We start from the raw sequence: 72,089 nt of genomic DNA, 5'->3' as shown, positions 1-72,089 counted from the left end.
TTCAAGTGAGGAAGGTGTGGTTATGTTTGAAGAGATTGGGAAGAAATTGAGGGAGGCAGGAATGGTTGATTTGGCTGATATATTGCAGAGGTATGGAGAGAAAATGGCTACTAGGGAGAGGCGGAGAAATAGAGCAGCTCACCCATAAAATTCTAATATTTGTTTGCTTAACATGGCAAACTTCCGGTAGGGCGGAACTCGACCCCTGATTCCGGGAAGAAAATAACAATAATTATATTTGCTGATGTAACTTTCCGACGCCGAATATGTACATTCGGGCGGTAATTCTGTTATTTCCAGAATGGGTCCCTTGTTCTTAATCCCCCAATTACTAAGTTTGGGTCTATTGACCCCCAAGTATTTGGTCCTGATTCTGATTTTGCTGAGAGCCTCGCGGTGCTACACAAAATCTTTTTCCATATTGCAACTTCAACTCCTTTGATGGGAGTTGCGATTGGCAAAAAGATTTCCATTTAAACAAAGATTAAATGTATACTTAAACCCTTAATCAATTCATTTTTAATTGATTAAGTCTTAATGGATCAATTATTTTTGTAGGGTAAATTATAAAACTGGGTCAAATTGAAGGCTCATTTACGTATTAAGATCTATTACACAACATTTTACATATTTAGAATATTTCATTTAGGAATTATCTATAATACTCTTCATATATATATAACAACTCAGTGCATTTTCCTTCTTTCTTCTTCCTCTTTCACTTTGTGAACTCAAAGTGTTTACCATTTGCGAATTCGAACTTTCAATCTCTACTTTTCTTCGATTTCAATGGCAAGAAGCCGCAAAAAGGTACGTATCTACTGTGGTTTGTTGCGTTTTCGTTTGGTTTAGAGTTATGTATTCTCAGTTTTTTTTTATGTTTTCGCGATTAATTTAGGGTTTATGGTATATGTGTGTTATTTGGTTAGTTTATATCTATTTTCTGCGAAATGGGACTTAGAAACAGTTTGAAATGATTGCGAAGAGTTCATTTGTTCCAAAAAAAGTATTCGCAGATATGAGTTTGCTTCGCGGTTTTCGCAAAATGTGAAGCAAAATCTTTGCGGTTGAGCAAAAACCGCGAAACAAACTCATAACTGCGAAGACTTATTTCCCTTCGCGGTGCTCAAAAATGCGAAGCTATGAGTGATTTGCGAATTCGTTGTTTCACTCCTGCTTCACGGTTTTATCAACCGCGAAGAGAATTATACATGTTTACTTCGCGGTTTTATCAACCGCGAAGTAAACAAGGAATCTGCGAAGTCTTTTTATTTCATTAGTTGACTAAATTGAGCTGCATTTTGCTGAAGGTTAGTCCATCTAAGACTTATTCAAAGAAGAGGAAAAGGGTATCAGGTGATAATAGTACGAAAGACATCACTTTCAAGTATCCTTATAGCTTGAATACAAAGACATCAATCGCAGTGAGGGGTGATTGGGATGTAATGAAGAAATTGAAGACCAGACTAACAAAAATGCAAATGGATATGTTTTGGAAATCTTGCTTTGGGCATTTGGCGGATTCAGATATGTGTACGTTATCAACTCTTCTATGTCATGGGGTCCTTACGAGAGAGATTGCTCCACAAAATCCAAAACATAAAGAGATGTGGTTCAACGTCAAAGGGGTTGAACTGAAATTCTGCGATCGTGAATTCGGACTCATCATCGGGTTGAGATTTGGTGATCCGACACCAATTGTGAAACGATTGAGTAGTTACAAGAAGACAAACATATTAAGAAATTGGTACTTCGAAACTAGTCCGAGCTTAACTCACAAGCAAATATACGAGACCTTCGAAAGCACAGATTGGAGCCTTGAAGAAGATGGTGATGCGGTTTTTATTGCTATGTTGTACGTTATACATATGCTCCTATTCACCACCGATCCAAATCATTTGGTTGATCATAATATCATCGACCTCCCTGATTTTCCGAAACTGTTTAATGAGTTTCCATAGGATGTATTTGCTAGGGAGGAGACGTATAAGACGTTGCAATGGGCTGTATCTGCTAAGAGCAGAAAGGCGAAATTTGAGGCGTTCCATAAGGGTAAATACGATAAGGTCGTTCCACATCAGCTAGTTGGTCTAGCACAAGCTTTTCAGGTGTGCTTCATATATTTATTTGATCTATTTGATGTTCAATTGGATTGATTTGAATTGAATTTTTTTTATAGGTTTAGATACTTAAGCTATGGAGTGTGCCTTGTAAATTCTATATGAGGAAAGACAAGAGCGTGCTCCCTCGTTTAAGTAGATGGATAACTTCAAAAAATCCAACTTTTAAAGAAGCATTAGACGTTTTTAATGTAAGTATATATGTTTTGTTTACGTGAGTATATGTGCTTTGGTCGTAAGTAATATGTGTTGCTCAATGTTTATCGGTTTTGTATTTTTCAGTCATCCGACGTGTCATCAGCTACTTGTGGTTGAGGATGTTGAGGAAGCGTGCAAATGGTATAAGCCACTCAAGGATTCTATAGACAAGAAAGCCGTAGATATTGAGGCACTATTCGCAATTTATAAGGAGTTTGAGGAGGGGCAGAAGGAGAAGGGGGATGTAGGAGGAGGGGGGGATGAGGAGGATGATGTTGTAGGAACATGATGTGGATGAGGAGAAAGATCTTGAGGAGGAGGAGGAGAAGATTAGAAGCGAGAAGAGGCGTAAGAAGAATGAAGATGTTAGGGTGGATGAATATGCTAAAGGTGGATGAACAAGCAAAGGATGAAGAAGATAAAAGGGCAAGGATGCAGGGTCATTTTCTAAAGTTGAAGGCGAAATGAAGGATGACGGAGATGACTAAGGCGCATATGAGACAAATGGAGGAATTAAGGGAGGAGCATATGAAGGAGATGATATTGTTGAGGGAGGAGCATAGAAGGGATATGGTGGAGATGATGCCAAAGATTATGATATAGGAGAGCGGATGGGAGAGAATGTAGAAAAGGAGCGGAGGGAAGAGAAGATTGGTGATAATGTAGAAAAGGAGGGGAAGGAAGAGAATGTTGAAGAAAAAGTTGAAGAGGAGGGGAAGGAAGAGAATGTTGAAGAAAAAATTGTAGAGGAGGGGAAATGAGAGAATGTTGAAGAAGACCGGGAGGTGATTCAACTCAACAATGATATCGAAACACAACATATGACTCCCAAAGAGGTATATGAGTTAAAATGGTTATTAATATTTACTTGAAAAATATATGACTTAAAATGTGTTCATTTATTATGTTTTGACAGGATGAAATTATGAATTTGAGCGATGGTACAGAAGCCGCCATAGTTGTGCTTTTTGGTATTGCGGCTGGGAGCGAATTCATAATTAAGAAGGTAGTAAGCCGTAATTGTGATTTTATGCGTGTTTGTTTGTTGCTTAAAACGTTGATTTTGTATTTGCTATTGACATTTAGGCTGGGATTAAATAATACCAAGTAAGGGGACGAGGTGGAAAGTCGCTTAAAGCAGTGCGAGCAAAGAGACCTTCAAAGTTCATGAAAACACCTTTCACGGCTCAAGGTAAGAAAAGGAAAGGATCGAAGAAGGTCTCTTAGGCTGTGTTTAAGGGTTTAAAAAAGAAACCCAAAGTATGGATGGATCGACTTGTTGAAGATGATGTGATTCTATATGAGACTTGGAAAAGTGTCTCCGATCCAAAATCGATAAAATTGTTGGGAGCGACATACAATCTACAACCAGATATGTCCTGGTTCGTACAAATGGAGACACATAATAGATATTGGTACAGGGAGATAAGATTGATTTAAAATCAGATGTCTTACTTGTTTGTGAAGAATATATCTTATTCATGAGTTTTGTCTCTTGAATTAGCACATCGATGCATTCCTTTGGCTATTAAGGCGTCAGTCGGTAGAATTCGGGCCAGCTATGGATTGGACTACGTGTGATAGACAATTCACCAAATGGATGCAGTTTCCAAACCCCGATATCAACTACTTATTAAGGATGGTCAATGGTCAATAAGACATGTATATGAGACATTGGAAGGATGTAAGGCGGGTATTCATGCCCATCAATATCAAAGGAAATCACTGGGTATTAGGAGCACTAAATGCGACGAATATGCATGTCTACATCTACAATAGTTCTATTCCTAATGACAGTGACGAGAAACTAAATGAATTACTACCTAAGTCCATCCACACCCTTAACAGGGCCATTTTTAAAGCATATGACTTTCATCTCATGGCTAGTTTTCCAAACAAAGGCTTTAAAAATGGCCATGTTAAGGGTGTGGATGGGCTTGGCCAATACTTCGTTCAGTTTCTCATCACTGTTATTACGAATACAACTATCGTAGATGTAGATATGCATATTCGTCGTATTAAGTGCTCCTAATACCCAGTGATTTCCTTTGATATTGATTGGCATGAATACCCGCTTTATATCCTTTCAAGGTCTCATATACATGTCCTCTTGACCATTGATCGTCGTGCATAAGTAGTTGATATTGGGTTTCGAAAACTGCATCCATCTGGTGAATTGGCTATCAGATGTAGTCCAATCCGCATTCCACCGACTAACGCCTCAACATCCAAAGGAATGCATCAATGTACTAATTCAAGAAAAAACCCATAAATAAGACATTATTCACAAACAAATTATACATCTAATTTGAAATCAGTCTTACCTCCTCATCCCAATATCTACTAGGCGTCTCCATTTTTACGAACTACGAGATGTCTGGTTGTAGAGTGTATATCTCTCCCAACAATTTTGTCGATTTTAGATCGAAGACACTTTTCCAAGTCTCATATAGCAACACATCATCTTCAACAAGTCGATCCATCCATGCTTTAGGTTTCTTTTTTATAACCCTTAAACACATCCTAAGAGACCTTCGATCCTTTTATTTTCTTACCTTGAGTCGTGAAAGGTGTTTTCACGAACTTTGAAGGTCTCTTTGCTCGCACATCTTTAATAGGCTTTCCACCTCGTCCCCTTACTTGGTATTGTTTAAGCTCATTCTAAATGCCAATAGCAAATACCAAATCAACGTTTTAAGCAGCGAACAAACATACATAAAATCACAATTATAGCTTGCTACCTTCTTAATTATGGGTTCACTCCCGGCCGCAATACCAAAAAGCATAACTATGACGGTTTCAATATCATCACTCAAATTCATAATTTCATCCCGTCAAAATATAATAAATGAACACAGTTTAAGTCATATATTTTTCAATTAAATATTAATAAACATTTTAACTCATATACCACTTTGGAAGTTATATGTTGTGTTTTGGTATCATTGCCGAATTGAATCACCTCCCGATCTTCTTCAACATTCTCTCCCTTCCCCTCCTCTACAACTTTTTCTTCAACATTCTTTCCCTTCCCTTCCTCTTCAACTTTTTCTTCTACATTATCTCCCTTTCGCTCCTCTTCAACGTTTTCTTCAGCATAATCTCTAATATGCTCTTCCCTCGGCTCATCTTCTGCATTCTCTCCCATCCGCTCCTCTTCAACCTTTTTTTCTACATTGTCTTCAATATGCTCTTCCTTCCGCTCTCCCATCATCATCTTTTGCATCATCTCCGCCATATCCCTCTTATGCTTATCCCTAAACAATATCATCTCCCTCATATGCTCCTCCCTCAACTCCGCTATTTCTCTCAAACGCGCCTCATTCATCTTTGTCATCTTTCCCATCAACTCCGCAGTCACTTCCTCTTTCACTTACTCCTTCAACTTTAGAAATTGACATGCATCCTTGCCCTTCTCTCTTCTTCATCCTTTTCTTGTTCATCCACCCTAACCTCTTCATTCTTCTTAGTCCTCTTCTCGCTTTTAACCTTATCCTCCTCATCCTTCTCATGCACATCATTGTTGAAACACAATTTTCACATGGAGTTTTGATTCTGACAAAAATAATTATATAATTAGATTTCCAAAAATATTTAAGTGCAAAAATTAAATATCTATATGTTTTGTGCTAATTATATTGCTAAGTGTTGTGTTGAACTAAAAGACAATGCTACAAATAATAAAATGCCTTAAATGAAATAAAGACCCAAAGCCTTGGTTCTGTCCCAGAAGCTGGAATAAGCTAAAAGCAAGAAAGACCCAGAAGCAATTGAGCCAAAAGACAAGAAACGTTGGCGTTGACTCCGTGTCTGACACAACGTGTCCCAAAAGAGAAAGAAGTAAAAGAGACAGAAAGCTTGTCCCCGCCAACAACTTCTACCGTTTGCCATAAATGCTCAAACCATTAGTCTGTCTAAGCAGAAATCAGAAGTGAGTGCGGCTAAAAGAGATAGAAGCATGGGTGTCCGCAACGGTAAACATTTTGAAGCAAAAGTCAGAAGGTGAAACTGATAGAAGTCGTTTTTGTCTCCTACAGACCTTTTGAATTTCAAAAGCTCCAGCCTTCAAGCTTCATTATAAAAGCCTAAGAAAAAACTCCTTCTCACACTTGATCATCAACAAGATATCTAGAGATTCAAGCAACAAAAGAGCAAAAGCAAAAATACATATTCATAGTTTATATTTGTGTAATACATTTTGAGAGATGGTGATTAAATATGTGTTCTAGTTTTTAGAACAAAAATCATCAATCGTAAAAGGATCAAAAGCTCTTCTGTTTACTTCGATTTTAAGTAAACACTTGAGAATGATAGATAGCTGAGTGTGAAGTGTAAAGAAATGTACTTTACAGAACCTCTATATCTATCGTAAAGGTTTGTGCTCTACCATTGAAAGAGTTCATTAGTGGATTAAAACCTAGAAAAATGTATTCTGGGGACTAGAGTAGGTAAGGGGCTGAACTAGTATAAATCACTGAGTAACTTTTCTCTAACTCTTTCCTTTACTTACTTCTGATATTTACTTGCTCTAAAATTAATCTCATGAGTAACGCTTCCGACTATTATGTATCAATAAATCGCAAATCCTTAAGTCTTCAATAAAAGCTTCTTTGTGTGAGCTATCTTCTCTGTAGTAAGATCAGATGCAGAATCAAGCTCTGTTAACTGATTAACTCAGTAAACAGAACTTGCCTTTATGCTGTGCTATTGAACTAGAAGTGAGAAATTTCAAAAAGTGTTAAATTAACCCAATAGTTCCATACACCCCCCCTCTTTGGAAATAATTCTATCTCACAAGGGACCAACAATAATTTCCTTCAACTACATCCACATCATATCCTACGACATCCTCCTCCTCCTCCTCCACCAACTCAAACATGTTATATGTCGCGAATAGTGCCTCAATATCTACGGCTTTCCCGTCTAAATAATCCTTAAGTGGCTTATACCATTCACATGCTTCTTCAACATTCTCAACCACAAGTTCAGCCGTTGCTACGTTAGATAACTGAAAAACACAAAACCGATAAACATTGAGCAACACATATTACTTATATCCAAGCACATATTGCTTACGTAAACAAAACATATCCACTTATATTAAAAACGTCAGTTGCTTCTTTAAAAGTTTGATTTTTTTGAAGTTATACATCTACTTAAACGAGGGAGCACGCTCTTGTCTTTACTCATATAGAATTTACGAAACGCACTTCATAACTCAAGTATCCAAACCTATAAAATATTTCAATTCAAATCAATCCAGTTGAAATCTAACATCAAGTAGATCAAATAAATATACGCAGCATACCTGAAAAGCTTGTGCCAGACCAACTAGCTGATATGGAATGGCCTTGTTATACGTACCCTTGTGGAACGACTCAAATTTCTTCTTTCTGCTCTTAGCAGATACGACATGTTGCAACATCTTATACGTCTCCTCCCAAGCAAACACACCCCATGGAAACTCATTAAACAACTTCGGAAAATCAGTGAGGTCGATGATATTAGGACCAACCAAATTATTTGGATCGACGGTGAATATGAACCTATGTATAACGTACAACATAGCCATGAAGACCGCATCACCATCTTCTTCATCTTTCCAATCTCTACTTTCGAAGGTCTCATATATTTGTTTGTGAGTTAAGCTCGGACTACCTTCAAAATACAGATTTCTTAATTTGTTTGCCTTTTTCTAACTACTCAATCGCTTCATAGTTGGTTTTGGATCACCAAATCTCAACTCGGTGATGAGTCTGAATTCACGATCGTCGAATTTCAGCTCTACCCGTTTGACGTTGAACCACATCTCTCTATGTTTTGGATTTTGTCGAGCACTCTCTCTCGCAAGGACCCCATGACATAGAGGAGTGGATAATGTACACACATCTATATCCAAGAAATGCCCAAAGCATGTTTTCTTAAACACATCCAATTGCTCTGTTGATAATCTGGTCTTCACTTTCTTCATCACATCCCAATCACCCCTCACCGTGATTGATGTTTCTATATTCAAGTTATAGGGATATTTGAAAGTGATGCCTTTAGTACTATTATCACCTGGTACCCTCTTCCTCTTCTTTGAATCAACCTTAAATTGACCAACCTTCAACAAAATATTGCTCAAATTAGTTAAATAATGAAATAAAAATGCTTCGTAGTTCTCTTGTTTACTTAGCGGTTGCTAAAACCGCGAAGCAAATCAAATCTAATTCCCTTCACAGATGCTCAAAACCACGAAGCATGAGAGAAATTGCGAACTCACAAATCACTCATAGCTTCGCGGTTTTTTAAGATCTGTGAAGGGAAAACGACTTCGCAGATATGAGTTTGCTTCGCGATTTTACCTAATCCGTGAAGATTTTGTTTTGCAGTTTGTGAAAACCGCGAAACAAACTTATATCTGTGAAGTCGTTTTTTGGGCATAATGAACTCTTCACAACCATTTTGAACTATTTCTAAGTTTAATTTTTAAAAATATAGCTATAAACTAACGAAAGAACACAGCAAAAGCATAAATCCTAAACCGAACTCGTCAAAAACAGAAAAACAAGAAGAGAAAACCCTAAAACCAAGTCAAAATCGCATAAATGCAATAGATACATTCATTCTTGCTGCTTTTTGCCATTGAAATCGAAGAGAACAAACACTTAGGAGAAGAAACATAGAGATTGAAAAACACTTCGGCTTCGAGTTCGTAGGTAAAGAGAGGAAGGAAGAAAAATGGTCTAAGTGTTATATATATGAAAGGTATTATAGGTAATTCCTAAATAAAATAGTCTAGATATATTGTGTTTTAAGTAATGCATTTAAACATGTAAATGGATATCTAATTTGACCTAATTTTGTAACTTACCCATACCAGGAGGGTGAGTGGACGAAAATTTATTAAAAATTATAGATTTTTTCCGGACTAAGCATCAGCATTGACAGCGATGGTTGCAAGTTGCGTTTGTGACGTCAAATACGTGACAAATTCTGAATAAATGAAATTACCAATATAAATTGTATGTTTAGCAATGAAAATTCTTCAGTAGTTTTTTATTTTATTTTCTCCTAGAAGACGGGTTCGTACGTGACCCCTTGTACCTTTACCCCTTATAAAATAACATACTGGCATCTTATGTTGATAGAAAATCGAACTCAGCTAAAATAATAAATCAAACAACCACAAAACAAGCAGAGCAGAAAATGGAATAAACGAAGAAAATTTCAGCGGGTCAATTAGTAAGACGCAGATTTATCTTTGTGGGAATGAGATTATGACCGTGTTTTTTTCGTGGATTCGTAAGGTAAGAGAGATAGTGAAGAGAGACCAGAGACTGTAAACATAAAATTGATTTCAAATGAATAAATATTTATCAGAATTACCTCTGCTTTTTTTTTTCAGTTTTCAGCTCTAGAACCAAACTTCTGAAAGATACAGGTAAAACAACAAAATTTGCAAAAACCAAAAAAAAAAACTTTCCAGCCTACCATAACAAAACCCTAAAATCCAGGTCACCGGAGAGATAAAAATGTGTAACTATCATCTCATTGCCTGTCAGTAAACCTTGACCAAAGTTATTGTCCAGTACTACTACAAGAAAAAACATAACACTCAAAAGAATTAGAAAAAAATAATGATGAATGAATTACTACAAATGCCTCGGACAAAAAATTTGCATCTTTCCCAGCTCTAATTCTGCTGCCACCCTCTTCTCTCTAATCTACACCATTCAATTTTCCCCGGTTTTTTTAGTTGTCGAACACAAGCCACGTTATGATGCTATCATAAAGATACATGCCTTGCAATAACATTAACAGAACATCATCAGCTAGATCGCAGTTGAAAAATCACTAAATGCTGAAATTAACATGATGCCAAATATAACATAAGGATTGACTTTCCTTATGCACTGTACGGAAGACAATTTTAGAAAGTATTGACTTTCATAACAAGACTGATTAGTAAACTTTCATAACAGTAGAATAAAACAATATATTGTTCCTAATAGGTCATAACACTGTAGAAAGAATTATAGGAAATTACCAGAGGTATAAAGATTGTACATTTCCATGATGGTGGACCACCTGATGCCGGATACATCATTTTTTCACAAATGGTTTCTGGCAAACAAGTAGCCGCTGGTCACTGCCATTTTCCAAGTCAATCAGCCTTGCTTCCCAATGCATCTGTGTAGCAAGTGCACGTGCCATCTCAAGTACTCTCAATTTATCAAACAGAACGATCCATCCCTGTCAAACAAACTAATGGATAAGAATTGCAACACAAGCAATTCATTGTAGGGTTCATTAAAAGAACAGAGGCCAGCCAGCATGAATAAAAAGAAGTGGTTCAAAGTGCACATAGGTAAGAAGAAAAAGATGTTTTGGTTTGAAAAGAGAGAAAACATCAATTAATGCAGTAACTAGTAACAGTTTTGAATCTACAAAACTCTCTATCTATCTATAGAAGTTCCAGCCACTAAATAATAAATGTCTCTTCCACTTCGTACTCGCACCCAACCATAACACGTTTTTAGGTTCTACTTTGTTCCCGCATTAAGAAGTGTACCACAAGTTAAGCAAATAAGTTTTCAAATAACCATTAACTGATTTACTCTGAGAGCCAAGACATAAGTTGCAGGAAGGTAGTGCCCTCGTAATATAGAAAGCAGTAATGCAGCTAATTTTATTCAACCATAAGGCCATAAGAAATGCCAGCAATAATAGTGAAAAGTACCTCAGGGCGTAAAATTCGATCCATCTCTAATAGCAAGTCCATCATGCTACACCTCTCTGAACTCAGATGTGAAAGAAGCCCATTTGCATGAAGCATGTCATAGGTTCGGGGATATGTAGGGAAAGATTCACACCTGTGGACCAACAAACATTTAATTTCAAAACATAGCAACATACAATTCTTTTCATAAAAAAGTACAACCAGAGATCCTATGCCAAGGAGCTGACAAAAAAAAAACCAGCATCATCTCATAACATTAAGTCCATGAAGTTGGATTGCACACTCCAGAATAGAAAAAATTTAGGTGCAGACAGTCTTCATATCTTTCAGCTCAGGCCCAAAAGATAAAGTTTAGATATGTTAAAACGTGCCTGAACTAAATTACCTCAAAGGATTACATAGGACTCATGGTAACTATTCAATCATTAACTTGATTGCATAATCCAAATTAGAACAATTAAAGCCAAAGACTCTTCCCCTCTTCCATCTCAGATCCAAAAAGAGAAGTGTAGCTATCTTAAAAATGCATGCGTTATATAGCCTCAAAAGTTACACATAAACAAATGAGAAATATTCACTCGTTTCAAGAATCTTGATATTTAATGTTCTCATGATTATAATACCAAATAGGAATGGAATTCTTAAAAAGAATCCAAACTTATTTGCAAGATATCAAGACAAACCATCTAAGACAAAATCATTAATATATGGATTCCTCAAATGTCAAATTAAAAGTTACAAAATTAAATGAATTCATGCAAAACAATAAGCCAGGTTCCTTGCTGCATAAATGAAGGCAGCAAATTCTCTAGATCCCTAAAGCTATGAAGCTCTTCTTGCCTTCAAATTGTCATTATGTTACTTAGAAGAAATTGGCTTACCAATCATGTAGAACACCAGCAAAGCCTTGGTCAAGTATGAGAGGAAGTGTATTACGAGCCCAAACAGGAACAACATTCATCACCCACACTGATTTCTTTTCCTCTAGGAATGCTGCATTTAAACCCCCGAACTGAGCATTCATGTCCATCACATTGCGTATCATGTTGTATGGAGGTAATGGATCTTCATCCCCTGGCCTTTTTGGATGGTCAGAAAAAATCAAGGGTGTAAGCAATGACCAAAAGTTTCTTAGAGCCGACTTTGACACCTGCAAGTCTTCAGAGAAATCTTCAGGCGTAACTCCTGCAAGGCTAAAAGTGAATTAACAAACAAGACCATTTAATGGATGTAGTTAAATAAACAATTTAGAAAAAAACAAAGGGTTGATAATATGGGCCATTGATTGAGAAAACAGACAAAAGTCTGGCTTGCAACCACAAGCCACGGTTCATTTCTACAGAACAGCTACTTCCAGGAAAAGGGTGAGAATGAATTCTCTGGCCTAGGCCGCTTTATTGGGACAATAACTTGCTAGTACCTCTTTAATCTCATAAATGTAGTGAAGACAAAAAAAGAGTGTATCTCAGAAATAAAATAAATAAATTGAAGACAATAACTAAACAAACGAAAAATGAGAAATAATGCATGTTGAAACAATACTTTCCATGAATTTGTAGTTCAGCTGCGGTCAATTGAAAACCCGAGGACCTATTCTGAACAGGTATCCAGCGTTTGCCATTGGTCCCACCAATGCATGGCACAAGGGGTTGATAATATGGTGTAGTGTCGTACATATCATTGCAAAGTGGGGGAAAATCCTGCTTGCTATTGTACAAAAAAAAAAAGAGTGGGGGCATTGGGGAGACAGAAAACATTAGTACTATTTTGCCTGCAGAGTTACTAGTGATACAAAATAAGGGAGAAAAAGGAAACTCTATAAATCAAGTGTTCTCACTAATTTCAAAAGAACTCCTGTTAATGAATTTTTTTTGAAAAATCTAAGAAGATATTGCATTATAATTAACATCCTCACCGAGATTTGTAGCACTGAAAATCTGCAGTTTTCTGCCAGATGAAAGTCTCATCCTGCTGAGCTATAAGACTCCAACATATTTTTTCAGTTAATTCTTCTATTAGTCTCAATGTGCTTATTTTCTTTGTGTTCAATGAGCTTCCATGCGGTTTGCTCATCGGTGAGGTCAAAACAAAATATCCTCCAGGCTTTAAAACACGATCAACTTCGATAAGCAGTTTTCCATCTACATCATCAGGCCAATGTTAGAAACCATGTAAGAAACTAAGTATTATTGCCATTTAAGTAACTTATCATATCAACAAATAATAAAAAGTAATATTTGGGGATGTGAGTGCACTTCATTATTTGTAGACAGTGATTTCAGAAAATGCGCATTATATCATTGTACCTTTTCTTTCCTTAACCAGTTATCAGCTATTATTGATTTTTTTTTCTCCTTTATGTAAGAGACTACTACACATTACTGAACACAAAAATCCAGGGGTAGGATATGAGACTACAAAATTAAATTTCTAACCAAACATATAATCACTTCTTTTTACATTTCTAATATTGAATCGTTAAATGTTCTACAAAAAATAATCGGTTTGCAACTGGCTCATAGAAGTAAGAGAAGCAGCACAGAAATTTGCAGCAATTTTTTGCAATGAGAAAGCAAGTTTCCTCAAGTCAAATGTATGTAAAGACCATCAAGGAGATAAGGATAACTGTTTGAATATAGCTTGATAGCAAAATTCCAAATCCATTCTAGAACTAGAAGTGTAGAAACATGCCAACAAGTGTCAGATGTTAATAGAGTAACTGAAAGTGTTAAGCGCCCTTAAGGCCATGAGACCTGTAATAACTAGCTTTAAATTATTTTGAATACCAAATTAGTATTTAAGATAATGTTACCTCAAACTGAACCTTTCCTTTCCAACACTCCTTTAACCACTGAGATTTCCTTTCTCAAATAGCATTAGAAGTTTAAAACAAAAAAGCTAAAATATAAGCTAAGTGTGCCTTTTCAGCTTCGTGCCTGGGCTAAGGCAGTGCCTCATTAAATGTGCTACTGCTTTGCCTTGCCTTGCCTGGGCAGCTAGGCGAGCACCTCCTTCACTTTTAACAACACTGGATAATAATATCTAATATAAAATAATTTCCTTACTAAAGTAGTTTCTTGTTTTGTCATGGCCCCAATGAGATAATAATGGTACCATGATCCTAAAGCAGATTTATCAGTACCTAGGTCAAGGTTAAAACAATTCATTCAGGAATATAATGAGCACACACATATTGTCAATTTCTTTTGGTCATTCCTCCAATTACAAAGGGATAAAAATCAGCTGAGGTCAATGTATCTTCTCAACTGGAGGGTAAAGATGTTTTCAGCTATCTGTTACGCTTGACCAGGTAATGAGAAGAGTGGAAGAAATATAAATATAGTTTGTTATTAAGCATTTCAACTTCTGCTTTGACTCCCAAAAATATTCCTCCAAAATAAATAGAGTAAATCCCAGTATTAGAAAAATAATAAAGAGCAAGTGAGAAACTTTATAATACCAAAAGTCTAGTCTTCAAGCCAAATTTTAACGAGCCTAAAGATGATAACTTCTGCTTGAATGATACTTAATTTTAAATATCTTCTCGGACTAGCTTATCACCAAAGTAAAGTGCTCTCCCACTTACCTGATGTTCTACATCCTTAATAACACCATACCAATATTTGATTAGATTTCTTTTTTCACATCCCAAATAAGTTTATTACACTATGAAGCATTAGCATTCACTTCATGGTGAAAACAATATAAGGGCTCCAGGAAATGTGTAAAACAATTCAACAATTCAATTTACACAAAACTTCTAAAATAGACAAGTGATATGGGTCTCAATGCACTGTTCAAGAAATAACCACTAGGGACATAAATGATTATCTTACTGTTGCTTTCCTATCCTTCACTAGAAAATAATTACTATTTATAGCTTCAAAGAGCTAAATAGCTCTTATATTGTGCTCAAATGAACATATTGCAATTTCTCTTCTGTTTACTATAGTTTTTAGGCTAGATATCTCTATTTGAATCTATGCCTGATATTGACCAGTGCATAAGTCTATATTTTTGTCCATTCCCAGCACAACTATATTTTGCAAAAGAGTAAAGGCTATATTCACTCTGCTACTTTGTTTTACAGAACAATTTCTGAACTGTCTCTGCTACTTTGTTTTACATAACAATTTCTGAACTGTAGCATAAGTTAACCCAAGGTTACAGTAATACAGTGTAATCGAAGTTCCTATGCAATTCCTCTTCCGAATAAATATTTTACTAGCGACCAGTGTATTAGAGGGAACTAAATGATCTAAACAAAAAAGAAATACCAGTAACAAAATAGCAAAGTTGCGGATAAAGAAAGAATGAATGTACGGACGGACCAAACAACAGATAACCTTGGTTCTTGTAATAAATTGCATTACATAAGAGTATGAAGGGACTAGCATAGAATATGTCCAATAAAGAATCTAGAAATACCTTTTTCATCCCAAATAATACCGCACTGAGCACAATGAACCATGCCATATGACAATGATGGATATGGAAGTTGATGTGAAATAAAATTGCCAATCATTGCAGGAAGACCTCTCTCAAGGGCCAGTTGAACTTGGCTGCCTGTTGCCTCGTATACAGCAATACAAACAGCCATTAACTTCAGTGACACCAAATGAGCTCCAAAGCTACCAAATCCACAACCAATATCCAGAACTGTTTGCACCTGTAATTAGAGAGGGGGAGAGAGCAAAACACTGTAAACAGTTAGTCATGCACTCATACTTCCGGTTAGATTTATTGAAGTGCACACCATACGACATTTTGCTAACACGGCCATGAAATTCATGGTGAGTTTAGATTTAATGAGCTAATTCATTGGAAGAGATGCTAGTAACCCTAGAAACCAGTATTGCTAGTGTTCTTACAAGCCAATCTTGCTCATGGCATAAAAGGAGCAGCTATAAATTTGAAGAAGACTTACACCAGCTTGAAGAAATTCGGAGTCGCTTCCTAACCCTATCATCTCCGCAACCTGGCGAGTATAATCTTTGACACCATCAAAAATGAGTCCATGTTCCGAGTGAAAAGCAATTTGATTCTCTTCCAGTAACATCAACCTATACAGATTTTTCCCAAAATGAAAAGGTAAGATATCAAAAATCAAACTGTCAGAAGTTGCAAAATGACCAGTTTAATACTGACCGGGATTAGTTTCAAGATTAACATATATATATATATATATGTGTGTGTGTGTGTGTATATATATAAAATATACAAAAGAAAAAAAAAACATTACCTTTTGGTCATGCTTCCAGATGAAAGAAATTGGTCTTTTGTAAGCTTCACATTTCCACTCCATATCACATCCCTGCCTGCTGGCCACCTTAAAGGGATCTTATAATCCTTTGGAGGGCGAATCAAACACCGGGTTCTTGGTCTTGACAATTCACAATGCCGACCAAACTCCTCCCCATTTTGAAATCCAGCCAACAAATTTGCTGAAACATTGTAACAAGGCACATAATTTTCTATATCTCTGCCACAAAGGCCCAGCTCACTTTGCCGACTAGCTCCTGATGAGAGAGTTCTCAGCTCCAAGTAATCGATTGCAGCTTGCTCCTTTAACCTTCTATAGTTTGAATAAATGTCAGGCACTGGGGTGTTGGCTACAGAATTAAATGCACTTGAAGAAGTGGATCCTAAGATTGCTATAAGGGCAAGTACACAAATGAGGCACAAGAGCAACCAATTAACTGGCGGTCTAGGACCGAAAATGAAATATAGTTTATTGAACCAGGGGCTTCTCATGTCCAAAGTGTTAAAACAATTAAGTTTCACAATCCACTAAATAGTTGAGGTTGACCTAAATTTCCAAGAACAGCGAAAACCATAACCTATCATAACATATAAGCTTCTATATATGTTACCACGAGTAAGCAAAATTCCAACAAGCATTGAAAAAAACCTCCTGCAATAGCCGCGAGATCATAACAATCAAGATTCAAATTATCCAAAACTTGAAACTCAACTTAGATTCACCACATCACCACGAGTTCAAGGCACCAGAATTGGATCCTAATAGTGGACCAACGATCCACAAAACTGAGATAAGCAGAAGAATTATGACCGACGATGATGCTACAGTATCTGAAATATTGAGAAATTGTCACAATTGAGTAAAAACCAAACCAGTCAAGCAGCTCCAATCAGATCAACCTGCTAGAAAAAGTCAAAAGAACCAACAAACAAAAGAAATTCAATATCGAAACATTTGTCAGTCTCCAACCGCCTACGTCGCTCTCTAACAAGAAAACAAAAAGGAAATAGAATCTCATTACAAAGTGATTGAACCATTCACGATTCGAAATTCTGTTTTTCACTTTACAGTTTAGGATAGCAATTCAGAAAAAGGAAATCAAACGCATAACTTTCCCTTTCGAAACCAATCCAGATCTCGAAAAGGACAAAAAGAACAAATCAGATCAAAAAATGAAAAACAGAAAAACGAACAATCCATATAAACAAACACATTGGTTACAGAAATGAAAACGAACTCACCAGAATTGGAAATGAGATAGGGTTTTAGGAGGCAAAGAGCAGTTAGAGTTGGTTGGACAGTGGAGATTCAAGTGAGATGAAATTCAGAAAATTGTCCAATGAAATCGGGAGATGGTTTATAATGGGGGAGAGGAGAGTTGAATTACAGAGTGTAGGCTCGATGAATGAAAAAGGAGAAAAACAGAATCAGATCTAAAGTGCTCTCACATTTAGACAAAGAGAAGCAGACTACAACACATCATTATTGTTTGTCATTCATTGATTTCATATCTCTTTCTTCTTTTCTCTTTTACTAATTTAATTGATGTTTAGGAGAGAGAAAGAAAGAAGAGAATATTTGTGATTTTACGGTGTTTCCCACTTTTTATTTTATTTTATTTTATTTTTGCTTGCTTTTATCAAATCCCATTCTCCTACGCCACGTTAATCCTTTCTTTAGCTAAAAATTAATTAAATAATTGCCTTAAAAAAAGTAATTAATTTAATTGCACTTCAAAGAAAGTAAAAGTAAAAATAACTCCCATTTACATATCCATAATTATGATTAAAAAAAATGATAACAATTAAATTACTATAGTATATTTAAGTGATTCAACTTTTATCAATAAGAGAACATCATAAATACAATTTACTTTCTTTTAGAAAAAATGCAATTAACTTGACTAATGACTTGTCAACTAAACTATTTTTATCATATTAATATATTTTTTCAATTTTCTAATGGTTAGTTAGACTTTTTTTATTATATTTTAAACTATAGTATATTGATTTATAATACGCAAGATTAATTGCATTTTTTTTTTTTGCATTTTCTCTTGTAAAAATATAATTAATTTTTATGCAAAGTGATATAAAATTTTTTTTTGATGAAAAGTGATATACTTTTTTTAAGAATAATTGGAGTTTATTTTTAGCAAGACATAATTCAATAAACATTAATAGATTATTAATTGCAAATTTTAATAAAACATGATAAATATTTTCTTTTTATTAAAAACCGACAAGATAAAATTATCCGTACATAAATAAAATCTACGTGAATCGTACTTTTTAAGAGCAACAATAGTGGGTGGTTAGAACTTTGGTTGCCAAGTAGACACAAATCACACCCAAATATAACAACTCAGTGTTTTAAAAATCGGCGGTCGCTTAGGCGGGGATTTTTAGAACTCCTTTCCAATTTTCACTAATCGGGCAGCATAAATCGGTTGACCGATTTTTTACCTCCTAGACGGTCTCAGACGGGCCTAGGCAACTCCCATACGGTCTTTTTTTAAAAATTGGTCCTTAAATTTTATGTCAGTTTTTTAATTTTAAAAAAAATATTAAATAAAAAAATAAAAAAAACCTTAAACTATTAAATTTATTTTTAAGAATATTAATTTTATTTTATTTTGACACATTTTGTTATAAATATTATTTTATTGATCTATTTATGGTGCCTTCTATGGTTACTTTGTTTTTGACAAAGTAATTCTTACTTTGTGTTTTTCACCATTCGATGATGGTGTGTAAAATTCATCTAATGGTGAAAACACGCAAAGTAAGCATAGTCTAACCCTCTATTTGTTATTTTTTAAGGACATTAATGTAAATAATATTAAAATATGTATGTTTTTCTATCCTAAATATTTTATATTATTATTTTACATAGTATAATTCATATATTAATTACATTTATATAATACTTTATTTAATAAAAAATAAATAAATACAAAAAATACAAATTCGATTAATCCCCGATTAATCAGTAAGGGCCATGTCCACCCGACTAGTGTCTAGTGTCTTTTACAACCTTGTATGTTACTTTAATATTTTTTATTAAAAAATTTGAACCGAAAGTGTATTTTTATAATTATTAGGGGTTAAAAACAAAACTTATGAAAAATTGACCCCACAAAAAAGTAACATGATTTTTTGACCCACTTTCTATTTGGCTTGATGGAGTTTGCTCTCTCTATTTGAGTTGGATTTTGCCTTTACATTAGTTTGTAATTTTTATTGGTAACAAATCAAAAACAGTAACATGCATTTTGATTGTTGGTGATAACTCCACCTCACAGAGTAACAAACAAATTAATAACACTAGAGATGCTTTAGACCAACTTTAATGGAATTTTTTTTTTTTTGTTGTTGTTATAACCCTGTGTGGTTGTTAGAAACCACTGTTGTGGTTATTACCAAAAGTTGTTTGTTACTGATTTAAGTAACATAAAATATCAAACTCCTTAAAATCCAAAAAGCAGAAATTTGAGGATCACAGGCAGCGCTGATGCGTCAGATCCGGCATGTGGAGTACACACGCCAGATATGGCGCGTTAGGTGCTGTCATTTCCCTTCAAATTTCTACTTTATAGATCGATAAATTACAGTTTTGATACCTATTGTTAAGTAATATTTTTTTTATCCCATAAAGTTTTGAAAAATTAATCTAATCTAGTGGGATGTTACTTAAACTTTGTTACTTACTCTACATGAGTCACAATGGTTGTTACCAACCATTATGGATGCTCAACCTCTGAAATTAATGATATCATCATTTTTCAGTAAAAAAGTGTATAAAATTTATAAGTCAGATTTTCAATGATTGAGTTGCGTCATTGATGTCAGACATTAATGATATTACTATTATCTATCATAAGAATATACAAATTAATATTAAATTTAAGTCTTTCAAGTTTTTTACCAATTATTAATTTTAAATTTTTCAAGTTTCTTTTACAAATTATTGATTTTAAATCTTTCAAGTTTTGTTTTTACAAATTATTGATTTTATTAGTGAATTATATGAAAAAAAGAATACATCAACTCTTCTGATAATTAAATCACTTAAATATACTATAATAATTAAATTATAGTATATTTAAGTGATTCAGCTTTTATCAATAACAGAACATCATAAATACAATTAACTTGGCTTTGTAACTAAACTATTTTTATCACATTAATATATGTTTTCAATTTGCTAATGGCTAGTTAGATTTTTTTTTTTATATTTAAACTATAGCCATTGATTTATAATAAGCAAGATTAATTGTATTTTATGTACTTTTTTTTGTAAAAATATAATTAATATTTATGCAAAGTGATTTTGATTTTTAAGAATAAATGAAGTTTTATTTTTCATAAAGAAAAATGTTTATATCACCGCGCCATAATTCAATAAACATTAATAGATTATTAATTACAAATTTTAAATAAAACATGATAAATATATTATTTTTATTAAAAACCGATAAAATAAATTATTCAAACATAAATAAAATCTATGTGAATTGTATTTCTAATGATTGAGATACTCTAACATTAATGATATCATCAATTTTTCGTAAAAGTACGTATAAAATTTATAAATCAGGTATTCAATGATTAAGTTACGTCATCCATATCAGACATTAATGATATTACCATTATATATAAAAAAAATTAAAACTCATTAATTTTATGCTAAAAAAAATACAAATCAATATTAAATTTAAGTCTTTCAAGTTTTTTTACAGATTATTGATTTTAAGTTTTTCAAGTTTTTTTTTTACAAAATATTGATTTTGTTATCGAATCATTATATGAAAAAGAATATATCAACATTTATTGATAAATATAAATAAAGCAAATATAATTACACATCTATATAAATATAAAATTATACGAACATAAATAAAATCTATAGTAATATCACAATTTCTCTATAATAGTACGTATAAAATCTATAAATCATATATTCAATGGATTGAGTTACGCCATTCATATCAACATTAATAATATTACTGTTATCTATAAAAATTAAAACTCATTAATTTTATTATAAAAAATAATAATTAATAAATTTAAGTCTTTCAGGTTTTCTACAAATTATTGATTTTAAGTCTTTTAAGTTTTTTTTTTTACAGATTATTGATTTTTTTAATAAATTATATAAAAAGGAATATATCAACATAATTAAATCACTTAAATATACTATAACAATTAAATTATAGTATATTTAAGTGATTCAACTTTTATCAATAAGATAACATGACAAATGACTTTACTACTAAACTATTTTTAGCATATTAATATATTTTTTCAATTTGCTAATGGTTAGTTAGATTTTTTTTATTATATTTTAAACTATAGCTATTGATTTATAATAAGCAAGATTAATTGTATTTTATGCATTTTTGGTAAAAAATATAATTGATATTTATGCAAAGTGATTTTGATTTTTAATAATAATTGAAGTTTTGTTTTTTATATAGAAAAATGATTATATCACCATGCCATAATTCAATAAATATTAATAGATTATTAATTACAAATTTTAAATAAAACATGATAAATATTTTATTTTTATTAAAACCCGACAAGATAAAATTATCCGTACATAAATAAAATATATGTGAATCGTACTTTTTAATGATCGAGATACTCTGGCATTAATGATATCGTCATTTTTTCGTAAAAACATATAAAATTTATAAGCCAGATAGTCAATGATTAAGTTACGTCATCTATATCAGATATTAATGATATTACTATTATCTATAAAATTTTAACTTATTAGCTTTATGATAAAAAAAAATACAAATTAATACTAAATTTAAGTCTTTCAAGATTTTATAAATTATTGATTTTGAGTCTTTCAAGTTTTACAACTTATTGATTTTGTTAGTGAATCATTATATGAAAAAAAAATATAAACACTTATTGATAAATATATAAGTATAAATAAAACAAATATAATTACACATCTAAATTATTCAATTAGAAAAAACTAAAGTTCAAACATTTAACTGTTAGGTGATGCGGGCATCTCCTTTAAGGATTCGAATCCGAACGAGGACATTCGAAGGAGGAACAAAACACGGACGAGCACACACCAAAAAGGGACAAAATAGCCTCACACGACATGCCACACGCCGTGTGGAGTGGGATCTGGTCTGAGGAAGTTGACACGAGGAGCTGGCATGAACGAATTCACACACGGAAAGCAGAAGCCCAATCGCACGTCGTGTGGAGTGACCCACATGTTGTATGGCTTGACCCACACGGCGTGTGGGTTCACTCACACGCCGTGCAGGGTGTTTCCTGCACCAAAAAGGATCTTGAGACATTTCTGCCACTCTGAAAATTACTGTTTTGCCACTCATGTATTTACTGTTTTGCTATTTGGGGTTAATAACCTAGATGTCATTTGTGTTCTCTCATCCCATTCTACCATATCACTCTCTATTATTTGTAACCTTAGCTAAGTATTTTAGTGTTTTGTATTTTAAGTTGGGAGAGCTATATAAGCTCATTTCTTTGTAAAGATATTCAACTTTTTAAGTAATAAAAACCCATTATATTCTTTGTAAAGTTTTTATTAAGGTTTCAACCTTCAACAATGGGAAATTTGTGATTTCCTATAATTTAGTCCGTAAAACCCGGAATTAACTTCTTCTAGTTTAGCTAGAGAATAACTTTCTTTATTAAGTTTAAGATTAAAACTAACCAGAGTTTTAATCGAGCCAAACCAGTATTTAGCCTGCTCAGTCTCGACTCCTTGAAAAATTGATGAGGTCGAGGTTAATATTCTGCTTGTGAGCTATTCACGAGCTGTTCATGAGTTTGTTAACGAGTTTTGCTCGCGAGCTGCTGGTTAATTCAGTTTATGAACTTTGCTCGCGAACAACGCATTAATTATGGTCATTAAATATATTGAATTGAATTTTTTTGTGAACACAAAACGACATGGTTTTGGAATCTACAAACTAAATTTTACAATTTTATGTTGTTTTATATTTTCTCCTTTATAAAAATATTATTATTAAAATAATAATTGAACCAAGCTTGTTCACGAGCTTATTTATGAATCTACAATCGAGCCTGTTTGCGAGCTTTCGAACCTAGTTTCATCATGCTCAAGCTCAACTCGTTCATAAATCGAACTGAACACGGTCGAGCTTTTATCGAGCCGAACATTGAACCAATCATGAGCAACTCGACTCATTTACAACCCTATTAATTGCATTTTAAAATAAAAATTATAATTGATACAACATATAATATTCAGATTATAATACTTAAAACCTCAAACTCATAGATAAATAGTCTAATCCATAAAGCTTTTCACTCAACATCACTAAAGGGTAAAAAAATCTTATTACCATTCCACAACCTATAAAAATAGAGATGTAAGAATAAATGGAGTAAACAGACCTTGACCCATTTACTGATGACTCGTCTGTAACCTAATCAATTTAGGTTTATGATTAGGGTTAGAGTTTAACATGGCTATAAATAGATAGCTAGGGAGGCTAAACCTAACACAAAAAATACACAAAAGAGACAAGAAAGACTGCACTAGATAATCCCTCTTTCTCTCTCCTAGCCACCGCCTCTCTCTTTGTCCTTGGATTGCGTTCTTAGTTCGTGGAACAACGAAGATTGCTCCTTCGGTGTAGTAACATCCTAAATCGGTGATAGACTTCCAAACACCGACCAATCTAGGTTTACACAGACAAGTCCGTGACTACAATTTTTGAATTTTAATACTCAAATAACTTAATTTCTAATTTAAACTTTAGTTTATGAAAATTATATATAAAAAAATTATAACTAAAAACAAAAAAGCGTAAAAATGTTATTATTTTTAAAAAATTGGTGTCAAGCTTTATAGAAAATTAAATATATCTATTCTATTTATGTTAAACACTTTTAATTTTTTAACCGACACACTGAAACAACGAATTTTTAAAAAAAATTTACCCAACCCTTACAGATTGGACTTTGAAGAATTACCCTCAACCGCAAGTCTAAAATTAGCCTCCAGGTATGGAACTTCGCAGCTAATATACACTATACTCTATTGAAATTAGTGAAATCTCAATAAATACCGATAGTATGTTAACAGTTTTTGCTACTTTTTTAAAATTCACGCTAAATTCTTATGGATCAAAATATTAAATAGATTAAACTATTAATTTATTGTTTAGTTTAGTTTAGTTGAGATTTTACTAATTTTAATAGGTTATAATATAAATATTATTAAATAATGGGAAAATTATAAAACTGGATCAAATGGGAGGCCCATTTATAAATTTTGACCAATTACCCAACCCATTACCTATATAGACTATTTTTTATGACTTTTGTTGAGCGATTTCCGCAAGTGCACGATATACGCTTGTAGTAATAAAAGATATCGATCCCACAGGGAACGTTTTTTGAACAAAACTTATTTATAATCGGTTAAATTTACTTTAAAGGTTTATAATATGGAAAATCGTTTAATCGGTTTTGGTTTTGAAATAGCTAGAATGAGAATTAGATTAGAATATGAAGATGTTAGAAAATATCTGATTTAAGATTGAATTTGCAAAACAGGAACGTTTTAGTACTTTAGAAAAGTAAACAGGTATATTTGTTTGCATTAAGCAAAGAAACAACTTTAAACTTTGTACGAATTATAAAGATGAAATAAATGACGGAACCTCTAATTAATTGGCTTTGAACGCGACAAAACCCTTTCGGGATAGTTGCCCTTAATCAAATTAAAACTCTTTCGAGATGATAATTTGCCTAAGTGTTCAACAAAGTTTCCTTGTAAAGATTTGAATTAAATACGTTTTAATGAAAACACCAGCATCAATCCACTTCGGCTCATTTACCAAAGTGCTGCATAAGAATCTATCGAATAGAATGGACTTTATTAGATGAAATATAAATTGATACAAGTTTACAGAGAACATGGAGCATTGAATTCTTCGACGGCGTGCAAGTGAACGGGTTGTCAATCCTTTCCTTGGGTTTCGTTAGAGTTTGTTAGGCTCAGGGGCGAATCCTCTACTCAATCTTCTCGTTGAATCTTCGTAATAGAGACTGGGTCGGTCTACTACCAAAATGAAAACTAAACTGGAACAATGTCTAAATGCTACTGAATTTGTTATTAATTTGTAAATAATGTGTGTACATTATATTGCTTTTTACAGAATCTAAATCTAACTTCTGAATCACTTGATTCAGAATTTCTGCATAAATTCTACACTAATTTCTTTCTTCTACACATATCACTATATCATTATTATTCTTCAATTCTCCATCAACTCTTTATTTATAGATGTTGAAGAGTCTTGATTGAAGTGTCGTGTCCGTTGTGAAGGATTGTGTCCGCTGCAAAAGGACGTCTTTATCCACTCGAACGATCGCGTCTTGTCGAAAACGAAAGTGTGTAACTAGGCTTCTGAAATCTCCTGCTCGTACCGAGAATTATTAAATTCTCTACCGAGAATGGGGGAGCAACAATTGTACTTCAGACGAAGGGAAAAAAGGCTGAAGGATGCGTGTCGCGACCGTGAAAAGGGGGGGCCGCGGTCGCGGCACGGAGCTTTTTCGGTTTTTCAGCTCTTGTTCGTGTCTTCGACTTGGCGTTATTAATTTTCGTCGTCTTTGACTCCTTTTGTAGGGCTTTTCTTCTATTTTTAAGCTCTTTTTACTTCTATTTGGATTTTACCAAATATTTATGTACCTTACAAGAAAGAAACATATTCGGGAGTAAAAGTATTCTAAATAGGTATAAATAGCATAAATTCGTAGCAATATTGATGTAATTATTGATGATATTTTAGGTATATTTTGGGCTTAACAAATCTCCACACTTAATCTTTTGCTAGTCCCGAGCAAAATTTCACTGATTTTATTCTTTAACTAATCTCTTTATGAAAATAAAACATATATCTTTGTATTACCTTTTAAATTAGTTAAGCCAAAAAGACTAACTTCGCATGGCAAATTTATACGCAAAATATTAAACTAACTTAGTATAAATACGATATATCATTCGTCTTGTATTTCCAATTTTTGTATTGAAGCATTGGGGACGAAATAAGCACGTATGTTTTTGAGTTTTTCATCTCAAGGCATTTCAAAGCATAAAATTTTCTTTCCCAAACCTAAACTAATATATGAGATATATTAAAATGAATAAGTACTTGATTGTAATTTATTTGCTTGGTTACGCCCGAAATAAGGGTGGTTTCAACCGTAACCTTATACGTATTTTATTGCTCTGTGTTTGCTTAAGAGGTACCGACCATGCCATGGGTGGACGCAATCGTTACTTTAAACTTATACACGCTTATTATTTTTTTAAACGTTCCTTCCATACCTCGATTGTGATAAGGGTGGTCGCAACCGTGGCCAAAAGTAAACGGTACTTAATTTTCTTCCCTTTCATACCTCGATTGTGATAAGGTTGGTCTCAATCGTGGCCAAAAGTTAAGAATTCAACTAATTGATTGATTAATATGAATTATAAAATTGTAACTTGGAAAAAAGAAAGATAGCACATTCATCCTATATTGACTTAAAATTCAACATGTATTATGGCTAAAGTTTCCTTAAAAACTTCAATTAGTTTTAATGTAAGACGAAATCAAACCGAGCTAAAAAATTGTTAGTTTAATTAAAAGCCTATAAACCTAATTGAAAATTTAAAATAAGATTTATTCTATCATGAATTACATGATATACAATAGAGATTGAAAATAAAGAATTTATTACTTAAAATACATTCACTCGAGACAATTTTTCTTAAAATCGTATCGGAGATTTGTGAAAAATTTGAAAAATATATTACCCGTATAGAAATATTGTTTCTATCGATAATGATAACCTAAACAAATAATCATATTAACTTATGATTAATTTATGAACATATGAAAAATGAAAAAAAATAGGTTGCAATATATTAGTGTTGTAAAATAAAATGTGTTGCATTTGTATAAAATTATTCGTTGCATTTGTTCGTATTTGTGTAGAAATTAATATATGTATGTCTCCCCCCACACTTAAATTGGACCATGTCCTCATTGGTGCAAAAATAATGGAGAAAACATAGAATACGAAACAAAGATTGAAATTGAGCAAATTAAACATTCAACATAAAATTAAAAATTGAAAATTGTACCAAACATAAGAAAATGAAAATTGTACCAAACATAAGAAAATGAAAAGTGTACCAAATTATAACAAGATAAAAATAAAATGAAAGGAAAACAACCTAAGCTTGAGGTGGTGAATCGGGAGGTGTAGGTGACGTCTCCACATTGCGGCGTCGGAAAAAGGAAAGCATCCGATGCCGAGTCGATCGATGTTCACGCCTCAAAAGGTTGAGGTTGTCATTCATCACCATATTGTTTTCAACCAAATCATCAATTCTTAAATTCATTTGACGGTTGTTGGAATTGATTTGGTTCAAAATCCTCCGCAAATCTACCGGATCATCCTCCGCTTGAGGTGCTTGGGGTTGTGCTTGAGCCGGTGGTTCATCGTCCTCTCCTTCCGCATCTCCGCCGCCTTCGGTACCTACAAATTGAGAACTTGAAGCGCCACCACCCATAGTGCCACGAAGATGGCAATTCGGGTAGCATATGAAATAAAGACGGGAGGTCCTTGTGGAAGCAATAAATGAGCTCGCTCAAGAGCCGAGATGTCCAAAAGCGGAACATACCCACGGTAGGTGGACATGTCATATTCGGCCAATTCACCCCGAGCTCCCAACACAATTGCGGTGATAAAATTACAAAGAGGGATTTGAATGGTACTAGCCCTCGAAGCACGGAATAAATTGTCAAATATTATACCAATGCTATCAATCCTCAAGTCTTTAAGCAAACTATCCAAAACATACAAATCCCGAACCTGAACCTTTGAACTCTCAACACGCCCAAACAAGGAGAAACTCAAATACTTATGAAAGAAGAACACACAATTGTCCTTAATCAACTTGCTTGAAGTGTTTTTCGAATTAAAATAATCTTGATCCGAGAGAGTTTGCCAAACTGCATCATTATCAAAATCTTTAGGCTTATCGTAAAAATCAGAAGTAGGGAAACCAAACATGTTTCTCATTGCTTCATAATCAATGGTGTAAGGGATACCATTATTCCTAAAAGAAATTGAAGTTTTCTTCTTGTTCATGGACAAAGTGACCAAAAATTCCACCACATATTCATTAATACGCGGGAAACGCATATTAACGAATTCTTGCCAACCCAATGCTTCAATAAAGGCATCAATTCGAGTAGAGAAATTCAACGTTCTTACCGAATGGAAGTCTAAGAAGTGCATACCAACAAATTGGCAGTCGGCTTGAGAAAAATGTTTGAAACGAGTGGCTTCTTCCTCCGAATAGATGTCAAAATAAGCTCCACATTGAACCCGAAGGCGATTAGCTTCCGTAACGGTGGGCTTATTACCAACACGCTTTGTCCTAACCATGGTGATGGTGTTTTTAGGGTTTGAGAAGAAGAAGAAGAAGAAGAAGAAGTTGAGAGAAATACCAAAGCTTGAAGATGAGGTTGGGGGTTGTGAATTGGAAGTGATTGAAAATAGGAAATTGGAGTGAATAAATTGGGAAGAGTAAAAGTAGGATTTTGGGGAAGAGTTTAGAGTAAGGGATTGGGTAAAAATAGAGGTGATGTGAGGTTTGTGTAAGAGGTAGGGTTGTATAGGGTTGTATAGGTAGGTGAATAGGTAGAATAGGAATAGGAATAGGCAAAATTTGGTGGCAAAATCGGATTTAATAGGGCAAATTATACTCGTGTCGCGACCGCGAATGGCATAGCCGCGGCCGCGGCACGCGACTTTCAGGCAATTTTCGCAATGAAAAATGGCCGAACTTGCTGGTCATACCGAGAATTTCTTAATTCTCGGTAGAGAATTGGTTGAAATGGCCAATTTTGGTGCCTTTTGACTTGGTTTGTGCATTTTTTGTTGTGGAATGGTTCCTGAACTTAATATTAAGTGTTCCTGCACTTTTAGGGAGGATCTCTCAATGTCGATATCTCAGCCCGTAGTTGACTGGAAGGCCTTGTGGAGTTCGGCAATCGCACCAAAAGTGAAGGATTTTGTTTGGCGACTTGTTTCGCGGTGCCTCCCTATGATGGCAAATTTAGTTTGGAGGCATAGCAATTTAGCTAATTTCTGTCCGATTTGTTTCGCGGTGTCTCCCTAAGACGAATGTCACACCTTCTTAAAATGTGGAATTGCTGAGGCTGTGTGGCGACATTTTTATAAGGATGATAGGATGCTTGCTGTAACTTCATGTCTTGATTGGTTGATCAATTGCATTGAATGCAGAGATAAAAGACTGTTTTATGAGGTGGCGTGGGTGTTGTGGGCCATTTGGCGACACCGGAATCAGGTCGTGTGGCAAGGAATAATGGATCCTGCTGAACAGATTTGTGAGGCAGCTTTAGCAGCAAAAGGAGATTGGGAAAATGCTGTTCTTTCAAGTAGGCGATCGGCGGACAGACCGGGGTCGTCGGTTGAGCATTGGCATCGTCCGGCGGAGGGTATGCTTGCTTGCAATGTAGATGCAGGGGTTTTTTCAAGCGAAGGATATTGTTCCTTTGGTTTTTTGATTCGTAACCGGCTTGGCATATGCTCCGTGGCGGTGAATGGTAGGTTGGGTGGTCTTTACGAGCCGGTCATAGCTGAAGCGATGGCTGTTCGGGAAGCTTTATCCTGGCTTAAACAGAATAATTTGTGCAATGTGGAAATCCGTTCTGATTGTCTTTCGGTGGTTCAATCGATCAACAAACCAACGCTTCAGCTTTCGTACCTTTCGGAAGTGATTTTTGAATGTAATTTTTTACTACGAGCATTGATTAATGTCTCAATTTCTTTTGTTAAATGATCAGCGAATTCGGCGGCTCATTGTTTAGCCCGTGCTGTCGAATCTGATTCTGATCATGGTGAATGGGTGATTCCGCCCCCTTTTCTTTCTGTAATTCTTTCGTCTGATTCTCAATAAAAGGTTTCTTTTTCCTCAAAAAAAAAGTGTTCCTGCACTTAAAACTAAAATAAATGACATTAATTGCAAGGAAAACCAAAGGTTTAACCTTAATAAATTGAATTAAAATAAATTTATTATGAAGAATTAATGAAACTTAAATGTGCATTTATGCATATAAGTTGAGAGAACCATATTAAATGCATAATAAGTGCATGTTAATACATATTTAATACATGAATTGAATTGATTAAATGTAAACTTAATTCAATAAAAATAAATTGAGTTACAAATAGAATTAAACGTGAATATATGTGTGGGAAAATAGAAAACCATATTAGTTCAAGTGAATCCTTTTTATCTTAATTTGATTATGAAAAATTAGAATGTACCCATATGAAATATGCTAAGTATATATAATGGATCAAATGGATAAAGATTAAGAATTGAACGAAATAAGATCTTTATTATTGTAACATATGTACAAATAATTAAAACAAACTAGTAATTAAAACAAAACAAAATATATACAAAAATAAAATGAAAAATAGAAACTATTCTACATATTCATCCCTATCTAACGGGATATTTCTGGCCTTAATACGATCAATTTGAAACTGCACGAAAGTTTCACGTTCCGGTGCAGATAAAAATTGAGGCCCTGCTCGAAAGACACGTTTCACAAGTCCTTCGTGATCGAGAAATTCATAGTCAATTGTCGGGAAGAATTCATCATCACTCCAGGGAACATCAATAGTACCCTTTGAACCGAGAGTTATTCCACAGATTATATTGCCAAACCCAATCTTCTTATCTTTGGATCGAGAAGCGGCGACAAGACCTTCCATCAGAATTTTGGAAGAATCCACTGCATTGCCCTGGAATATATCTCCAAGAACATATAAATCAGTGTCACGGACTACACTACTGAATGTGCGCCCGAATAAACTGTGACACAGAAATTTGTGCAAATACAACATGGAGTTGGAGCGAAAAGAGTGATTATAGGCGAGTTTTGAATTGAATCGCCAGAATCCAGTGAGCATTCTCCAAATGTCCAAGGATGTCATGTCTCGTCCAGGATGACGTTTGATTGTATCCCTCGGGGGAAAACCAAACCAAGCATGCAACTTAGGATAGCCGAAAGTGAAGATTTCGTTTTCTCGACGAAAACTGAGACGTACTCGTCGTTTATTTGTAAAACGCACGGTACAGAAGAATTCGAGTATCCAGTCGCCTATTATTGGAAATCGCATTTGGGCAAATTTTGTCCACCCTAGGCGCTCCATATAGCGGCTCATATCATCAGAAATGCCTAATTGGCTATTAAGAAATTCATCCATATACAACATTCCGGTGAAGAATTTGTAACGGTGATTCCAATAATGCCTACCTTCATCGTGGTTGAAGATAGGAAAAGGCGCCCCATATCGCTTGGATAAGTCTGGGCGTTTGTTGATTGAGGCAGCGTTGTGCCTAGATGATTTGTATTTGGTAGGCATGGTGCAAAGTTTGTGTTACTTTAGCAAAGAACGGTATTTGTGAAGAAAAATCAGAGTTCTGACAAAGATGAAAAGAAATTGTAACAGAACTTGAATCCTCTAGGATTAATTTATAAGAGTTTAGGATGAAAAGTGGTGTTGTTTTAATTATGAAAAGGTATAAAATTACACCTTTCGGAAATAAAGAAACTCAATGTTTCGTTTTTCAAGAGGTTTGTTGAAAGGATTGTGACATTTCAGACCTGATAGTGCAGGAAACACGTGTGTCGCGGCCGTGAATGGCAAAGCCGCAGTCGCGACACGCTGATTTCCTTGCGGAAATCAGGCATCAAAGCTACCTCCCGATTCACGGTAGAGAATTTAAAATTCTCGGTATGAACAGAGAAATCCGAATCCAAATAGACAATTCTGAAAAAGAGTATTCTCGGCAGGGAATTTCAAATTCTCGGCAGAGAATTGCCTTAAACTACAATTTCATCCTAATTATCTAAAAATTAAATCTAAAATCATGAAATAAAAATATTTACGTAACTAAATCATAACATAAAGTAATCTAAAAATAAAAATGGCATTTTGGAAAAATAAAATAAAATAAAATAAAAATAAAATAAACAAAAACATAAAAACAATAAAACAAAATAAACTGTGTAAGAAAAACTGAGTAATTTATACGTCAGATAATCTCGTTACGAACGGAATTTTAATTTGTGAAATATTTTTGTAATAGATTTTACATCGATTACCATTAACTTTGAATCGAACTCTGTTAGGACCTTCCAGTTCTAAAGAACCATAATCGAATATTTTGACGACTAAATATGGTCCTATCCATCTGGACTTAAGTTTTCCTGGAAATAAACGAAGTCGTGAATTAAATAACAGCACTTTATCCCCAACATTAAAGTGTTTAACTTTAATTTTGGCATCGTGCCATTTTTTCACTTTTTCTTTATAAATCTTTGCATTTTCGTAAGATAGATGACGTAACTCATCTAACTCATTTAAATTGAGCAAACGTTTCTTACCTGATTGATGTAAGTCAAAGTTAAGTTCTCTAATAGCCCAATAGGCTTTATGTTCTAATTCGACTGGCAAATGACATGCCTTACCATACACTAAACGGTACGGAGTCATTCCTATTGGTGTCTTAAATGCAGTACGGTATGCCCATAACGCATTATTGAGTTTAGAAGACCAATCTTTTCTAGAGGATGAAACCGTTTTCTCGAGAATCCATTTGAGTTCTCTATTTGATATCTCCGCCTGGCCATTTGACTGGGGATGGTACGGCGTTGATACGCAGTGGCGTACTCCATATTTTTTCATAAGTGTTTCAAAACTCTTGTTTATAAAATGAGTACCGCCATCACTAACGATAACTCTTGGACAACCAAATCTACAGAATATATCGTCAAGAAAATTAACGACAACTTTAGAATCGTTCGTCGGGGTTGTAATTGCTTCAACCCACTTCGAAACATAATCGACGGCAACTAATATGTAAGTTTTACCATTGGAAGGGGGAAAAGGTCCCATGAAATCTATTCTCCACATGTCGAAGACTTCAACTTCTGATATGGTTGTGAGGGGCATCTCATCTTTCCTTCCTAGATTTCCTGTTCTTTGGCACTTATCACAACGAGTGATAAACGAACGGACGTCCTTAAACATCGTAGGCCAAAAGAAACCGCTTTCAAATATTCTAGCTGATGTCTTGTTAACTCCATTATGTCCTCCATAAAAGCTAGAATGACATTCTGACATTATGGATTCAAATTCATTTTCACCAACGCATCTCCTAATTATCCCGTCACCACAAGTTTTGAACAAAAAAGGATCTTCCCAAAAGTATTGTTTAATATCGAAGAAAAATTTCTTCCTTTGGTGGGAATTTAATCCTTCCGGAACAATATTGGCTGCGAGATAATTAGCAATATCTGCATACCAAGGTGATATGAAACTTTTCATTTGATAGAGATGTTCATCAGGGAAATCATCTCGTATACCGATAGTTTCACCTATAGGACCGTTTTCATCTTCAAGTCTCGATAGATGATCGGCGACAAGGTTTTCAACTCCCTTTTTGTCTTTAATTTCTATATCAAATTCTTGCAACAATAAAACCCATCTAATTAGACGTGGTTTTGCATCCTTTTTAGCAAACAAATATCTTAATGCTGCATGATCAGTGTAAATAATAACTTTTGAACCTAATAAGTATGACCTAAACTTGTCACATGCAAAAACTACGGCTAACATTTCTTTTTCTGTTGTGGTGTAGTTTAATTGTGCACCAGACAGTGTGTGACTTGCATAATAAATGACATGAAGTTTCTTATCTTTCCTTTGACCTAAAACACATCCGACAGCTAAATCACTTGCATCACACATAACTTCAAAGGGTAAATCCCAATCGGGTTTAGCAATAATAGGTGCACTGACTAAAGCAGTTTTCAATGTTTCGAAAGCTTTAACGCAATCTTCATTAAAATCAAAGGTAGAATCTTTCATGAGTAGATTAGTGAGTGGTTTGGAAATTACAGAAATTTTTTTAATAAATCTTCTGTAAAAACCAGCATGTCCTAAAAATGATCTTACTCCCTTAACAGTAGTTGGAGGGGGTAATTTTTCTATTACTGAAGTTTTTGCTCTATCTACTTCTAATCCTTTTTCAGATATTTTGTGACCTAAAACAATTCCTTCGTCAACCATGAAATGACATTTTTCCCAGTTTAATACCAACTTTGTTTCTTCACACCTAAACAAAACTTTATCCAAGTTTCCTAGGCATGAATCAAAAGAATCTCCATAAACTGAAAAATCGTCCATCAAAACTTCCATGATATCTTCAAAGAAATCATTAAAAATCGCAGTCATACAACGTTGAAATATTGCAGGTGCGTTACATAGACCAAAGGGCATTCTTCTATATGCAAATGTTCCGTAAGGACATGTGAAGGTTGTTTTATCTTGGTCATCCGGGTAAATGTATATTTGAAAGAATCCGGAGTAACCATCAAGAAAATAGTAGAAAGTATGACCAGTTATCCTTTCGATCATTTGATCAATGAAAGGAAGAGGAAAATGATCTTTCCTAGTTGCTTTATTTAAATTTCTATAATCTATACAAACTCTCCAACCAGTGGTGGTTCGTGTAGGTATTAATTCACCTTCTTCATTCCTTACAACTGTTATGCCTCCCTTTTTAGGTACACAATGGATTGGACTAACCCATTCACTATCCGAGATAGGGTAGATGATTCCATTGTCCAGAAGTTTAGTAATCTCACTTTTTACTACTTCTTTCATGTTCGGGTTTAGGCGTCTTTGCCTATCCGCTTTAGGTGGCTTATCTTCTTCTAAGTGAATTCTATGCATTACAATACTTGGATTAATACCTTTTAAGTCAGAAATTTGCCAACCCATTCTTCCTATCCTATTTCTAACAACTTCTTTCAATTTCTCTTCTTGAACTTGTGTTAGTTTGTTAGAGATAATAATAGGTAGAGAATCGCCTTCGCCTAAGAAAGCGTACCTCAAATGACTTGGTAATTCTTTAAGTTCTAATTTAGGTGGAACTACAATCGAAGGCGGAACTGGTCCATCTTCACGAATCAAAGGTTCTGGGTCCTTATCTTCTAGTTCCTCACTCATTATAGGTTCTATTATTTCTTCTTTCTGAACAATGTCATTTACACATTCTTCAATTAAATCTAGTTTCATACAAGCGAAATCTTCCATAGGATATTTCATCGCTTGGTTCATATCAAACTCAATCTTATCATCTCCCATTCGTAAAACTACTTTCCCTTCCGACACATCAACTAGAGCACGTCCCGTGTTCATGATCGGTCTACCAAATATTAGCGGACAATTTACATCATAAGCAAAATCTAAAATAACGAAATCGGTAGGAAAAATAAACTTGTCAACTTTAACTAAAACATCCTCTATTATACCGTATGGTCTTTTAGTGGTTTGATCCGCTAATTGCAAAACCATATTGGTACGTTTGATATCTTCTTCTAAGCCTAACTTATTAAAAATAGATAATGGCATCAAGTTAATGCTTGCTCCTAAATCACAAAGGCAACTTGGGAATTCTATATCTCCCAATTTACACGGAATGGTAAAACATCCGGGATCCTTGAGTTTTGTGGGCAAATTGCTTGACACAATCGAACTACAATCTTCAGTTAGTGAAATGGATGAAATTCCTTCCCAACTGATTTTCTTTGAAATTAAATCTTTGAGGAATTTACCATAATTGGGAATTTGCGTAATTGCATCCATAAACGTTAAATTAATATGCAAATTCTTAAGTTTGTCTAAAAATGTTAAAAGTTGTTTATCATAGTCCTTGTTGCGGACTTTGTGTGGAAAAGGTGGTTTGGGTACAAAAGTTTTTGTACTAGAGTCAATAGGTGCATCTTTTTGATTTAACGTATCTTCTTTGGGCTTTGGTAAATCAGTTCCAGGTAAAGTCGAATTTCCGGTCATTTCCGGGCCTAAGTAATTTTTCCCTGAACGAAGAGTGATAGCCTTAACATGCTCTTTCGGATTTTCTTCCGTATGGTTTGGAAGACTTCCCTCTTTGCGGGATGGAATTGATTTAGCGAGTTGTCCAATTTGAATCTCCAAATTATGGATGCTAGATGATTGGTTTTTAATAAGCTGATCGAATTTATTCTCGATCCGTTTAAAACCATCGTCGTGATTACTTATTTTTCCGCTCATCGCATCAATGAATTTGTCGATTTTAGAAGATAAAGTGCTAATCGAATCTCTTGATTGATTTTGATAATTAGTAGTACGATTTTGATTAGCATTAACATTATTATTGTCTCTCCAGTTAAAGTTAGGATGATTTCTCCATCCAGGATTATATGTATTGGAATAAGGATTATTAGTTTGGTTTTGCCCTTGGACAAAATTTACCTGTTCAATCTCACTCATACCTTCGTAATCCACATCTGTTTGGATTGGTTGACCATTAGGATCACACGGTGCCATAAACCTATCAATTTTGTGCGACAAGGCAGAAAATTGGGCTTGCAACATCGCTACTGGATCAAGATTCACTATACCTTTAACTGATGATGTTGTTGAGGATGATGGTTTCGCCAATGGTACGTGTCCACGTTCCGCGGGCCACATACTGCTGTTGATTGTCATTTCCTCTAAAAGTTCTCTTGCTTGGGCAGATGTTTTCTTCATGAATAACCCTCCAGACATAGCGTCCAATGAACCCCTTGTTGTAGGATTTAGTCCATTATAAAATGTTTGCATTAAGAGTTCAGCGGGCAATTGGTGGTGTGGGCATAAACGTTGAAGTTCTTTAAAACGTTCCCAAGCCTCATAAAGAGTTTCACTATCATTTTGAGAAAAAGATGTTAACTCTTTAATGACTCTTGCGGTTTTTGCTAAAGGGAAGAATTTTGATAAAAATGCTTGGGCTAATTGTTCCCAAGTCTCAATTGATGCGGCTGGCATAGAAGTTAACCATTCTTTGGCTCGATCCTTCAAAGTAAAAGGAAAAAGGCGAAGTTTGATTGCTTCTGCAGTTACATCAGTAATTTTAAAAGTGTCACAAATTTCTAAGAAATTTGTCAAATGGGTATTAGGATTTTCGTTAGGTAACCCGTAAAACGTTACATTATTTTGCAACATATTAAGCAACGCAGGCTTAATTTCAAAATGATGTGCATTAATTTGGGGTCTAACTATACTGTTGGTTACACCGGCCACTCCTGGCCTAGCGTAATCCATAAGTGTGGCCATAACTTCTGGCTTGGTAATTTTAGTTTTTATTGGGGTTTGGTTTTTCTTTTTCTTTTCTTTCTTGTTCTTTTTAAGAGTTCTTTCAATTTCTGGGTCAATAGGATCTGGTGACGTGCCCGAACTTCGAGAACTGCGCATGAACTTGAAATTTCGCACGAACCGAAACTACCTACAAAACAGAATTTGAAAAATAAATATGTTAGTAATTGAAAATAATTAAAAATATAAAAGTTTGAATAAGTATGAATAAACCTAGATTCGTAATAAAACACGAAAAATTTAAAATTTTGTCAAAAATTTTGGCATTCCCCGGCAACGGCGCCAAAAACTTGTTGAGCGATTTCCGCAAGTGCACGGTATACGCTTGTAGTAATAAAAGATATCGATCCCACAGGGAACGTTTTTTGAGCAAAACTTATTTATAATCGGTTAAATTTACTTTAAAGGTTTATAATATGGAAAATCGTTTAATCGGTTTTGGTTTTGAAATAGCTAGAATGAGAATTAGATTAGAATATGAAGATGTTAGAAAATATCTGATTTAAGATTGAGTTTGCAAAACAGGAACGTTTTAGTACTTTAGAAAAGTAAACAGGTATATTTGTTTGCATTAAGCAAAGAAACAACTTTAAACTTTATACGAATTATAAAGATGAAATAAATGACGGAACCTCTAATTAATTGGCTTTGAACGCGACAAAACCCTTTCGGGATAGTTGCCCTTAATCAAATTAAAACTCTTTCGAGATGATAATTTGCCTAAGTGTTCAACAAAGTTTCCTTGTAAAGATTTGAATTAAATACGTTTTAATGAAAACACCAGCATCAATCCACTTCGGCTCATTTACCAAAGTGCTGCATAAGAATCTATCGAATAGAACGGACTTTATTAGATGAAATATAAATTGATACAAGTTTACAGAGAACATGGAGCATTGAATTCTTCGACGGCGTGCAAGTGAACGGGTTGTCAATCCTTTCCTTGGGTTTCGTTAGAGTTTGTCAGGCTCAGGGGCGAATCCTCTACTCAATCTTCTCGTTGAATCTTCGTAATAGAGACTGGGTCGGTCTACTACCAAAATGAAAACTAAACTGGAACAATGTCTAAACGCTACTGAATTTGTTATTAATTTGTAAACAATGTGTGTACATCATATTGCTTTTTACAGAATCTAAATCTAACTTCTGAATCACTTGATTCGGAATTTCTGCATAAATTCTACACTAATTTCTTTCTTCTACACATATCACTATATCATTATTATTCTTCAATTCTCCATCAACTCTTTATTTATAGATGTTGAAGAGTCTTGATTGAAGTGTCGTGTCCGTTGTGAAGGATTGTGTCCGCTGCGAAAGGACGTCTTTATCCACTTGAACGATCGCGTCGCGTCTCGTCGAAAACGAAAGTGTGTAACTAGGCTTCTGAAATCTCTTGCTCGTACCGAGAATTATTAAATTTTCTACCGAGAATGGGGGAGCAACAATTGTACTTCAGACGAAGGGAAAAAAGGCTGAAGGACGCGTGTCGCGACTGTGAAAAGGGGGGGCCGCGGTCGCGGCACGGAGCTTTTTCGGTTTTTCAGCTCTTGTTCATGTCTTCGACTTGGCGTTATTAATTTTCGTCGTCTTTGACTCCTTTTGTAGGGCTTTTCTTCTATTTTTAAGCTCTTTTTACTCCTATTTGGATTTTACCAAATATTTATGTACCTTACAAGAAAGAAACATATTCGGGAGTAAAAGTATTCTAAATAGGTATAAATAGCATAAATTCGTAGCAATATTGATGTAATTATTGATGATATTTTAGGTATATTTTGGGCTTAACAACTTTCTCAAAATACCCTTCATATATATATAACACTTACAAATTTCTTACTCTTTCTTCTTTCTCTCTTCCGTCTGATTTCGCATTTTTCACAATTTGCAAAGTCTGCGAAAATAATATTGCTTAAGAACATGAAATTTACTTCGCATATTTCGCAATTTGTGAAGTCTGCGAAGATAGTACTGCTTAAGAATATGAAATTTACTTCGCATATTTGCTTGCGAAGACAATACTAATTCACAGAATGACTTTTACTTCGCAGATTTCGCAATATGCGAAGTAAAAAAGTCATGTTCTTAAGCAGTATTATTGTCGCAGCCTTCGCAAATTGTAAAAAATACGAAGTGGTGTATAACATTCAAATCATAACAACAAGATTGCAACAATAATTCTAACACTAAAATCATAACATTATCAAAATTTACAACAAGATTGCAACAATAACTCTAACATTAAAATCATAACATTATCAAAATTTACAACAAGATTGCAACAATAATTCAAACCCTAAATCCTAAATCCCAGAAGTAGAAGGAACTAGAAGCAAGAAAAATCGGGGTGCTTCCAGACTTTACAGAAGCAAAAAAAAATTGGCGGAATAGATGACCTTTTGGGATGATAATGATTATTTTTCTTTTCTTTCCCTATATCCTAGAACATCATCTCCCCTACATCCCAGAACACTGCCTATTATGATTAATGATTTTGTATTCAAGATAAAGAGATACTTGAATTTGATGTTTTGTATTCAACCACCTTCACAATAATTAAGTCGTGTTAGCAAGCTTGCGAAGACAAACTTAACAAAAAAAAAGACGATTTTAATTCGCAGAAAACGATTATGCAAAGTCTGCGAAGAGAAAATCATCATTTTAGCATGATTTTTTATCTTCGCAAAAAACGATTATGCGAAGTCTGCAAAGATAAAAAAAATCATGCTAAAAATGATGATTTTCTATTCGCAGACTTCGCATAATCATTTTCTGCGAAGCAAAATCGTCATTTTCAGCCTATTTTTTCTTTGCAGACTTCGCAAAACTCATCTGGCGAAGTCATTTTCTGGAAAAAGATGAAGATGAAATAATAGATACTTACATTATTTTCGTCTTTTACCATTGAAATCAATAATAACCATATGATAAACGCAGAATAACGATGCATTCGATTCACACAAGAAAAAAGAAACCAAGAGATGAAAAGAAACATGAAGATGAAGAATCGTGACTTAATTTTTTAAAAACAGGAAGAATCAAAAGATAAAGAGAGGAAGAAGAGACAGACATGATGATGAAGAAATGTTTGGTGATGAGTTCAATATAAAGAAAGTGGAGAAGATGAAAAGATAAATAGAAAAAGGAGGGGAAACTGTAGATAGGAAGGGAAAGGTGAAAGGTCTTGAGTATTTTGAGAAAGTCACAATAATATAGTCTAGATATGTAGTAAATTGGATAATTGGTCTAAATACATAAATGAGTCTCCCATTTGACTCAATTTTTTAGTTTTTCCTTAAATAATATGTTAGGAATACAAATCAACATTTTAATTAGATTAAGCGCAAAACGCTATCGAATAATAACCGGTAAAACAAACAGCAATATTTACAATTTGGCTTAATGTATATTTACATCCTTAAATTTAGCAAGTTTTGTTTATTGCCACTCTGAATTTTTTAAATAACATATCACACACTTATAGTTGGCATTAAAAACTTATCTCACGCTTATAGTTGGTTTTAAAAACCTATCACACACCTAAAGTTGGCTCATTCGGACCTCTTGCACACAAAATCGTTGATATGTCATCTTTGACAGACGAGATCGATGTGTTTGCTATAGAAAAAGGAAAAGCTTATTAGTTCGTTCTGTATATCATCTCACATGTCAGAGATGACATATCAACAATTTTATGTGCAAGAGATCTGAATGAGCCGACTTTAAGTATGTGATATTTGACAGACGAGATCGATATGCTTGCTATAGAAAAGGGAAAAGCGTATTAGTTCGTTCTGTATATCATGTCAGAGATGACAGACCAACAATTTTATGTGCAAGAGATCTGAATGAGCCGACTTTAAGTGTGTGATAGGTTTTTAATGTTAATTATAAATATGTGATAGGTTTTTAAAACCAACTATAAATGTGTGATGAGTTATTTAAAAAGTTCAGAGTACCTGTAGAAAAAAGTTAATAAATTTAAAGGGGGGCAGGGGTTATTAAGGCTAAATGATTTAATAAAGACTATTCTTTTGATTTAATGATTTGCTAGCTAACCAATTGAAGGCAATTGGCGAACTGCCGTTTACCAATGAATTTAAATATATTATATATGTATGGCGACATGCTATGATTTAATGTTGAATTGAAATGTATTTTTATGCTGCAAGTTTCTATTATAATAATAATAAATAATATTTCTTTTTTGAGAGAATAACAATAATATTAATAATAATAAAGGTAAAGTTTAAATATGCCTTCGATTCTCTTACCTTCTCCCATATTTATAGGGAGCAAAACCGCGTGGCGGATCGCTTGGCAGCTGCTGGGTATGGGGGGATGTTAGGTGTTTCTACCCTTTCCGTTCCTCCTTCTTTTCTGTTACCTTCTCTTCTTGAGGATAGGATTGGGGTCAGTCTTCCTAGACTGATCCCGGGTTAGGTTTTTGTTTGTTTATTTTTTTTTTCTTCCCTTCTTACCAAAAAAAAATAAAGGTAAAGTTCAAATAAAACTCCTGTGGTTTCACTAATTTTCAGATAAAAGACTGTGGTTTACTTTTTGTCAAAACGATGATTGAGGTTTTTAACTTTAACAAAATAAGGACTTTTTCGATTGATATTATTAAAATCACTTTTGACGACTTCAAAAATGACATATTTTAAGAACTACTAATATTTTAAGCAACTTTAATTCTTCAACTTTTTTATTTTGAGATTGTTTAGATGATGTTTGGTAAAGAGAGAGAAAGTTAATGTTTCGAGAGAGAAAGTTCGAAAAAAGATGATTTTCAAAAATCAAAAATGCAGTTCCATAGAAAATATGACATTGAACAACTTTAATTCTTAAAAATTTTCATTTTCAGATCGTTAAAGATGGTTTTAATAGCATTAATCCAAGTTTGAAACCTCAATCCTTATTTTGATAAAAAGTAAATCATAGTCCTTTATCTGAAAATTAATGAAACCACAGGGGTTTTATTTGAACTTTACCCTAATAATAATAATAAACTGTAAGTTTCTCTCTTGAAAGTTTCTAGCTAGACAGAGGCTTTCCCCTTCTCTCAAAGCTCAACCTTTATAGTCTTCTAACTAACTAATTTCTTGAAGAAACAAGCCGCTCCTTTTAGATTTAGATTTAGTTTTAACTTGGCATTTACATTTTTTTACTTGCAATTTTAATTAGTTTAAAATCTATTTATCTTTTTTAATTTCTTTTTCCACTAGATCCACATTTATTTTTTGAATAAAAGCTGGGTGATACCCAATATTATTAAAAGCAAAATAAAAAAATTAACAACAGAGCATCTAAAAAACAACAACTAAACAAAACGGAAAAAATCCCTACCTAAAACATTATCGCGAAGATCCACATTTATTAACTATACTTATTTTATTTATACTTTGTTCGATTATATATCTGCGTAGTTACAAAAGCCTAAATAATTAATGATAGATTGCGGCAATTTTTCAACTAGATTTGACATAAGAGAAATATATAATTTATATTTTCTTTATGTTAGTTGTAGTTTTTATGATTTTTATTGCTCTTTGTAAATAAGCCATGAGAAGGGATGATTGAGAGTCACCATTCCCGAGACCGATCACCACATCAGAATCAAGCTCGATGAGGATCCAGAGATAACCTCTATCCCAGGTAATTTTTAAACCAAAGTAACACCCCCAAAAGATACAACTATATAATTATTTATATAATTATTTCTAAAAGCATAAAAATTAACTAATGTAATAAATAAAAATAAAGAGACTAATTATTTGTCTACCCTATTTATATTTATACCATCACTATAATGACTGATTACATTAATTATTTAATAAGCAAGTAATTTAGTTGTGTTATGAGCAAAATCAACTAAATTTCCATTTAGTGCTCCTTTTCATAATTACAGTAAAATATAATTAGAATATAAATGTTTCTTTAAGATAAAGAAAAAACAATATTTAAAACTATTTTCAAAGAAAATCAATTAACATATACTATGAAAAAAAACAACAAACAAACAAACAGTAAACAAATAACCCCTGAATCTATAAATTAATAAAGTGTTTTCATAAGAAATACAAGAAAGCAAATGGGATGTTAGCCTTTTTAAGGCAATCAACTACTTGTCATGGACAGGAGTAGCGCACTTGCTCATTAGGGACCATCAATTCAGAAAATTTCCATCTACCTACCATTATTAAAGCCCTCAACGAAAATCAAGTACAACAATATTCATTTCCTTACCCAACATATGGTAACCAATCCTATAAAATACAATTGTTTGTCCCAATGCATTAACTCAAAAATCACTAAGACTTGATAGTAAGAAAACGTACCAGTCTCCTCTTCCAATCCAATACCATGTAGCTATTATCTGCTTTGACCCAAATCTCATTCTTTAAGTTTCACAGCTTTAAAATACATTTACATATCGCTTCTCTCCATTTCTAACCCCATATTTAATTCATTCCTGCCCCATACGATCCTTTAAAGCTGCTCTATAGCCAGGCCTTATAACCCTATGCCACCCTCTCAGGATTGAATCGTTACAATACAATATCATATCATCCCAATTCCCTGTTCAAGTAATCCACAAACATCCTTTTCGCACTTTCTGAATCAGAAGGTGGGGGTCGTCCACTTAAACTTGTCTGCCCTGTCAACTTCATGAAAGTTCGTCTTAGTCTCCGAAGTTCTGGCAACCCAACTGATCTTGAAGTGTTGAGAGTTGGTAAATCCTGACCAATACAAATGCCATTAAGAGGACCTCCAACAGCCTGAGATTGTGCTTCCACAATTATGTTGATCACCTCTTGTGTTGCCCTATCTAACTCATACAGAGAATTTGCATCTGAAAACCGTGTGCTCTGTGTAGCAATTGTTGGCTGCAAAATTTTAACATCTCGAGATGTAGAATCCACTTTCTTAGTCAAGTAAGAAACAGCCTCTGTAATGGCAGCAGAAGATTTCTGAATTCCTTCTTTAGACGGCCATAATTCAAACAATGGAGAATCCCATCGATTTCTTCTATCTGGTCTCTCAAACCTTCTGACCAAATCTGCAAATATGGTATTTTCATATGTGGCTTCTCCCTTCTCACTGCGCTGTTCATTCCATTTTTGACATTGAGTTTCTTCCACATCACAGAATAGAACACAATATCTTATTCCTGCAGCACGAGCCAGACACCATAGTTCATACCTGTATCCCTTGATACTGTTCAAAGAATCTACTATGATTATATTGTCTTTTGATACTGATCTATCAACCTCAGACCTAAGCACGCCTCTTAAATTTTTCTCTACAGTCATATTAGCATAACTCTGATTACGATCAAGATGGAGAGAACCTTCGCTTATGATCCTAACTGTCAATTTTGATTCTGATTCCTTAAGAGCTTCTGCTAAGCAAACTGCAGCCGTGGACTTCCCACTGCATGGTTGGCCACAGATAACAACCAAAGCCATCAAAGGAATAAGACGCACCCTCTGCAAAATTGCTTTGCTGTTTGAAACATGAGAAAATTGCATCAAGAAACATTATTCACCTATACATTTAGGTTTCCAGGTTTACTCTTATTAGTGTATTGATTATTAGAAATTGAAAATTACACACAAAGATCCATGATATGGCATGAAAATATCTAAAGGGCGGCCCGGTGCATTACGCGTCCCCGCTAAGCGAGGGTCCGGGGAGGGGTCCGTGTACTGGGGGCAAGCCTTCCCTTGCCAATTTTTTTTGGCAAGAGGCCGCTCCTAAGACTCGAACCCGTGGACATGTTTTAATCATAGAAGCTTTCCATATTCAGCGTCCCTAGAACACTTGCCATTTGTAGTACCGAAGATATAATCATACTGATGTAAAAACAAAGGGAGCCCAACATGACAATAGAACAAAAAGGACTCAAAAGAACAACTAAATCTCTACAGTACTTGACATTCTCCACACTTTCTCTAGTTGCCTGTGTTTTGATAGTATAAGTTCATACAAGTTCACCATTGGGGAGCAGAAGGAATAGCTAATCCTCGATAATCTAATTCACAAACACTCTTTAAGTCTTACCTAGATGTTTTCAGAACTCTCATGTTTGATACATACTAGCAGGCAAAAGTTGCAAACCCTGAGATTTTTATTTGTAACTATTAGCTATACAACACACATGAATACTACTGGCTGTGACTGACAGAATCTTGAGTTCTTCCTTTACAATGACACTTTCTGATCCATGCCTTTCAGTCAATTTATTGGGGACGCTAACTCATAACTAATTATGGCGCTTCAGTCATATATGTTAAATGAACAGTAAAGTACCTATTTTGAATAGTAAATCCTTTTTCAGCTTCCTATTATGCAATGATGCAGAGATGATTAGATGATCAGCATCACACTCAATTAGATTAAACAGCTTCCCTAAAATTGACATAAAAAAGTAGCTCCGATTAACATCGTTCCAACTAATAATTTTCCGGAGAAAAATAAACCAAACAGAATCTCACAAATCTAACCAAGTTCACACAACCATTAACACAAGAAAAAGGAAACCAGAGTGCGAAAATCATAAGAGTTCAAGGAAAAAGAAGATTATATTCTATTAATTTACCGCACAACCTTCTATTGCCGCACATCCAAGGAAATCAAGTGCAATGGCAAGGCACAGAAAGAGGAATTGGGAATATTGCCTCACAACAAAATATAATAAGCATTCTCTTAAGTTACTGTTTTTGTAAACAAATCATACCTGCAAGTCGAAGGCGACGGCCAAGGGAAGGCGATGGCGAGGACAACGTCGACAGCGACGGGCGCCACAAGTGGAAGGTGCAGGAGGAGGTCACGGCGTCGGGATCCTATTGAGAATGAATCGACTGAATTTTTCCCAAATTGGTTTTTTAGGGTTCTGTAATGTCTTATTTCTTTAATTTATTACTGTTGTTCTGCTTAGTTTTTGTTTTTTTGGTTACAAAATTCTAGATAATAGTAGGTTTACCCACTCCTCTCAAGATCACGCTAAACTACAGACCTCGATGAGTTTTATTCTTTTATTTATCGTTAAAGATTTAAAAACTATTTTTAAATTCATTTAATAGAAAAATAGACCAATAATTAAAATCCGGGGTTACAACAAACCCGACTGCCGAGTCCCGGTTCAACCCCAAGTCTGTCTGTTTTGTTAAGGATTCAATGAATCGGAAATCTAGCCGGTTTCCATTTCGACTGGTCGAACCGATTAATCTGGTCCGAGCTTTATAACATTGATTGAAAGGAAACAGAGAAGAAAAAGTATAGGTTTAGAATTTCCAGAACTACATCGTTTTAGGATAAAGCTTGAAAACATAACTAATGTTTTTTTGAAAGGAGAAACATAGCAAATGTTTGTTTAGAAAGTTCAGTTTTACTATCAATTAAGATAAGTCCAATTGATAAAAGTTTCAAGTCGTTTAGATTAAAGATTTCGAGTTTAAATCACAATATACTAGATCACTTTAATTAGAAGATGAACCACTTAAGAAATGTTTTACCAACCTCAAACTGATTAAAATAGACTTAATGATTAAAAGTTTAATTTTACTCTAACCGTTAAAATCTAATTGAGAGTTTAACATTGTTAAATAGAGTCAATTGTTACATTAAGTCAGTTATGTTTTTCACTATGAATAATAGTGACTTTGATCACATAGACCTTAATGATCAGGTGGTATTTAATCATTCATCGTTAGATCTAGGTTTATTAGAATCATATGGTGGAGATTCAAAGCATTCTAAAGTTTATATTTAATAAACCTAGATCTAACGGTGAATGTGACTAAATTCATTTGGTCATTACAGCTCATGTTTATAATTTCTAATCTTCAAACTCTCGTAATTTTTAATAAATTCAATTGATTTTACACCTCAAAGGATAAAATTCATTTTTTTCCTATCAGAATTAAGTGTCAATTTGTTTCCATTTTTCAGAACTGCTTTTTACCCTTTAAGTCTAAACATGAGACAAAAGAATGTTTGGTAAAGATTCGAAATAGCTGTTTTTAATAGAAAAATCAAGTAATATTTCCTACTTGTCAATAAGAGCATATACCAAACAGGTAAAATAAAGAGACCCTAAGTACATTTTTTCTCTTATCCCAAAAAAGAAAATATTGGATAAATATAAACCTAAGATAAATTAGATAAGAAGGGTGAGATATGTGACACTAAACATGCGCCGCTCGAGGGTTTGGGTTCATCGTTCTCCGTTGGGATTTAGGATTAAATCTAACAAAAAAAAAAGATAATTCTTATAATTTTACGGATAATTATTGTCTTATTAGGTTTTTTTAAAACAAATAATGAACGAATAAATTAATGAACCGTTAAACAGCAATAATGTAACAATCAGTAGAAATGAAACTCGATAAAAAATAAAAGAATGTGGGACAAGTGGTGAAACATGCTGTCCGTGCCAATTCATGAGACAGCCCGTTAACTTGTTGTCTTATCCAAATGACTAAGTAAGAGTCGTTTTTAGCTAGCAGATCCCGACACTGTGCAACTAAGTCCCCGAACTCGGATTTGTCCGCCGTGTCTGAATTGATTGCATCAACTACCAGTTTAACGTCTGTTCCAAAGGTTACACTCTGATACTTTTGACTGTCCAGCCATTACAAATCTGTTAACAGTGCAACGACTTCTTGTTCTTTGACTAGAGGGGCACAATTCTTCAATTCGCTACGCCCACACACAAAACTACCATTTGCATCCCGAATCGCTGCCGCAATACCAGTAGTGTCAATGCCTTCGAACGAAGTTGCATCAGTACAGCAGGAAACTCGACCGAGCTCAGGTTTGTGCCACGTTGTACAGGTCTGTTCATCGCCTAGTAGACGAGTTGTCTGTCGTCTAATTTTCTAGGCCCGTAACTAGACCCTCCTCAGATTATCTGCGTCAGATGAGGCCTGCTCCGGAGACGTGACTACTTAATCCCACAATTTTCTGTTTCTAGCACGCCACATCGACCAAAGCCTCACAAGGACGCTTTCGATAGTTTCTGCATGAAAATTCTTGACTAACCTGCAAAACCAATTAGATATGTTAGACGCGATGTTTGCCGTTGTCGTGATCAGCTCCAACCAACCAGCTATCTGCCACACTAACTTGGCAACTCTATATTCCAGTAATAGATGCCACTCATCCTCCCACGGGTCGTTACACACTACACAGTTTGTGGTAATCGGTAATCCTCTCTTCTAGAGAATTACCCTGGTAGGTAGGCAACCTTTGACTAATTGCCACACAAAATATTTCACCTTATATATGAGGCACATTGGCAGACCATAGTGATTTCCATTCGCCCTCAACATGATGACGCTCCCCTCCTTCTATGCTCACGGCTAAGTGATAGGCACTTTTAACTGTATATCTCCATTAGGGATGAGCCTGCCACACGATACTGTTCGTCTGATTAACCAGCCTAGGAGGTAATTTATTCATTTCATGAATGTCTCTGGCACCAAACAGTTCCTCCAGAAGTTCGACATCCCAATCCCGAGAGTTAGGAATAAAGAGATCACATACCTTCAAATTTTCAAGGCCAGGGATCGACGGAGTCTGTATTTGCCCGTGTCCATCGTCTCTCAACCATCTGCTGTTCCACACACTGACTTGGGTCCCATCGCCAATTTTCCATCTAACACCTCTTTTAATTACAAGCTTCGAACTTCATATACTTCGTCAAATAAAACTGGGTGAGTGTCCTAAGTCGGCTCATAGGAAATCCCCTCTAGGGTAGTATTTAGCTTTGTAAATTCCGCTAACAAGTGACAAAGAGTTAGAGAACAGGCACCATCCCTGTTTACCAAGCATAGCCAGATTAAAAGCGGTGAAATTTCAAAAACTGAGACCTCCAAATAGTTTTGGGGGCACACAAGCGATCCTAAGCCATCCAATTAAGACTTCTACCTCCCGACTTCTTATTACTCTACCAGAAGGAGTTCAGCATCCTCTGTAATTCCTCGGTAATTGACACTGGCAACAGAAAGACACTCATAAAATAGATAGGGATAGCCTGACCAGCTGCCCTGATAAGAGTGGCCTTACCCGCTTTCGATATGTCTCTCCCGCGCCATCTTTGTAATCGGTGTCACATCATATCTCTAAAATAGGCAAAAATAGCTTTCTTCGATTTCCCTACCAACGACGGTAAGCCCAAATACCTGCTAGTGTTAAATGGTTTACACACCCCCAAAATACTCGAAATCCCATGGACCAACTCTGATGCGACATTCCGATTAAACATAATACCTAATTTATCAAAATTAATAGCTTGTCTAGACGCATTTTCATAAGTGTGAAATAACTCCTTTAATGACCTCGCCTCCGAGATAGAGGCTTTACAGAATAAGAAGGCGTCATCAGCGAATAAAAGGTGTGACACAGAAGGAGCTCCTCTACTAACCTGATAGACATGGATAATGCCCCTATTCTCTGCCTTCTTTAATAACGCAGTCAGCCCCTCCACACAAAAAAGAAAGAGGTACGGGGATAGGGGGTCCCCTTGTCTCAGGCCTCTCTTTGGAGTGACAGGACCAAACAGATTATCATTTATTTTGATTGTATACTCGACGAAGGACGCACACATCACTATTAATCTCACCCACCTACTGTCAAACCCTAGTCGAAGCATCACAGCTTTTAGGTAATTCCAATCCACTCTGTCGTAGGCTTTGCTCATATCAACCTTTGGAGCAACATTATCCATTTTCCTTGCACAATTGTTGTTAATGTTGTGGATCAATTCGAAAGCAATCAGAACATTGTCTTGTATCGACCTTCCCTTAACAAAAGTTGATTGTGATTCAGAAATAATAGAAGAAAGAAGAGGCTTCAGTCTGTTTGCCAGCACTTTAGAAAGGATTTTATACAGGACATTACAAAAGTTGATTGTGATCGACCTTCCCTTAACAAAAATTGATTGTGATTCAGAAATAATAGAAGAAAGAAAAGGCTTCAGCTTGTTTGCCAGCACTTACGAAATGATTTTATACATTACAAAGAGTAATTGGTCTTAATTCGGTCATGTCAAATGAGTTAGCCTTTTATTTGAGTTTAACTTTTAGCAAAATAAGTGACTTTTTAATTTGGAATATTAAATATTCAAAGTTGCGCTTATAGTGTATAAATCTATAGAAAATAATTGTAACGAACAAAATGTATAGAAAAAAAAAAGTTAAAATTATAAAAATCAACTAATATTTTAGTAGAAATACATTTGGACGTGCGGAATTTATTTATTTTTCCTGTAATTACTATAGATAGTTTGAGTGGAAATTACTTGTAACTAGATAACAAGATTATTTTTATGAAGTACTACTTTTTTTTTTTTTTTTTTTTTTTTGCAAAATAACAAATGAAAATTGGTAAATGGATATTGAGGAATGAAATGATAAAAAACTATAATCAACCATGGATCCCAAAGTATAAAACAAATTTTCTATCACCTTAACTTTATTTAAAATGACTTGTCATTGTAACTTACAACTTTCCAATAACTTGTTTAAATTGTTAGTAGAAATAAAGAGGATTAAACCTTAGTTTAAGGTAATTTTTATAAAAAAATTACCTTATAAGACCTGGTTGGGAAATTTTTCTTTGAAAGAGGCTGTTTCCCAACCAGGGTTAAACTTATTATTTTTTTAATGTTTTTTTTACGTTAATGGCAGAAATCCCATCATTTGGGATTCCTGCCAAATAAGTGGGGTAACAATTATATAAAAAAAAATTTATTATTATTTTATAAAAATAAATAAATTTATTATTTTATAATAATAGAAATAAAATAAATATAAAAATAAATTTATTTATTATTTTATAAAAATAAATTATACCGTTGTATTTGTATAATTTTCAATCAAAATCAATTTTAACCACATACTACCGAAAATTTGAAAAGACTTGTTTAACTGTTATTTAGCTACATTGAACTTTCTAAATTAGTTTGTCGATAAATTGAACCAGTTTTATATATTTTTTCTGTAACTATATTAATAACACAGTAAAATATTATAGACAATTTTAAAAAAAATAAACTTGCTACATATAAATTAATCACAGTTTTGTTTAAATTGTCTAAAATATTTTACTGTGTACTACATTACATATTTTTTGTTAATAATACATTAAATATTTAACCTTAACGTTTCAAGCGAAGTGCAGATTAACGTATGAAATTGTGCAAATTTAACATTAACGTTTCCAAACAAGATTAATTTTAACCATACGCTACTGAAAATTTGAAAATATTTGGTTGACTGTTATTTAGCCACATCGGTCATTCTAAACCAGTTTGTCAATAAATTGAAGCAGTTTCGTACATTTTTTTGTAACTGCCAATGTTAGGGGTAAAATTGCACCATTTTAGACATTATGGGTATTTTTGTATCTTATCACATATTAGTAATAGAGTAAAATATTTTAGACAATTTCAATTATGGCTATATTGCTCTTGACTGCCATATTAATAATCACATATAGATTAAATTTATGTTTTATAAATTATTATGGCTAAATTTGCACTTCCTTAACACTTCAAGCGAAATACAGATTTAACCTTAACATATGAAATTGTGCAAACTTAATCCTAACGTTTCCAAGCATGGTTAAATTTAAATTTTAATCAAAATTTTATAAAGTATAAATTTAATCCAAATCATTATAATTTATATGTAATTTTATTTTTATAATATAATAAATTAAAAAAATAAAAAAAATATATTAATAATTCAAAATATTAATATATATTTGTTTGGGTAGTGGCGTGAAGTCACTACCCATTAAAACAGTGACCATTCCGGCGTACCTAACGTCGGAATTGTTACTAACTTACTTTGCACAAGTTGTGCAAACAGTAACAGTAACCATTCCGGCGTACCTGACGCCGGAATGGTTATATTTGTTAACCATAGTTCAAAAACAGCCCATTCCTTGAAAATAAATTTCAACCCAACCCAACTTTATAATAATTTATAATTTAAGCCCCAAATAAAGGTTTAATCCCAATAAAGACGCATAAATTTATAATGCCACCACATACAGAAAGCTAAATAAATAGGGGTAAATTACACCCATGGCCACTGAACTTTATCCATTTAACATTATGGTCATTGAACTTTAATTCTTCACAGTATGGCCACTGAACTTTACACTTTTTAACACCGGTGTCCACTTAACGCCTCAAAACGACCGTTGTCAGCCTAAAAATAAAAAAACCAAAGCGTTAATGATATTCTAAGGAACTTTAATTCTTGAAAATTTTTGTTTTGAGGTCATTTAGGTGTTGTTTTGTTAGGAGAGAAAGTAAATTTTTAAAGAGAGAAAGCTCCAAAAAATGTGATTTTGGAAAATAAAAAAATATGGTTTCATGGTAAATCTCGTTTTGAACAATTTTGATTCTTGAATATTTTCATTTTGAGTTTGTTAACGGTAACTTTGAGGAGTTAATTAAAATTGTGTGGCCACCAGTGTTAAAAAGTGTAAAGTTCAGTAGCCATATCATTAAGAATTGAAGTTCAGTAGCCACAATGTTAAAATGGGTAAAGTTAAGTGGCCATGAGTACAATTTACCCAAATAAATAGCTATCGTAACAATTTAAACAAGTTAGGAAGATAAAAAAAAAAAACAAAAAGAAAAGGTTATTTTTAAATTTTATGGGTCATTAAACGATTGGATACAAGTTGAATGATCGGATATATATCAACCTGTTTTTATAAGATTCTGTCAAACTGAATGTTACTATTCAACTATTTTTAAGTGACAAATTAAAGTTTATATTATATACCAAGATATGAAAAAAAAGACTAAGAGGGTGTTTGTTTCTCCACTTTCTACCTCTTGTTTGCTTTTTCCCCTTGAAAAGCATTTGCTAATTACAGTTTTAGAAAGAACGAGCTATTGTAGAAACAAGCAACAAAAAAAAAAAAAAATACTGCTGTTTCTTCTATTTCTTCTGAACCTCTCTTGTTTCCTTTCTATTGCATTAAATATCCCTAAAAATCAATGTAAACAGGCATAATTGTTGCTCACGAATTCTGATCTCTTATAGATAAGTTCTTGTTGCCTATTTTTATCTTCATTTATTTCTGCAAATTCATTTGTCCATTGCAACAAATTTATGCCAATCATGACCTATTTTGGCTATATGATATTAGATATTACAAATTCCTTTAAAATGTATTCATAACTATTCTGTATTCTTTCAAGAAATTTGTGAACGTGACTAACATTTCAGTGTAATTTGATGCGAGTATTATCCTTTTCCACAGTTTGATTTCATATAAACCACCATGCTAGTTTCTTTTAAAACATGACCATATTAGTTATTTTACATACTAACAGCAACAACAGTTAATTATAATTTTACCAAACACTGATTATCAATCAGCTAACAGCAACAACAAAAATACCCTAAAATTCAGAGGCTACAAGTCAAATTTACCCATAAAGACTGCCCGCCCCCTAAAGGCAACTGAGCAGAAAAAGCTTGGAACCTTCATTAGATTCTCATGACAGGAAGAAGAGCAAGCCTACTACTATAAAGTATTAGTTCATCCAGCATTGCAAGCCCATTGGAATTTCGGACTGAACCGGTGAACAATTTTCTAAACTCATTTCACCTCTTCTGGTTTCAAATCACACAAAAGTCCCCTAATCTAGATTTATGATCTCCTCTAACAGTCTGATTTCAAATTTGAATTTATCTATGTTGCCACAGTGCAACCCCTAAAAGAGTCTATAAGAATATCCTCGTCAAGATTATGACCTGCAAAACATATGCAATAGATGAGCTATGGGAAAATGTCTTTGTTTCAACTCAAATAAATATCTCAGCTAGTTATGGAAAAATAGCACCCGGGACAAGGACAATGTTTAGTTACCTATAAATACTATTTTGTTCACTTGATTTTCTGATCCTTTCCACTTTCGCGCCGGAACTATATCATATATCTCCCTCACAGCCTGCCGAAAATTCATAAGGGTTATTTGCAGAGACACTATGCAACAGTTTAATGCTTGTAGGAAGAAAGAAGCAGTGACACTCTGGTAAACATGTAAAACTACGACAACAAAGCATAGAGTGGCAGAGTTCACAACCAGAGGTTACAGATCAATTAGATACTGTGGTCACAGCCTAAACATCTATATTGACGTTGTCCAATCCAGAATGAAGACTTCTATCAGGATTGACAAATGATTTGCTATTAGTATCTAGCAAAATTCTCCTGTTACTGCAAATATCATAACAGAACAGAAGAAAATGAATACGACAAAGAAACACAACCAGAAATATAATGGCATATTCATGATAGATCGAGGTAACTGATACTGCAGAATGAGACAAGTATACTCCACAGTTCACATGACTAACAATTGACTGATTGAGTTTCAAACAATACCTGCAAAGTATGTAGTTCATCAGAGTTTTGAATTCTTAATATCCCTTTGCAACGGTATACATCCATGCCATCTTTTTTATCCCATAGGATCTCCTCCAGCCATAAACGTACCTGAAACGGTTAAAATGTCCAGAATGACCCCATATCAAGTCAAGAAAGAGATAACAAATAATAAAATAGAAACAACTAACAATTTTATGAAAATATGATGTCCAATGAAAAACATTGACATAACTATCCAGACCATTTATCAAGTTCTTTTTTTAACAGAGGCTGATGAAATAACTTGCGGTGCCATGAGGTAGAACTAGGCAAGAAACAATTATCAATTTGATGAACTTACAAAGTCTAAAAAAAAGGGGCGGCCCGGTGCATTACGCGTCCCCGCTAAGCGATGGTCCGGGGAGGGGTCCCACCACAAGGGTGTACTGGGAGCAAGCCTTCCCTTGCCAATTTTTTTGGCAAGAGACCACTCCTAAGACTCGAACCTGTGACCTTCGGTCACACGACAACAACGTTTTTACCGTTGCGCCAAGGCTCGCCCTCGAACTTACAAAGTCTAACAAAAAAAAAAAACATTGACATAACTGTCAGAACTCAGTTCTGGAGTAAGAAAAAGAAGAGAATGTTTAAGAATGGTGAGAATGTTTAAGAATGGTGAGGTAGGAAGAGAGAAGAGAAGAATAAAGTAAGAGAGAGAATAGTAGATTTCATTAATTCTCAAGATGCTCTGCTAGTACAGATTTCCTTCTCCATATAGCAGGAGAGCAAAACAGTTACAAGCTGTACTGTGACAGCTGGCATAAGATGCCAAAATTAGTTAGCTCATATCCTAACCTCTGGCTATTAGGGAAAAGAAGAAACAACTAACTGCATAAAACAATAATAACAAACATAATAATAATAACTCTTAAAAGAAAATAACTAACTGAATGGATAATAACCACTTCAGTCCTGCAACTTTAATTCTTCTTACTTCTGCGTTTGTATGTGACAATACCTCCTCCTTTACTACATTCTTGTCCCCAAGAATGAAAAAAGTCAGGAAATTGAGCTGTAACCGTAGCTTGATCTTCCCATGTAGCATCTATGACTGGCATGCCTTCCCAATGAATTAGCAACTGAGGAACTGCTTGATCATTAATGATTGCATTTCTGGTGTTAAGAACCTTGGCTGGCTGAATGATGAACTCACCAGAACTAGTAGGAGGTAGTGTGGTTAGGCAAGTGGTAGGAGAAGAAGGTTTCTTCTTCAATAGAGAGATGTGAAAAACATCATGAATTTTGCAAGTAATAGGCAATTTGAGTTTGTAAGCCACTTTGCCTATGCGTGCAATGATCTGAAAAGGACCATAATAACGAGCACTGAGCTTGAGTGAGCTACGTAGGGCCACTATAACCTGTCTGTAAGGTTGCAACTTCAAATAGACCCAGTCTCCAACTGCAAATTCTCTATCTGTGCGATGGAGATCAGCATTTTGCTTCATTCTGTTCTGAGCAGTTGTTAAGCACTCTTTAAGATAGCTATTCATAGTATCCCTCTCCTGGAGCAAGTCAGCCACAGCTGCAACTTGTGTAGTGATCTGAGGCAGTATAGGAAGTCTGGGAATGGTTCCATACAGGGCTTGGTAAGGGGACATCTTGATGGCACTATGATAAGTGGAATTATAGCAAAATTCTGCTAGGCTCAACCACTTAGACCATGTTTTAGGTTTCAAAAAACACATGCCTCTAAGGTAATTTTCTAAGCATTGATTCAACCTTTCTGACTGACCATCAGTCTGAGGATGGTAGGCACTGCTAAAGTGTAGTTGAGTGCCCAAGAGTTTCAGCAGTTCTTTCCAGAAGATCCCAGTGAATATCATGTCCCTGTCTAAGACAATGGAGCATGGCATCCCATGTAATTTGAAAATATTGTCAATGAAGACCTGAGCCACTGTAGCAACATTGAATGGATGAGAGAGCTTTATGAAATGTCCTCCTTTTGAGAATCTATCCACCACAACTAGGATAGTATCATAACCATAGGACTTAGGTAATTTCTCAATGAAGTCCATGGCAATATCCTGCCAAGCACCTGATGGAATTGGAAGGGGTTGCAAAAGACCAGGATAAGCTGAGTTATCCACCTTGCACCTTTGGCAAGTGTCACAATTAGAAACCCACTCTGTCACTGCCTTAGATAAGTGAGGCCAGTAGAAGTGTTGTTGAACCCTTGTCAAGGTGCCTTTGATTCCTGAATGCCCCCCAATTGGTGAATTGTGACACTCAATCAAGATCTTGGCCCTTAAGTCGGTATGAGTTCCAATGTAGAGCTTGGAATGGTATCTGAGTAGGCCATTGGTGAAAGTGAAACCAGAATGAGATGTTGGGGCAATGGTCAATTGTTGAATTAGAGAATCAGCATATGCATCTCCATTGTAGGATTCCTGAACCTCATGTAGCCAAGTAGGCAAGACCATGGTGATTGCCATCACCTGTTGATTACTCTCCAATTTCCCTTCTTGTTGGCGAGAAAGGGCATCTGCCACCTTATTTTCACTTCCCTTCTTATACTGGATAGTATAGTATAGCCCTAAGAGCTTGGATATGCCTTTATGTTGTAAATAAGTGTGGAGTTTCTGCTCAAGCAGATGCTTAATGCTTTCATGATCTGTCTTTATGATGAACACTGAATGCTCTAAGTAATGTCTCCAACTTGTGCAAGCCTGCAAAATGGCTAGCAATTCCCTCTCATAGGCTGACAGTCTTTGATTTCTAGGGCTTAGTGTCTTGGAGAGAAAACACAGGGGTCTCCCATGTTGCATTAAGACTGCTCCTATGCCAGTGCCACTGGCATCACATTCAATGACAAATGGGTGAGTGAAATCTGGCAAGGCCAGCACTGGTGCCTTAGTCATTAGGAGTTTCAGTTGATTGAAAGCATCTTGAGCTGCGGGATTCCAGAGAAAATTGTCTTTCCTTAGAAGATCTGTAAGAGGCCTACTAATGGTCCCATAGCCTTGAATGAATCTCCTGTAGTAGCCAGTAAGGCCTAGGAATCCCCTGAGTTGCTTTAGGGTAGTAGGAGTTGGCCATTGCTGCATTGCAGATATCTTTGCAGGATCTGTTGCCACCCCTTCAGCTGAGATGATATGCCCCAGATAAGCTACACTTGAAGTACCAAAATCACATTTGGACCCCTTGGCATACAGCTGTTATTTCTCTAAGGACTTGAAAGACTAAGTCAAGGTGAATGAGGTGTTCTGCTTCACTATTGCTGTAGATGAGTATATCATCAAAGAACACAAGCACAAACTTCCTTAGGTAAGGAGCAAGGATAGTATTCATAAGAGATTGGAATGTGGCAGGTGCATTTGTGAGGCCAAAAGGCATGACCAAGAAGTCATAATGCCCTGTGTGAGTCCTGAAGGCTGTTTTTGGTATGTCATCAATGTTCATTCTAATTTGATGATACCCTGCTCTCAAGTCTATCTTAGAGAAGAGCTTAGCTCCTTGTAATTCATCAATGAGCTCTTGTATGATAGGGATAGGAAATTTATGCTTAACAGTAGCCTTGTTTAATTCCCTATAATCAACACAAAACCTCCAGGTTCCTTCTTTCTTCTTGACTAAGAGAACTGGCGAAGCATATGGACTGTGGCTAGGTTGAATGATACCATTTGTCAACATTTCAATAATGAGTTTCTCAATCTCATTCTTTTGATGATGTGAATACCTATAGGGTCTTACATTGATAGGTTCAGTACCTGGTTTGAGAGGTATGGAGTGGTCATGAGATCTTTTGGGAGGTAAGGTAGTTGGTGGTTGAAATAGGTCTTGGTAAGACTGAATCAGGTTTTGGTAGGCTTTAGGAACCTGAGGAAGGTGAGAATTAGGTAAAACCAGATCTTGATCTTGCACTGATATAAAAAACAACCTAGAGGTTACCCCTTTCCAGCCCTTAGATACAAGGTGATTAATGGATTTGAGTGACATGGCTTTAAGCTTCACTTCACCAGTTAAACCATGTAACTCAAGTGGTTGTTGATCCTTATAGATTATGAGTTTGTTGTTATCAAAATCAAAGGTTATAGGAGTATGACCTCTCATCCAATCCACCCCAAGAATTAGATCATAATCTCCTAAGTCTAAGATTCTAACAGGAAAGGAAAACTTAGTGTTTCTCATGGACCATTGAAAACCATCACATTTAGTACTTACAGTCAATTGCCTTCCATCTGCCACAGCTACAGCAGTTGGTTTGACTTGCAACAAGGGTAGCTTAGCCTCCTCAGCCAACTTCTGGTCCACAAAACTGTGTGTGCTTCCTGAATCGATGAGGATCATGATAGGTTTCTTGTGCACAATTCCCTTCAACCTGATTGTGTTGTGAGTGACCCCTCCATCTAGAGCATTCACTGACAGAGATATGGGCTCTACTTGATCATTGCTTGTCTCCAGGTTGGAAACTTGCTCCTCTTCTGTGATGTCTCCACCTTCTTCATTCTCTTCAGGATCCAGATTCATCACATTAAGCTTCTTAGTAGTGCACTGGTGGCCTGGGAAATACTTCTCCCCACATTTCCAACAGGCCCCTGGAACCTTTTTATAATTCTGAGTGTTGTTTGTAGGTTTAGGTTCATTACCCTTGACAACAATGGCTGTTGAAGTAGTGGCTGTTTGGCTTGGTTTGAATGAAGCTATAGGAGTTGGGTTCCATGGTTTGTTGGTGATGGTAGGTTTATATTGGGACTTGGGTTTTACCACCTCAATCAACTCCTTAATGTGGATTTCTTCCTGTTTTGCTGCCTTAATTACTGAATAGATTTCAGTGTAGCAGATCTGATTTCAGGTTTGAGGCCTGTGAGGAAGCTGCTCACATAGAATGAAGGGTTCATAGTTGGAAATCTACGTTCCATTTTAAGTTTTAATACCTCAAATTCTTCCTGGTATTGCAATACAGTTGAAGATTGCTTGAGATTGGCCATCTCTGCCACCACATCTTTGATCTCAGTCTCCTGGAACCTCTTAGTGATTTCCTCAATAAACTCCTCCCAACTGGCCTCTTCATTGGCCTGGCTCCAGTTCTTATACCAGGTGTCTGCCTTCCCTTGCAAGTAGATGCCTGCTAGCTCCTTCCTCTTCTCCTTTGCTACGTCAAATAACTGGAAATACTTATGGCATTTACTAACCCAGTTTTCCACTTCAGTACCATCAAAGAAGGGTAACTCACATTTGGGGATCATTTTGTTAGAATAGGGAGGTTTAGGTGGTACTTCTGGTATATGGAGGGTGTTTGGATTTGGCAATATGCCTTTGGTGGGATTCATCGTTCCAAAGGAAGATGGGAATGAGATATGCTGAGTTTGAATCACCTTAGCTATGGCAGAAACAGACTTAGTGAGTTCTACCAGGGTCTGTTGAGTTTGGAGTTGTTCTAGACGGGATTGTGATTGTATTTCTTTAGATGAGGCCTTTTCATGACGCAGCTCATCCCATCTGGTTTGCTGGTGTGTTTGAAGATCCAGCATCTGATTCTGTAGAGCTTGAAGTTGGTTGGTGGTGGAATCAGTCACCAGTTTGAGCTGTGCTTGGAGATTCTTGAATTGCTGCTCCAGATTTTCTATGGCTGTGTTTTGTGCTTTAATGGCTGCTCTAGTTTTCTTTTCTGTGTTATTTACCATATAGAAATGGCCAGAGGAAAGAAGAATCTCTAATACCAATGTCAGAACTCAGTTCTGGAGTAAGAAAAAGAAGAGAATGTTTAAGAATGGTGAGAATGTTTAAGAATGGTGAGGTAGGAAGAGAGAAGAGAAGAATAAAGTAAGAGAGAGAATAGTAGATTTCATTAATTCTCAAGATGCTCTGCTAGTACAGATTTCCTTCTCCATATAGCAGGAGAGCAAAACAGTTACAAGCTGTACTGTGACAGCTGGCATAAGATGCCAAAATTAGTTAGCTCATATCCTAACCTCTGGCTATTAGGGAAAAGAAGAAACAACTAACTGCATAAAACAATAATAACAAACATAATAATAATAACTCTTAAAAGAAAATAACTAACTGAATGGATAATAACCACTTCAGTCCTGCAACTTTAATTCTTCTTACTTCTGCGTTTGTATGTGACAATAACTATCCAGATCCTTTATCAAGTTATTTTCCAACAGGGACTGTTAAACAACTTGTGGTGACATGAGGTAGAGCTTGGTTAGATCATACTAATGAGTTAATTTTTCATATTGAAGTTAGAAATCAAACAAATGCTGTTCAACTTGCAACTGGATTTATACAGGTAGAAACGACTAAAGCAGTCTAAAAAAAGGGCGAAGAAAGGGAAAACCTGAAGAATATTTATCTCTATATGATGCGTGCTTATTATTCAATGATGGAAGTAACCTAATATAAATACAATAGAGTTTTGGTTTGGCAAGGACAGAGAGTCCTAAACCTAAACCAACACATAAACAGAAAACTAAACCTAAACTAACTCTACCTAGGAGACATAATTTATACAGAGTCCTAACTAGGTAGAAACGTGTAGTCGACTTCCTTATCATCACCCCCTCAAGTTGTACTGGGTGGGACTGCACTGTAAGCTTGTCTCGAAGCAATTGGAACCTCCAGCGATGGAGAGGTTTGGTAAAAACATCTGATGTCTGATCAACGGTGGAGATGTACCGTACAACAAGAGCTTTTGAACTGCACCCAAATTATCACACCATAAAATAGGAGGAGAAGCTACAGAAAAACCAACTTCGTGGAGTAACATTTGTATCCAGGTTAGCTCTGGTTAGCTCTGATGTAGCAGATGCGATCGAACGATATTCTACCTCGGTGGAGGAACGTGAAACTGTACGTTGCTTACGTGAAGACCAAGACAGAAGGCATCTTCCTAGAAAAATGGCATACCCGCTGGTGGATTTTCTGATCTCCTCCCCAATCAGCATCCGAAAAACAATGTAATTGGCCAAGCCAGCCGCCTCGATGCAGTGTCAAACCAAATGAACAAGTCCCATTTAGATAACGCAAGATGCGTTTGACAGCCAACCAGTGTGATTCACGAGGCGCGTGCATATATTGAGAGACTTTATTTACTGCAAATGAAATGTCAGGACGGGTGACAGTGAGATATTGAAGACTTCCCACTATACTTCTGTACATGTCTGGATCGGGTAACAAAACCTCATTCTCGGTTGGATTTGCCGGACTTGAAGCAGTTTTACTACTTCGCATCTTTGATTTCTCAATGATGGCTTTACAATACTTGGTTTGATGAAGAAAAAGTCCCTTGGAGCTCCAGTCAACTTCCACACATAAAAAATAATGTAATCGTCCCAAGTTCCGAATGGAAAATTGTGACTCCAAAAACTGAACGAGCCTGGCAATCATACTTGGATCATTCCCCGTGACAAGTAAATCATCAACATAGATCAAACAGAATAGTCGAACAGTGCCACGATGAAAATAATACAAGGAACTGTCTGTCTTAGACCCCTCAAAGCCAAATAGAAGAAGTTTAGATGTTAACTTTTCATGCTACATACGTGGTGACTGTTTGAGACTATATGGAGATTTGTGCAACTTACAGACGTGTAGGGCGTATAGGATCCACAAACCCAGGTGGTTGTGTCATATAAACTTCCTCTTGTAAATCACCGTGTAAGAAGGCATTTGAGATGTCGAGCTGAGTGATTTTCCATCCAAAGGAGACGGCTAATGTAAGGATGAGGCGAATAGTAGTAGGTTTAACAACTGGATTGAAGGTGTCGGAGTAGTCTATTCTTGGACGCTGATGATAGCCTTTAGCCACTAATCGTGCTTTGTATCACTCAATTTCACCATCAGCCTTTGTTTTAATTTTAAAAATCCATCTACAACCAATTTGATTAGCATTTGGAGATAGTGGAACTAGGCTCCATGTGCCATTCGTCATTAAAACATTATACTCGGAGCCCATAGCCTCTCGCAATTCTTGTGATTTCGAAGCTTGCAAAAAGGTAGTAGGTTCTTTCTGTACCGTGGCATTGAGAATCCTTGGTTTTAGTGTCCCGAGTTAGGATCTAGTGACCATTCGATGAATGCGAGAAGGAGTGCCTTGAAGAGCTTGAACCATCAGTGAAGAGGAGGCACTGTTTTGAGAATCAGGAGATAACTCAGGAGCAATCTCGATTGTGGGCAGCGATGGACTTGCAGTCCGAGTTTGTGGACTGGACTGGTCAAACGATGAATTTTGTGAAGCTTAAAATTCTTGGCTGGACTGACAGCCTGAGATGATGGACTATCGAGCTGAGTTTCTGGACTGGTAGTCCGAGATGCTGGACATCCATGCCGAGATACTGGACTGGATTGATCTGTTTGATTTTTATCTGCCGAATGGAGTGTTTGATTCGTAGATGGTAATCTATTCAATAATAATAGAATTGTAATCACAGGGTTGTCGTGCGCGCGCGCGCGCGCGGGGGGAGGGGTCATCAAAAAGTACACGGTGTGAGACATAGAGTTTACCAGAGATAGGATCATAACAACGATAACCTTTGTGAAAATGACTATATCCCAAGAAAACACATTTAGTGGAACGAGGATCCAATTTACGAGGACTATATGGTCTTAGCCAGGGTAACAGAGACATCCAAAAATACGAAGCTGAGTATAATCACGGCAATTTCCAAATAATAATTTATATGGAATGGCAAAATTAACAGATGAAGCAGGTAATCTATTAATAATGTAAACAACAGTATCAAAGGCATAAGACCAAAAAGTAGGTGGTAAACGAGCATGTTTTAACATTGCTAAACCAATTTCAACGATATGACGGTGTTTTCTTTCAACACAACCATTTTGTTCAGGAGTATAAGGACACGAGGATCGCTGAACTATCCCATTAGCCGAAAAATATTTTCCGAGGATCGTTGAACTAGTTTTCTAACAACTGGAATTGTTGCGTGGCCGAGACGAGCATGCCACGTTGATAAAACAGCAAAGTTTATTGAGACTGGAACTGATGCTTCAACAGGAAGATAATATAAGTCATCTTTACTCTGTCCCTTGAGGATGATTTGCTTCGTTGCCAAATCCTTTACTAGAAAAAAAATCAGCAAACAATTCAACACAAATATTGTTAGAAGAAGTAAGAGATCTGACAGATATTAAATTTTGAGATGCGGAGGGAACAAATAACACATCTTTGAATTTAAGGTTTTCGAAAGCACCAACAAAGTGAATAGGGAGTTTAGAACCATTACCTACAGTGACTTCCTCAGGACGGTGATATTCAGAGTGAAGAGCAAGATTTTCCAAATCAGAGGTGAGGTGATGAGTAGCACCAGTATCCATAACCCAAGGTTGGTTTCGATTTGTGTTTACAAGGTGAAAACAAGAACGAGAATAATGGTCCTTGCCGTTACAGTTATAACATATCATTGTGGAATAGTCAATGTTTGTTGAAATCAATGTACCACGTCCAGTCTGAGATTGTTGTCCATATCCACGAGAAGCACCTTGGTCGTTGAACAGTCCACCTCAGGACTGCTGTCCACGTCCGCGCCCTCATCCACGATTATTATATCCCCCACAAGTTGGATTTCTTCACTAATCAATAATCCAAGCAAATTATCATAAGAAATAGGCTCGAGTCGAGCTTCTAGTGAACGACAAAACGGTCTATATGTAGAACCAAGTCCTTCCATGATGCAGTCAACAAAATCATTCATACCCATGGGGTTCTGTAAAGCTGCTAACTGATCAAACAACATTTTAGCTTTTTGCATATATGTAGAGACTGAATCATTATTCTTTTGAAAGGTGAGGAATTGATTCCGTATTGAGGACGAGTGCCTGCAGCAAAGGTTGTATGAAGTTGTCCCCAGCTTATTTGGCAGTTTCAGAACCCACTAACTGTGGGAGCATGTTATCAGAAACGGAGCCATAGATGATTGCAAGGACTTGTGAATTCTAAGTGTCCCAATCATCTACACTCATGTATGTCGGAGGAGCAGAGGCCGAGATGTGGGAAAATAAACGAGCTCCTTTAAGAATATTGGTCAGTTGGCTCTTCCATAGTAGAAAATTGGAGGGGGTGAGCTTGACAGACAAATTATGACTTAACCCAATAGTTTGTGACTGAGTAAAACCGACATTATTACCACTAGAAACTCCGGATGAAAGAGACCCGGATGAGGAAGAGGAGCCTGCTGATGAGTGCATCGACATTTTTCTTTTAAGCTAAAGGAATAATATATATATATAATCAAGAAAAAATGAAAAAAAAAAAACTGAACACAAATGCAGAATAATGGAGATGATCGAACATGGAGGCAGAAAAACTGAACAGCAAAAAAAAATAGAATTGGAAATCGATAGAATTGTGAGGCAGAATCGATAGAATTGGAATTCAGAAAAAAAATTTGGAATTGGACTGGAATTGATAACTAGAGTTTCAAAAAACCGAAGAATTACAGGATAACCAGAGTTTCAAAAAACCGAAGAAGACTTATACACGGTTGGTTGATTGGTATTTGTGAACGGAAATTGATTCCGATGGTGAGAAAATGGTTGGTTTTTAAACCCTAGGGCTTTGATACCATGAAGAATATTTATCTCTATATGATGCGTGCTTATTATTCAACGATGGAAGTAACCTAATATAAATACAATAGAGTTTTGGTTTGGCAAGGACAGAGAGTCCTAAACCTAAACCAATACATAAACAGAAAACTAAACCTAAATTAACTCTACTTAGGAGACATGATTTATACAGAGTCCTAACTAGATAGAAACATGTAGTCAGCTTCCTTATTAATACCCCACAGCTACTTGGTTTCGTTCTATTAAACCCGCAAACTTTTGTTGTGTTCTATTCTATGAAGTTCTCCAACTTTTGTTTGTAGTGACTTAGTCACATTGCACATTAAGCTACCACGGGTTCGAGTCTTAGGAGCGGCCTCTTGCCAAAAAAAATTGGCAAGGGAAGGCTTGCCCCCAGTACACCCTTGTGGTGGGACCCCTCCCCGGACCCTCGCTTAGCGGGGACGCGTAATGCACCGGGCCGCCCTTTAAGGAGCCCTCAAATGGTCATTTAAGTTAGGTTAAAGACTTCCCCAACAATGCTATTGAAAAAGTCCTGAATGTGACATAAAATTGAAATTTGAGAGCTAAGCAACTTGAAATAACATTCCAAGTATTGATAAAATAGAATAGAAGTTCAAAGGCTCAATACAAAAAAAGTTGAATAGTTCAGGGACTGCATAGTATGTTTTTCCTCAAAGAAAAATATATATTGCAAGCTAAATTACTGAAATCAGCAAAACAACAAGGGATATCATAAATTTTCCAAAAAAACAAAAAATCACCAAAAAGGCATTTCCAATGATGAGAATCCATTGCAGAGCATCAAAATGCAAAAGCATATGGTTTGGTTCTCAAATATTGTTTCGTTTCTTCATGTAGCATATCAAAGACTACGCTTTACCCAAGATAAAATCTAGCCTACAAGGAAAGACTTTTCTGGTTCATGTGTAAAGGAGGAATCAGTTTAGAGCAGAAAATTAGGACCAACTAATCAACAGTTGGAAGAAAATTAATCAAAATAGTCTATATTTTGGTGAGAAACAGAAGAATGCTTTCATGATAAGGACCCAACTGTAAATCATGTCGAACTCAAAAGTTTGATCATATACTCAGTGAGATATTCAAATGACTACCTTGTCAAGATCAACCTGCTGAGTCTCACAAATGCAAATAGTTCGAACACCAGCATCATGAAGATTTCCGGTAGATAGTGACTTGGTTTCTTCCAACAATGCTTCCAAATGCGTGGCATGCTGCAAAAGGAGAAATTATTTAAGATCCCTTCAGATAAAGGAATGAACATCACAAGAAAATGTACTAATAAGTGATGTCCTCTTTCACTTACAGAAGCATCATACGCTCCACAGTTTAATATTTTAGACAAGTCAACTTGACACCTAACAGAATGAATAATTTTGGCAAGGGAATTAACGTCATGTATCTTCTTCTCCAGTTCCTCCAATACTCCAGAGCCCTCTGAAGACACCAAATCAACCTTGTTAAGAATGACAACATCCTACATAAAACAGCAAAATCAATAAGGCTGTAGAAATAATCAAACCAATTCCTACAAAAAGCATTTAGGAGAAAAAGAAAACCAGTGGTTTTAAATGATTATGAACTATACTGGACTACATAGTCATCAATAAATGTATAAAGGTATACCGTACGTAACCAAGTGCCATTCTGCAAACTACTCAGCATGGTACATGATACTTTTGTCCTGTTTAGGTCCGAAAGTTCCTAAATCTATGTTTTGTATACAAAGTTGATGTTGCATTTCTAGGCATCAAATAATCAGGATTTATAGCATTGCCTATAAATATTCATGATCATCAGTATTAGTCGTGAGAATTACCGCAAATGCTATTTGAAGAAATGCTTCTGGAAATGAAGATGAGTCGCGAGGCATGTTCATCTGAAAAGGAAGATTTTTGGCATCCACAACCTATTCGAATAGAAATTTGTTTATATATGTTGCTTAAGGGAAAAAAAAAAACATAATAAAATAACTTAAAACAACATGAAAAGTAAAGTGTCACAAGCTTAGGCAGTTGCTCTGCACCACAAAATTATGAATCCTACTATATATGCATAAGCTGACTTTGATATGGGTGTCAAAAGGTAGAGCTACACTGAAGTGGAATAGTGAAAAGGACTAAAGACTACATTTTTGTGAAGATAAAGCCTAATACTAGGTGGAATGCAGGAAAAGTCGTTACAGCCAACCACAGAGACTTGTCGTTGGAGCTAGCCAATGACTTAAATTATATAAAGCTAAAAGAAACATTATGGCAGTATTTTGGTTGATCAAATGAATGAAGTATGAGGGACCCTCATTTGATTGATGAAAGGGGAAAAAGAGAAGCATAAGGATATGCACCAGCTGGAATTCACTTTTATTTGAACTTTGATGATTTGGCAAATTGGAAAGCGTTTGACAGGTAACAATGCAATGAAAAATAGCAAAGGAAAACAATAGACAAGAACACAATACTGAAACAGTTATGGCACACAATATGAGGAAAATAGGAGCTTTATTGATGAAGGAAATAATTAGTTCATCAAGCAACAAGAAATGTAAATGGACAGAGAATACATCCCAGGGATTGCAGATAGTAAAATAACAGTGTGTATCAGATGATGAAACCTATAAGCCCAAATCTTATTTCACCTCACATCAAATGTTAGCTCTAAACACTGTCAAAATTAATCACTGATTCATCATTCTGAATCACAAGAATGACATAATGAGGACAGCAGGACAGACACTATTATAATAGTGAGTTCAGTATCAGATGATAAAATCTATAAGCAGAAATTTTCACCTCAAATCAAATCTCAACTTAAATGAAGCATCAATTGAGAATTCAGGACTATAAAAGCTGGAATAAAAATTAAAACCTAAAACATATATCAGATGAGTACAGATACTGATTATATATGGACACTTACAGTAATTATAGAATCAAGCTTGACAGATGATTCCAGCTGATCATCCAACCAAAGAACAGAAGCAAGTGGAGCAGGATTTGCTAACCCTGTGGTCTCAATTATTATATGATCAAGTTTACTGCAAAATGAGTATATAAACGAAATTCAATTATCTCGAGTTTAACTCCTAGTGTACAAGTAAAACTTTAATTAGAAGAGCAGCCTAAAGGGTGCCTAAGCAACCTCAAACCCACTAATCAGATCAACTTACCAAAAAATAAAAATAATAAATTCAATTATCATTAACTGCACTAGTCCACAGGATTTAATTATCAAGGATTGCATAGCTAGCAAGCTAAGTATTAACAAAATAAGTACCTTTCCTTCATCTGTACAAGTTGCTCCAGGGCTTGAACTAAACTATGCTTAACTGTGCAACAAATACACCCATTGGCCAGCTCCACCCATTCTTCAACTAAGGCGCCACCTTCTCCTTCATTTATCATTGCTCTCTCTACTCCAATCTCTTCGCCAAACTCATTCAAAATGACGGCAATTCTCTTCCCATGTTGAGAAGTCAAGATATGATTAACAAGCTAAAGAAAAAAACCAACAGTTAGTCGGTAACTGTGCAGAAAATCAAAACGGTCCGTCCTTTACAATGCCTAACAACTATCAAGTTTCCTCAACTATCCACTGGTCTTAACCCCAAATAGTATTAACAACATTCATCCAACGAGTTTCAGAATGAAAACATATATTACTCCTAAGTGGGTAGGACTTGAAACAGAAAACCTTTATCTAAACTTTGGCATAAAAAAGTCCGTTTCATCGCATCATAAGAATCCTATTCAAGCAGAACAAACCAAGGAAATGATGTACACAGACTAATGAGTCAAATCAAACAAAGAATTGAGTAGGTGATGACAAATGAATGCAATACAAGTAGAAATAGTGAGAACCACATTCGGAAACCAAAATTGAATCGATAAGAATAATAAACGCACAAATAATTTGTATAGTTGAGATTGTTAGGGAAAATCGGTTTACAGTGGATTTGCCAGCACCAAGATAGCCGGTGATGACAGTAACCCCAACTGAAACGTCATCGGGTTGCACAGTGCTGCCAATTTCAACAGCTAGGGGTGGGCCGTCTTCTTCGTTTTCCATTCTCAACTAAATATGCGCTCCACTCTTCTTAATTAACCTTCACTTGTACTGGAAAATCACATTGATTTAAATTTCGATTTTGTTTTCCGGCGATGAATTGGGATACGGACGTGGATATTACACGGATAATATACAAATTTAACCGTATAGTTTGTGTCCAAGTATAAATTCCCCCTAATTTATGAAATGATACAATTTTAGCTTTGCTAGTTAAGATCAATTGATTTAACAATTATTAGATTGTTATATGAGATATTTTAAATAAATTTATCGATAAACTAAAATAGTTATGTATAACCATTTTAATATTATGGTGAATATTTTAATAGTTTTTTATGATCAATTTGTAAATGACACACTTAATTATTGGTATTACAGCAGGTTATTTATAAATATGTTAATATTAAAAAAAATATTTTAAATATAATTGATATTCGAAAAATTCAATATGACAATTAAATAACAAATCAAATAATAATTATGAGCAGACGATATCCCGCAGGAATCTCATCGGATCCTGAAAAAGAAGTCCATCGTATCATGGATGGAAATACAATCCGATGTTGAAAATAAGATTTTGAAAAGCATATAGCTGAAACAATGCATAATCGTAATTCGAATCTAATAAGCCATAATGTTTGGAATAAACATGAACCTTAATCCGTATTTTGATGGTACACTTCACCTGTTTGCATATGAATCTAACAAGGACTTTGACAATGGATCTTGATCCGAATAAAAAATGGTCTTCATCTAAATTTATGTGGATAGTGCGGATAACGATCCGAACTTGAAACCAATTTCTGATATGAATTGTGGGCTTAAAATTGTGAGCTTCAACCCAATCTTTGAAAATTAAGTTGCCTCCGATTTTTTTTTTTTATATAATAATAATAATATTTCATTAAGTAGTAAAATTGCAAGTACAAGATAAGACCAGTAAGGCATAAAACCTCATATACATATAGGCTAAGCCTAATACATAGTCCACTAGGGCAAGAAAATGACTATTAAAAGCAAAAAGGGTCATCAAAGGCACATCGAACATAAACAACAGTTGAAACATATATTTATCATAGCTCCAAATGCGCTGTAAAGCAACTGTAGACCAATCTTCAACATTTGAACCATTCTGAACCTTCGGATCTAAGTCCTTTCTTATGCAACCACGTAGATCCAGTGATCTATGGATAAGATCTACCGTTTCTGCTAAGATATAGGATCCAACAAACAAGACCAACACAAACAGATATAAGAGCTACCGTTTCTGCTAAAACAGAAAAAGTTACAAAAATAAAGATTGTAGCCACTAGATGCAATTCAAACAGATCTAGAGATCTGATAAGATATAGGATCCAACAAACAAGACCAACACAAACAAAAGGAAAAACAACTACAAATACGAAAAACAAAGAAAAAATAAAACGGTAGGAGGAGGAAGACTGGGGCAAAGAAGAAAAAAGAAAAAGAAAGAAGAAAGCGGTGGGAGGCCCCCGAATTAATTAAAGCAAGGAATTTCAACATCCAACAGTAGAGCATGGATCTTCAAATCTTCCCCATTTAATTTCCTTATAACAAAAATCAGAAAACAAATTAAACTCATATTGAATGTTGTTTATGTAAAGTTAATGATGTTATTTTTGAATGTGATGCAAATGAGGTTGTGTTAGCAGTCAATTCATCTTCAGTTAATTGGTCGGACTTTTGTGATTCAGGACTGTAAAAGTCTCTTAGATAATAGATACGACTTTAAAGTGTCTCTTTTTCCTAGATTAGCAAACGGAGCAGCACATACTATAGCTCGTAATGCTCGATCCAATGATAGTCTAATTACTTTTTACTCGGCTCCCAGTTGGTATAAGTTAATGAAGTTTTACTTTTCAAAAAAAAAAACATTTATATTCTTATTAATAAAATTCCTTCATTTATTTTGTTATTTATCAATTATTCATTTTTTTTAACATTTTTAACACTTAATTAGCATAGTTAAACATAAAAAAGATTCATTTCAAAATATATATTTAAAAATGAATTAAAATTTATTTAAGTGTTAAACTCTTAACCCAAACATATTTAAATAAAACAAAAATAATAAAAACTAAAACCCCATATTATATATATATAACAAATTATCAAAACTAACATTATTATTAACATAAAAATTGGATAAATAGCCACAATATATCTAAATCCTAGTATATATTTGGGGCACATTTACAACATCCAGATTAGAATTTATTACATTGGGGATTTATATGAGTTAATTGAATACTATGTATTAATACATTAATCAAAATGAATCAAAATACATGGAATTGAATTTTATTCAAATAATTCCTTTAATAAGTTCTAAGTAGAATAACATTGCGTATATAAATGAA

At 35.0% G+C, this 72,089-nt stretch overlaps 4 protein-coding genes and 1 non-coding gene across 10 annotated transcripts in view; 2 read left to right on the top strand and 3 right to left on the bottom strand.

Annotated features, from left to right (window-relative positions):
• LOC136217820 (putative pentatricopeptide repeat-containing protein At1g26500) overlaps window positions 1–631 on the top strand; it is a 2,142-nt gene extending 1,511 nt beyond the window's left edge. Inside the window, exon 1 of the mRNA XM_066004487.1 lies at window positions 1–631. This exon is cut by the window's left edge and continues 1,511 nt beyond it. Within this exon, the coding sequence (XP_065860559.1) occupies window positions 1–148 (148 nt within the window). The 3' untranslated portion in view covers window positions 149–631.
• A 9,007-nt stretch (window positions 632–9,638) lies between these two features.
• Window positions 9,639–17,860, bottom strand: LOC136217819 (probable methyltransferase PMT5). 3 transcript variants are annotated; one of them, XM_066004484.1, is made up of 10 exons: window positions 17,548–17,860; window positions 16,286–17,208; window positions 15,971–16,106; window positions 15,472–15,712; window positions 12,959–13,184; window positions 12,591–12,750; window positions 11,925–12,229; window positions 11,044–11,176; window positions 10,351–10,556; window positions 9,639–10,105 (listed from the first exon to the last, which is right to left on the bottom strand). In XM_066004484.1, exons 2-9 carry the CDS (start codon window positions 16,795–16,797, stop codon window positions 10,407–10,409), a joined length of 1,863 nt encoding a protein of 620 aa, XP_065860556.1. In that variant the 5' UTR covers window positions 16,798–17,208; window positions 17,548–17,860; the 3' UTR covers window positions 9,639–10,105; window positions 10,351–10,406. The 3 variants fall into 3 exon arrangements, with proteins under 3 accessions (XP_065860556.1, XP_065860557.1, XP_065860558.1); XM_066004485.1 differs by having other exon boundaries at window positions 16,286–17,205; XM_066004486.1 differs by having other exon boundaries at window positions 16,286–17,136.
• Window positions 17,861–37,111: 19,251 nt separating this feature from the next.
• LOC136221033 (small nucleolar RNA R71) lies at window positions 37,112–37,218 on the top strand. Its single transcript, XR_010684825.1, has one exon. It is a non-coding gene; the product is annotated as a small nucleolar RNA R71 (small nucleolar RNA).
• A 6,435-nt stretch (window positions 37,219–43,653) lies between these two features.
• Window positions 43,654–46,543, bottom strand: LOC136217818 (protein KTI12 homolog). Of its 2 annotated transcripts, XM_066004482.1 has the most exons (3): window positions 46,367–46,543; window positions 45,940–46,038; window positions 43,654–45,132 (listed from the first exon to the last, which is right to left on the bottom strand). In XM_066004482.1, exon 3 carries the CDS (start codon window positions 45,093–45,095, stop codon window positions 44,193–44,195), a length of 903 nt encoding a protein of 300 aa, XP_065860554.1. In that variant the 5' UTR covers window positions 45,096–45,132; window positions 45,940–46,038; window positions 46,367–46,543; the 3' UTR covers window positions 43,654–44,192. The 2 variants fall into 2 exon arrangements, with proteins under 2 accessions (XP_065860554.1, XP_065860555.1); XM_066004483.1 differs by lacking the exon at window positions 45,940–46,038 and having other exon boundaries at window positions 46,367–46,532.
• Window positions 46,544–54,071: 7,528 nt separating this feature from the next.
• LOC136217817 (uncharacterized) lies at window positions 54,072–69,840 on the bottom strand. 3 transcript variants are annotated; one of them, XM_066004480.1, is made up of 9 exons: window positions 69,589–69,839; window positions 68,917–69,134; window positions 68,560–68,677; window positions 67,463–67,552; window positions 66,950–67,120; window positions 66,738–66,857; window positions 55,051–55,161; window positions 54,532–54,613; window positions 54,072–54,416 (listed from the first exon to the last, which is right to left on the bottom strand). In XM_066004480.1, the coding sequence occupies exons 1-9, from the start codon at window positions 69,706–69,708 to the stop codon at window positions 54,355–54,357; spliced, it is 1,092 nt and encodes a 363-aa protein (XP_065860552.1). In that variant the 5' UTR covers window positions 69,709–69,839; the 3' UTR covers window positions 54,072–54,354. The 3 variants fall into 3 exon arrangements, 2 of the variants coding, with proteins under 2 accessions (XP_065860552.1, XP_065860553.1); XM_066004481.1 differs by having other exon boundaries at window positions 69,546–69,685; XR_010683548.1 differs by lacking the exon at window positions 54,072–54,416 and adding an exon at window positions 54,749–54,882 and having other exon boundaries at window positions 69,589–69,840.
• Window positions 69,841–72,089: the final 2,249 nt, after the last annotated feature.

Source organism: Euphorbia lathyris, chromosome 2 (assembly GCF_963576675.1).
Source record: "Euphorbia lathyris chromosome 2, ddEupLath1.1, whole genome shotgun sequence".
NCBI classification, from domain to species: Eukaryota; Viridiplantae; Streptophyta; class Magnoliopsida; order Malpighiales; family Euphorbiaceae; genus Euphorbia; species Euphorbia lathyris.
This window is presented reverse-complemented; position numbering and strand designations above follow the sequence as displayed.

What these genes read in the sequence shown, in the direction of transcription:
- LOC136217819 (XM_066004484.1), bottom strand. Translation starts at nt 16,797, where the DNA reads ATGAGAAGCCCCTGGTTCAATAAACTATATTTCATTTTCGGTCCTAGA. An exon ending in TTTCAGTGCTACAAATCTCG is followed by an intron (nt 12,751 to 12,958) that starts GTGAGGATGTTA and finishes TTTGTACAATAG; the next exon opens with CAAGCAGGATTTTCCCCCAC. An exon ending in CAGCTGAACTACAAATTCAT is followed by an intron (nt 12,230 to 12,590) that starts GGAAAGTATTGT and finishes TTTAGCCTTGCA; the next exon opens with GGAGTTACGCCTGAAGATTT.
- LOC136217818 (XM_066004482.1), bottom strand. Translation starts at nt 45,095, where the DNA reads ATGGCTTTGGTTGTTATCTGTGGCCAACCATGCAGTGGGAAGTCCACG.
- LOC136217817 (XM_066004480.1), bottom strand. Translation starts at nt 69,708, where the DNA reads ATGGAAAACGAAGAAGACGGCCCACCCCTAGCTGTTGAAATTGGCAGC. An exon ending in AGCTTGATTCTATAATTACT is followed by an intron (nt 67,553 to 68,559) that starts GTAAGTGTCCAT and finishes CTATTCGAATAG; the next exon opens with GTTGTGGATGCCAAAAATCT. An exon ending in GAACAAAATAGTATTTATAG is followed by an intron (nt 54,417 to 54,531) that starts GTAACTAAACAT and finishes TATGTTTTGCAG; the next exon opens with GTCATAATCTTGACGAGGAT.